Source organism: Vigna radiata, chromosome 6, assembly GCF_000741045.1.
Source record: "Vigna radiata var. radiata cultivar VC1973A chromosome 6, Vradiata_ver6, whole genome shotgun sequence".
Taxonomy (NCBI): domain Eukaryota; kingdom Viridiplantae; phylum Streptophyta; class Magnoliopsida; order Fabales; family Fabaceae; genus Vigna; species Vigna radiata.
Genome location: NC_028356.1, coordinates 30,687,747 through 30,759,835, shown reverse-complemented (window position 1 = coordinate 30,759,835; position 72,089 = coordinate 30,687,747). Strand labels below are relative to the sequence as shown.

The 72,089-nt window shown below is 31.2% G+C and overlaps 3 protein-coding genes, 1 long non-coding RNA gene and 1 pseudogene across 15 annotated transcripts; 1 reads left to right on the top strand and 4 right to left on the bottom strand.

The window, feature by feature from the left end:
- Positions 1–368: 368 nt before the first annotated feature.
- Positions 369–7,490, bottom strand: LOC106764785 (peptidyl-prolyl cis-trans isomerase CYP95). Of its 6 annotated transcripts, XM_014649180.2 has the most exons (15): positions 6,598–6,692; positions 6,468–6,522; positions 6,137–6,225; positions 5,953–6,001; positions 5,804–5,828; positions 5,636–5,684; positions 5,129–5,167; positions 4,896–5,013; positions 4,146–4,273; positions 3,569–3,923; positions 3,139–3,257; positions 2,636–2,840; positions 1,315–2,544; positions 1,152–1,223; positions 369–940 (listed from the first exon to the last, which is right to left on the bottom strand). In XM_014649180.2, exons 2-15 carry the CDS (start codon positions 6,473–6,475, stop codon positions 628–630), a joined length of 2,799 nt encoding a protein of 932 aa, XP_014504666.1. In that variant the 5' UTR covers positions 6,476–6,522; positions 6,598–6,692; the 3' UTR covers positions 369–627. The 6 variants fall into 6 exon arrangements, with proteins under 6 accessions (XP_014504666.1, XP_014504663.1, XP_014504665.1 ...); XM_014649177.2 differs by lacking the exons at positions 5,636–5,684; positions 5,953–6,001 and adding an exon at positions 7,301–7,490 and having other exon boundaries at positions 6,598–6,714; XM_014649179.2 differs by lacking the exons at positions 5,636–5,684; positions 5,953–6,001 and adding an exon at positions 7,392–7,488 and having other exon boundaries at positions 6,598–6,714.
- A 4,260-nt stretch (positions 7,491–11,750) lies between these two features.
- Positions 11,751–18,941, bottom strand: LOC106764819 (peptidyl-prolyl cis-trans isomerase CYP95-like). 6 transcript variants are annotated; one of them, XM_014649221.2, is made up of 14 exons: positions 18,831–18,941; positions 18,139–18,261; positions 17,984–18,038; positions 17,702–17,790; positions 17,363–17,387; positions 16,656–16,694; positions 16,421–16,538; positions 15,684–15,811; positions 15,118–15,469; positions 14,711–14,829; positions 13,943–14,147; positions 12,753–13,856; positions 12,590–12,661; positions 11,751–12,369 (listed from the first exon to the last, which is right to left on the bottom strand). In XM_014649221.2, exons 2-14 carry the CDS (start codon positions 18,214–18,216, stop codon positions 12,054–12,056), a joined length of 2,700 nt encoding a protein of 899 aa, XP_014504707.1. In that variant the 5' UTR covers positions 18,217–18,261; positions 18,831–18,941; the 3' UTR covers positions 11,751–12,053. The 6 variants fall into 6 exon arrangements, with proteins under 6 accessions (XP_014504707.1, XP_014504708.1, XP_014504712.1 ...); XM_014649222.2 differs by having other exon boundaries at positions 18,826–18,924; XM_014649226.2 differs by having other exon boundaries at positions 18,139–18,256; positions 18,831–18,921.
- A 14,672-nt stretch (positions 18,942–33,613) lies between these two features.
- Positions 33,614–40,880, bottom strand: LOC106765187. Its single transcript, XM_014649718.2, has 3 exons — positions 40,613–40,880; positions 38,534–39,034; positions 33,614–34,411 (listed from the first exon to the last, which is right to left on the bottom strand). The coding sequence occupies exons 1-3, from the start codon at positions 40,818–40,820 to the stop codon at positions 33,885–33,887; spliced, it is 1,236 nt and encodes a 411-aa protein (XP_014505204.2). The 5' UTR covers positions 40,821–40,880; the 3' UTR covers positions 33,614–33,884.
- LOC111241886 lies at positions 38,924–42,222 on the top strand. Of its 2 annotated transcripts, none has more exons than XR_002668272.1 (3): positions 38,924–39,058; positions 40,608–40,789; positions 41,693–42,222. It is a non-coding gene; the product is annotated as an uncharacterized LOC111241886 (long non-coding RNA). The 2 variants fall into 2 exon arrangements; XR_002668273.1 differs by having other exon boundaries at positions 41,675–42,222.
- Positions 42,223–71,293: 29,071 nt separating this feature from the next.
- Positions 71,294–72,089, bottom strand: part of LOC111241885 — a 1,458-nt pseudogene continuing 662 nt past the window's right edge.

Genomic DNA, 72,089 nt, shown 5'->3' with positions numbered 1-72,089 from the left:
ATTTTATTAACTTAATTATGAAATCAAATTAAATTTAAGCACAGGCGGAACTAAATTTAAAATCTAGCTCAATCTAGTGCCCAGGTTATTAGCACCTTTCGCGTGCCATCCAAAACCGCAACGAATAATTAATTTGGGACAATTGCTGATCATCACCATGTTTAAGTCCAAAAACATTCTAGCAATGAGCCGTTCTGAGTAAACTTTTCTTCAATGAAGAAATTCTCGGTAAAATTTTGATTATATTTTTATCAGTAGTCTAAAAAAGTAATATGCTCCATTGAACAAAGACAATAGATAACAAAATACCTCAAATGCCAAATATATAAAAGTAAATACTAACCAAGAACATATTTGGAGGACGAAAGTTAATAATCAAACTCAGATGAGTTTACTGACTGCGAAATAACTTCATAGGTAACACGTCCGAGCCAACTTTAATACACAGAAACAACACAGTATATTCTAAATACTAGTTAGCAAGGCATTCCAATTTAATAGAACAAAATATCAAAACAGCAGTTTATAAAGGAAAAAAATAAGACATGTTTGCCGATTAAAGCAAGAAAACAAAGCAAGAACAAAATTAAACCCTCGGGTCTCTAGCTTTCCCTAAAATTTTCACCTTCAGCTTGAATCTGGAGAACCGTCCCCGTAAGATACAAGGCCTTTCTTTCCATCTGAGCTTTGGGACTGGGACCTTGACCTGCTGTTCTTTCGTGGAGATTGTGACTCCACTGAAGCCCTGGATAGTGATGGACTCTTGCTCCGGGACAAAGACCTGCTACTCCGGGACAAAGACCTGCTCCTCTCAACACGACGTCGATATGTTCCCACAGGTGAACGACTGCGGACAGGGCTCCGGCTTCGACTGTATCGTCGACCCCTGTACCGTGGACTGCGAGAAACAGATGGTGTCCTGCTCCTCCTACTCCGGAACCTACATACACATTTCGACATAATCATATAAACTCCATATGTATATATGCATGGTGCAATCCTTATTAATAAATGACATAAAAACACTAGGCGTCAGAAAATAAAGATTTACAGATAAATCAAATCAGACGAGAAATAATTCATTCTGGAAATAGAAAAATTGAGAAATGTAGATGTTTTAGGAGGATGGAAAAAATAAATAAAAGAAAAACCTTGGTGGGGTTCTTCTGCGAGGTGGTGGGCTCCTGTTACGCCTAGGGGAGTACCTTCTGTAACCTGAATATCTGATAGCAGAAAGTGTAAAAAATTTAAATCTCAACATACCACCTTTTCGTACGATGACTAATTAGAGATTATAAACAACTAACAATTTACCTGTCACGTTCACTTCTTCCATTATAGCGGTATGATCTCACAGGAGATCGAGAAGGAGTCCTATACCTTCTAGCATAAGAATATCGTTCGCTAAAACCTCTTCCCCTTCTGATACGTTTTGGGGAAACATCAGGTGACAAACTTCTAGACAAACTCCTACCACGAGGACTCCTAGAATAACTGCGGCGATGGACTCTGCTTGGCCCTCTAACTGGACTCCGACTATTGCTTCTCAAAGGGACTCTGCCAGAGCTTCTGCTCAAGCTTCTGGCAGATGATCGAACTGGACTCCTGCTTAAACTCTTTCTTGACACTCTTACCGGGCTTCTACTGACCAATCTTCGTGATGGTGCTCTAGGTGAACTCCTTTGACGCTCCCATGAAGGTGATCTAACGGGGCTAGCACTCACAGTCCTGTGACCATGAGATCGCAAGGGGCTTCTACTTACACTTCTATGATTGCCAGTTTTCACAGGGCTTCTACTGATTGATCTTGGTGAAGGTGCTCTTGGTGAACTCCTACGGCCACTTCGAGAAAGGGATCTTACAGGGCTTCCACTGCTTGTTCTACGACCACGAGATCTCAAGGTGCCTTTGTTGATACTTTTATAGTTGCGAGTTCTCACAGGACTTCTGCTGATTGATCTTCTAGATTTTGTTCTGGGTGATATGCGATGACTCGGTGTGAGGGATCTTACAGGGCTTCCACTATCACTTCTATGACCTTGAGATCGTAAAGGGCTTCTACTGACACTTCTAGGTCGGTGATTTCTTACTGGGCTTCTGCTGATTGATCGACGTGATGGTGCTATGGGTGAACTCCTTTGGCTCCGAGAAGGGGATCTTGCTGGGCTTGCACTGACACTTCTTCGACCATGAGATGTCTTAGGGCTTCTGCTGATTGATCTTCGGGATGATGTTTTTGGTGAAGTCCTCTGGTAGCTCCGAGAAAGGGGTCTTAGAGGGCTTGTGCTGACACTTTGATGCCCATGATGTCTTACAGAGCTTCTACTGATACTTCTACCTTTCCTACCTCTCATTGGGCTTCTACTGACGCTTCTTCTGTTTGGACTCCTCCTTGTGCTTCTAACAGGACTCTGGCTCAAACTCCTCCGTAATGGAGAATGAGGACTTCTACTGCCACTTGGACTTCTGTCCAACCTCCTTTTTGGACTAATGCTTGGGCTTTTGCTCTTGCGCCTCCTAGGACTTACACTCGTGCTTTGACTCCTGTTCATCAATATCTAATCAAATACCATATCTTAAGGAAATGGTAAGCACAAGAAATAACTGAGGTGTGTGACAAGAATGGAAAACAGACCTAGATTTGTCTGGTTGATCATCCATCACATCAGGCTGCCTCACTTCACTTCTTTCAGATCTATAGTTGGCTCCAGTGCCATTGCTACGCCGCTCTCCATTTTCCTTTGGGAATTCTTCCTCTTTCAATATATCCAGTTTCTCCCTCTTTTTAGGGTGCATTGGAGGTAATTCTTTCTCGACAACTGAGGAAGACTGACCTTCAGCTGCAATCAAATAAAAAAAATTAAAACATGATACTACACACTAGCCAAAAAGTGAGAACTAAGATTAAAAGATTAGAATCCCTCCATGTAGGGAATGGACCCCCCAGATTGTCTTTATCTTCAGGTAATAACTATATATAATGCAACCACAAAGTAGGCCAGTAGACCCACAACAATTCACTATTATACAAAATTCTAAGGAGTTTGCATCATCAAAGACAAGGTAAAAAGTAAATAATTTAATAGATAAACAATATTTCGTGTACACAAACTAAAAAATGAATGACTAAAGAATTACCATGTCTCTGAGAATGGTCTTCATGATTCTGATCATTCACTTTGGCACCATAACTTTCAATATCAGAGCATTTGTTGCTCTTACTTTCACTATCTGAATCAGTATGACTGGGCGATTCCCTATCACCAAACACAATCTAATTAGCAGCAGAGTTTCGGAATTGTGTAGCAGTAGCACTTGTTATATTAAAAAAGCATTTATGACTCCTTCAGTGAATATATATCTTTATTTCAAGAACCACGAATGAATCTTCAGGTAGTAAGACAATGGCTATGATATTAAAAATCTAAAAAAACACACAATATGCTTGTAGAATGGTTTAAATAAACTAAACCACAAGATCTGCAGGGCTACTAGAAGTTCTTCGAAAGCAATCATCTATAACTGGAATCTATTAAATCATAATCAAATATTTAATCAGAATCAATACCTCTTTGATCTACGCTTTGATCTTTTATCTCGTTTCCTCCGTCTCTTTTCTCGGTGCTTATCTCTTTTTTTTCCACGTTTACGTTTATCTTTCCTAGACCTCTTTCTCTTTCTCCGCCTATCATCACTGGAGGAACTTGTGTAAGATGATGAAGACATATCAGAATCAGAATCACTGTCACTTTCAGAAGATGTTGTTTCTGAATCTGAGGAACTATCAGATTCTGATGAGTAGTACTTTCTCCTTTTCCTTTTGTCACCTGAAGATTTTCGGTGCTTTCCCTTATGCAGTAAATGACTATTTGTTTCAGAAGATCCATCTCTTCCCTTTTTTGATTTATTTATCTTCTTTTCATCTACAAAGGTATAGACTCAAACTAAAACATCAAACATAATTGAGAATGACTTAACCAACTGGAACATAGTATATTCACACCAAATGAAGAATACATTATACTCAACCATTTCAACAGTGGAACACAAATTTTCTACAGATGATTAAGAATTTAATTATTTATATAACGTTTCATATTAAGGGTAGAACTTAGATTTCTCCAAAACGGACAGGGAATTCTTACCCTCGTTATGTTCACCACAATTAATTATTTTAACAGTTACACTTGGAAGTCCTTCTTTATCACCCACATCTTCAATTTTCTTCAATATATCATGACCTAGTACAAGCTTGCCAAAGACTACATGTTTCCTGCAAAATTAACTCAGAAGTAAACAAAATAAGCAAGTTGGTCGTTTGGCTCCACTCTGAAGTAATGACTAAACATAAGGCAATTAACCCTCTCCTACACAATAATATGAATGAGATAGAGACCCCACTCAGAAAAACAATACTAAAAACGTGATCTTTAATTGAGAAAAACCTGCAGCAAAAGGTCAACGCTCCATTGTCTAAAGTGCATTCTAAATTAATCCAAATGACATTTCAATGTGTTTCGAGAAATAGTAAGAAAAAATAAAATCATGACAACACAACAACAAAGCCTTGTCCCACTAGTTGAATTTTGCCAATACACTATAATTTATTTAATCAAATTAATTAACTATTCAAAAATAGCTACCACTTAAACTGATTTTAACTTTCAAAAAGGCATGAGTTCATTAGGTTAATTTTTTACAAAAATAAAGCAAAAACAACTAATATGGGATTCAAGAGCTGTTTTAATAAGTTCATTTAATCCAAAGAGTACTAAAATACTTCACAATCAAGTATTGGCGTAGATAAGTTCAAATAAGTTGTAAATAAAATCATATAAATATCTAAATGGGACCTAAGTGCTAAATGCCATAAGAAAAGATCCAAATAAGCATACCTATCAAGATGGGGATCAGCTTTAAAAGTGATTATAAAATGAGAACCAAGAGTGTCACGATCAGCAACTGGCATTGAAAGAAGGCCTGGAGCATCATGCTTTAGCCTAGGCGATTCATCTGAAATAAATCACAAGTTGAATCTATAAGAACTACATAAACTCAGATATAAACATAATAGTTCCAAATCCATGTTGTAGATTATGAGCTCAAGACCACAACTTAGCATTTTCACCTGGGAACTTGGAACCATATATGCTTTCTCCACTGGTCCCTGCAAAACACAGAAAGAATGTGATTGAGTATAGCATAATGTAGCACAGTGCTGCATTTGGGATGTCATACAAAGAATAAAAGATGACTGTCAATGAGGTTTAATAGATTTAAATACAATGCTATAATACAAGAGATGGCTACATGTGATTATTCAAGCCTCATTTTGCTTTGTATTGGTTCATGACCATTTAATAAAATGGGAAAAATAACAACCACAGCACGGCAAATTGTAACAGACACAACTATTAAAGGAAGAGAACATATGAAGAAGTTAAGCAACAGACAAAAGCATGTAATAGTATGGCTATAATTTCAAAATTACCACATTCCACATCGTGGTAAAATATAAAAATTAACTGAATTAAGATAATTACATCCTTTCATACTTGCCATTGAATGACAAGCCAGTCTACATACATGCATAAGAGCTTTGTTAATTTCCTAATTGACTTAGAAAAGGAATTACCATTGTCACAGCAAACATGAAAATGGAACATGGCTTGCAACTCGGACAACTGAATGATCAAATGATAAAACATAAAGAAAAGTGACCATGTATATTATATTAAATGCAATCTTCAAGAACTAGAGAAACAATTCGTAATAGGAGGCAATATAACAACTTAATACGTACCATTTCGATTGACAAAATCACCACCCTGCAAAAAGAAAACCAGACATTAACACAGGGTCACAAGATAACAATACATACAAATTGTGTTGGTCATCACAAGGCTTATCAGAATTATGAGGGTGAATAACATATAACTTAGTAAGTACAACCTTAAAACTATATCACAAGAAAGGAAGTCGTGACCATCAGCCCTGTATCCTACAGAATAAACAACGGTAATTGGCTAAAAGATGGACCACTACTAAGCCATTTTTAACCAAAAGAAATGCGGAGACAAAGAAAACTACTAAAGCACAGTCTAAATAATGCCAGAAAAACTAAAAATAAACATACTCGGGCAATGGAGCCTTTCAAAATCCGATGGAAGAAAGAACCCTTGTAGTGCAGTGATTTTCCAGTGTGTGGACCAACTCCCATTTCTCCTGAACATATAATGCCACATTTCAGGGAAAAAAAAAATAGGTGGGTAATCAGTTAATCATTGATTAGGAATTCCAATTTTCCATGCACAATTCATGGTACAAAAATGCAATTGCATATCCAACACTTGTTTGTATGCCGGCAGATAAATGATAATGATTTTACATACAATTTCACAAAGTAAAGGTCCCATAAACAAATTGTCAACATTCAATGAAATCTTTCAGCAAGGTGAATTTAGCACCTGTACATAATGCACGGAAATTTTCAGCAGTCTTCGGAGCAACATCATAGAAAAGCTGAGATGGAAGCACAACCAAGACTTAGATCGAATACTGCATACATAATGACAAGTCATAAAGACAAAAAAGTACCTCAAAAACCATCCTTTCAACAGGATCCCCATCTATGGACACATCCATAAACACCAGAGAATTCTTTTTCTTCGCCATCACCCCACCACTTAAACTCAATCCGTCTTAACAACTGATCTGAAGTAGCAAAACACCATTACACAAACATCATTTAGCCACTGATAGCAAGCAATAATCCATAGTCCACCACCAATCAAACAAACACCAATCCTAGTAACACAACAAACTACCCTGCTGCCTTTCAAAGCTTTCACAGTATATTTTCCCAAATTCTACCTAATTCACTTTAACAGTCACCATTACAGTAGTGGGCCAAGTTTTGTCACAACATTTAAGGATTGTCGAAAATTGCTAACAAATTAAGCAGATGTGGTCGCGATTAGGGTAACCATACAGTGCAGCTGACTCCAAAGATCTTGACATAATGGCCAAAATCGCAGTCGCAACTGTATTTAAAACCTATGAGAACACTACAATAACTCAACTAAACTAAACAAAAAGGAGATAAGGTGAGCACCATAGAGATCACATAAAACTTTAGCAAAGAATTTCGAACAATAACCGTTCACGCTAGAACCAAGCAAGAAACCAAAGAGTTGAAGAAACGTAGATCGAGGAGATTGGAATAAACGGCGCAAAATCGCAGTAGTTTCGAGCAATTTGAGATGGAAACCTAAAACCCTAACTAGAGTCCCCAACATACCAAATTAATCTGACAGAGAGAGCAGTGTTTTTGGAAGTAATCTGACAGAGATGTTGAACAAATGAAAATGGTGGTACACGGTGGAACTCACCTCATCTGATACACAAATCACAAATCAAAATCTAGGTTTGCATAAAGAATGCTTAAAGGAAGGTTTTCATGGAAGAACCTATGCCCCTGCTTCCAACAACACACTTATTATTGTTGTTTATTGGTAAGTATAATTTTGATACCTGTGCAGAATTTTACTTTTTTTTTTATTTTTAACATTTTTTATTTTATTTTAGCTAAGTATATAATAAATTTGGATGTGTTCACTAATCTTTAATAAATTTTTTATATTATTATTTCAAAATTCAAAGTCTAATTCTTTTATTAACTAGTCGATATAATTATTATTTTACGGGTTACCTTTTTTATTTGTTTACATGTTATTTTATAATTTGGTAATTTTATAATTTGGTAATTTTATAATTTAATTATTATTTACATCACGATTTTCTTCACCAATCTCAATTATTACAATTTCTCTCCTTTTTTTTATTATATTCTAGCACTAATAAATCTTCAAATGCAAATTTTTACCACCTCCTTATGACAAAAAAACTAGTAAAGAAATTTCCATCAAAAAGTATAAAATTTTATAATTCTAAATAAATACACAAAAATTTATTAAAGTCACAATAAAACATATATAATTATTTAATTTTATGATTGATGGTCATTTTTAAGAATTTTTACTTTACTTGTTTATCTCATAATAACATATTTTCAAAGAGTTATTACAAAATTCAAATTGCAATCTTATAAAATAGTAGCAAGCAATAGATTTGTTACTTTTTTTATTATAAAGTAAAATTACAAATTTAAGACAAAAATATTGAGATCATATTAGATTGAGTAGTTTTGTTTGTTTGGAGAATATTTTTATTTGAAATCCTATTAAAGATGAAAATAAAATAAAGCCTTATTTGATGTGGTTGTTAGTTATGAGAGTCTTCTAGAACATATTTTAAATCTTCCTTTGAATCTAGAGAGCTTTCTTTTAATTTCAGTTTTAGTTTTTCCAATTAGAATAAACTAATTTTTTTTATTTATTTTTTCACTTATGGTGTTTTGGATATGGAGAATATATTCCCAGTGTCTAAATTTCTCTTTCAGATTTTCCATTTCGAATCTTTTTGGTAAAAGAGATTTGGGGAAAGGATGGGCCTTGTGATAGGATAATTCTTTTTTAGTACCATACCTTTTCTCCTCACACCTTTATAAATATAGAAAAAGTGTAAATTTGTTGATAGGATGCAAACATTACCGATTGCATAATTTTGGAAATCTATTTTGAATTTGAAACTTCAGAATTTAAAAATATACTTTTATTCTAAATTATAATTTGAAAATGTATAAATTACATAATCTATAACATATTATTGGTTATGACAAAAAAAATTCATTCCTATAAATATTTCGAAGATAAAATTTCTAAGAAATATTTGTAAATAATTTTTTTGAATATTTTAATTATTTATTTGTTGATAGGTGATTACAAATATTATAATACTAACTTTATAACAATCGTTCAAGATAAAAAAGAATATTTATGAAAGGGATTAAATATGTTTTTATCCCTTAACTTTTAGTAAAAATTGAAATTAGTCTTCCAATTTTAGAAATGTATGAATTTAGTCTTTTTAACCAAATTTTATTAACTTTATTTGATGTTTCAAATGTGTTTCTCAGTTAAGATTCAAGCAAAAATGTGTCAGATAGTATAAACAATCCAAATGTTATCATAAAATGTGTTTGAAACATCAAACAAACCTAACAAAATTTAGTTGAAATGACTAAATTCAAACATTAGTTGGAGAACTAAATTAGGCTGAAGTTTTGAAAATGGACTAATTCTAATTTCACTGAAAGTTAAGGGATCAAAAACATATTTAATTCTTTATAAGAGTGATAAAAATAGTTCAAGAATGATTTATAATTTGATCTTATATCTTAATGTTTTTTATTTAGACTTAAAGAAATTGAATTTTTTTTAAAAGGATGATTTTTTTTTTAGTTTATAATGCAACACAACTCATTAAGATTTGTTTATTATAAAACTAAATTCAATTGTATCAATATTTTAAAATTATTTTTTTATCTAAATTTATATTCTAAGGGCTTTCCTTAAAATAATTTAACATAAAATTTTTTTAAAAAAAAAATAGTTGCAGCTAAAAGGGAAAGTTACAGACATCATTTGTATGAATATGTGAAAAGCAAAAGATGAAAATAGTCTTACATTTGTGCCTTAACATAGGATTGATGCTTAAAGTTCTAGGCAAAGTATATAAACATTCAAAAAGGTGGTTTCCTAAACTTAAAGGATCAAATAGTCACTAGAATGACCTTTTTTACTATGATTCCACAATATTTGAGTAATTGATTCAATGGGAAAACATGAATGAAGACAACAAAATCTAGTTGGACTCACAAAAGCTAAACAAGAAGTATACTTCAAGTGGCATGCTACACAATCGCTCCAATTCTAAGTTACATTAGATTTCGATATAGGATCTCACTCATGATATGTATAATGTGTATGTAAAGGGAGAATAAAATGTATACCTAAAGTCCGTGTATGTAAAACAATTAGAAAAGTTCTAGACATATATAAACACGTGTTAAATATATAAAAACAATTATTCCAAACATAAAAAAATAAAGACATGCATACAAAAAAAGAAAGGGAAAAGATAAATATAAATAAAACCACATCAAATTTTCACATTAAATTAAATGACCTGAATCTCTAGCGTCTTCGTTGGATTCATCATCTAAAAATCGTGACAAGACAACAAACTAAAAAGATAAAAGATTTTTAAAATGAGTTTTTGGAGTTGTCACGAAAGTTTAATTTAAAAAAGAACTATGAAAAACTCTATAGATAAAACATGGTTTGCAAAACCAAATTTTGATTCCAAAAGTCAATCACACATAAACAAATTTTGGCACACTAGAACACTCATCGTAAGATGATATCTTTAATTAAATATGAAAAATGAATGTGTTTTCTAAAAATATTTAAATTTCTCTAAAAATAATGTAATAGAAACATTTTTTTTTACTTTTTTATGTCTGACAATGATTAATTTATTTCAATTCAAAATGGAAAATCGGGTTTACATAATTTTTACGAAAAACTGTATTTAAAAAATGTTGATATTTTTTATTTTGAAAATCTTGTTGCAGACGATCACACGACTATTAAGATGTTTATTATGGAAATAATACAAATAACTATACAAACATAAAAAAAAAAACATATTTTTTATTAGGAGAGACATTAAGTATCAGAACGACAGAGACAATCAGTTAAATACTTACATTTTTATTTTAGATATCAAAAGATGGTGCATATGACAATTTAAATATCCAAAAGAAAAAGCGAAAAAGATTACTTTTCTCATTTTTATTTGATTTAAATCCTTTAATCGTCTTTATTTTTGGATATTTTCTCAATTTCAAACTTTTCCAATCAAATCCTACACTAATTCTCATACAAATTTTATTTCTAAATTCATTTTCAATCATCTCCAAATCCACTTAAATAAACATAAAAAAATCACTCTCAAATCCACTCAATCACTCTCTTCCAAATCATCTTTCCCAGTCTCCCCACATAAACACACCCTTAATGACAATCACTTTCTTTTTATAAGAATCACTTTTACTATATTTAAGAGAATTTTAATGAATTAATAAATTAAACATTTTTTTCAATCACATTAATCACATCATCTACAAATTTTGAACTCATTTTCATACACTTTTCCTACATTCAAACAATCATACCTTTTCACTCTCTTTCCCCTCCTTTCCTCCCCTTTCCACCTCATCCATGGCTCTAAACTGCCAATTTTAAAGGAAAATAATTATTCAGGTTAAACATTGTAAAAATACTCAAGAACATGATCCATACAAATATATATTTTTTATTCGTGTAAAAATGTTATTTGTTGTGTATAATATAATATAATATTATATAAAAAAATTAATAATAATACTATGTTTCTATTTATAACATTAATTTTCCATACAATTATAATCACATTGAATTAATATTTATAATCAAATTAAATTTTTTAAGTTAGTGAAAAATTGAAGTGCCAAAAAACATTACAAAAGTATAAAACCTATAAAACCTCACTATTAATAAACTTACAAAAGAATATTATTAAAAACCATATACCATTATGAAAACTATTTAAACTAAAATTTGATAGGATGAGAAAGTCTAGTGAAAAGATCTTACAAAATTCTTGTATTGAAAATAGTCATGGTTTGTTTAGTGTAGATGTTTCTTTAGAGAGAAAGGCTTTAGGTAATTTTTTATTATATGCAATTTATATCACAGTAATCTAAACATAACATGCTCAATTGAAAAAGATAATAGATAACAAAGTACTTAAAATGTCCAATATATAAAAATACTAGCCAAGAGTATGTTTGGAGGCCAAAACTTCATAATTCTACTCGGATGCATTTAATAACTACGAAATAACTTCATAGGTAACACGTCCGACTCATCTCGGTCACTACAATGAAACAACACAACTGCATTCTAGTCTATAAATATTCTAACACTATTACTGTTTGCAAGCCATTTCAATTCAACAGAGGAAAAATATCCAAAAAATGGCTTATAAAGGAAAATAAGAGATGTTGGTGACGATCTCACTAGACACGCCAGACATAGTATTTCACCTTAGTTTGAATAGGGAGAACCATCTCCGTAGGATACAAGGCCTTTCTTTGCATTTGGGCTTTCAGAGGGGGACCTTGACCTACTGTTCCTGCTCGCCTTCAGTGGAGATTGTGATTCCATAGAAGCCCTGGATCGTGATGGACTTCTACTCCTGGACAAAGACCTGCTCTTCTCAACACGAGGTCGATATGTACCCACAGGTGAACGACTGCGAACAGGGCTGCGGCTTCGAACGGGGCTACGGCTTCGGCTATATCGTCGTCCTCGATAACGGGGGCTGCGTGATACAGATGGTGTCCTGCTCCTCCTCCGGAACCTATATTCAGATTTTCACAATCATGTGAACTCTACATACATGCACGGTGCTATCATATTCATAAATGATAGGGAAAAAATAAGACTTGGCCTCAGAAAACCAAATGTCTTGCCAAATAGATCGATGGGAAAGTAATCATGCCTCTACAAGATTTATTAAGAAATTCAAGTAACGTAAATGTTATAGGAAGTTGGAATAAATAAATACACAAAAGGAAAACCTTGGTGGAGTTCTTCTACGCGGAAGTGGGCTCCTATTACGCCTAGGGGAGTACCTCCTGTAACCTGAATATCTGAGAAGAAAGTATAAAGGTTATTTAACTCTCAACATGCCACCTTAGCACCATGACTAACTAGAAATTCTAAACAACTTTACCGATTTACCTGTCACGGTAACTTCTTCCATTATAGCGGTACGACCTCACAGGAGATCGAGAGGGAGTTCTATACCTTCTAGCATAAGAGTATTGTTCACTGAAACCTCTTCCCCTTCTAATACGTTTTGGGGAAACATCAGGTGACACACTTCTAGACAAGCTTCTACCACGTGGACTCCTAGAATAACTGCGGCGATTGCCTCTACTTGGCACTCTAGCTGGACTTCGGCTAATGCTTCTTACAGGGACTCTGCCAGAACTTCTGCTCAAGCTTCTGCTCATGCTTCTGGCAGGTGATCTAACTGGACTCCTGCTGATGGTCTTTCTGGACACTCTTACAGGGCTTCTGCTGATTGATCTTCGTGATTGTGCTCTGGGTGAATTCCTCCTGCGGCCCCGAGAAGGCGATCTTACAGGGCTTACGCTCACACTTCTATGACCATGAGATCTCACAGGGCTTCTACTAACCTTTCTACGAATATCAGTTTTCACTGGACTTCTACTGATTGATCTTCGAGATGGTGCTCTGGGTGAACTCCTCCTCCGGCTCCGAGAAAGGGGTCTCACAGGGCTTGCACTGACACTTCTCCGACCACTAGATCTCACAGGGCTTCTATTGACACTTCTATGATTGTGTGTTCTCACAGGGCTTCTGCTGATTGATCTTTGTGATCGTGCTCTGGGTGAACTCTTGCGGCTCCGGGAAAGGGATCTTGCAGGGCTTACACTAACACTTCTATGATCACGATATCTAACAGGACTTCTACTGACACTTCTACGATTATGATTAATCACAGGGCTTCTGCTGATTGATCTTCGTGATGGTGCTCTGGATGAAGTCCTCTGGTGGTTCTGAGAAAGGGATCTAACAGGGCTTGTACTGACACTTCTATATCCACGAGATCGCACAGGGCTTTTACTGACACTTTTCCCCTTTCTACCTCTCGCTGGGCTTTTGCTGATGCTTCTTCTGCTTGGACTCCTGCTCAAACTCCTCCGTAATGGAGCTTGAGGGCTTCTACTACCACTTGGACTTCTGCTCAACCTCCTTTTTCGACTAATGCTAGGACTTCTGCTCTCACGCTTTGGACTAATACTCATGCTTTGACTCCTGCTTATCAACTTTTAATAAAATACCACATCTTGAAGAAATGGTAAGCATAAGAAATAACTGTGCGACAAGAGTGGAAAGTAGACCTAGATTTGCCTGGTTGATCATCCATCACATCAGGCTGCCTCCCTTCACTTTTGTCAGATCTATGGTTGGCTCCATTGGCATTGCTACGCCGCTCTCCATTTTCCTTTGGGAATTTTTCTTCCTCCAGCATATTCAGTTTCTCCCCTTTTGTAAGGAGCACAGCAGGTAATTCTTTCTCCACAACCAAGGAAGCCTGACCTTCAGCTGCAACAAATTAAAAAGAATAAAGACCATGGTCTTACACTAGCCAAAACATGAAAACTAAAAATTAAAATCTACACAATAATGTTGTCCTTTTACACAAGCTACAAGTTTGTAGATGCCGCATATAAGTGACTTATGTCACCGAGAAGACAAATCAGATAAAATCGTTTTTGCTTTACATTGCCAATTCAAAGAAAACATCATATTTCTTTCCAAAAGCTTATATACGGATCAATTAAAGAAAAGTAAAATACAAAAGCATTCACGATTACAGCATCAACAAGGTAAAATAAAACAATGTCAGGCAAATCAAAGCAGTCGCCCCTCCCCTCCATGTAGGTACCTGAACTGGATTGTCTCTAGGCAACAATTCGATATACAATGCAACCAAAATCTAGGCCAGTATAGGCCCACAACAAATCACTATTTTACAAAATTCTAGCTAATATATTTCAGGGTTTTACATCTTTAGAGACAAGGTAAAGAAAAAGAAAACTGTTTTAAGAGATAAACTATATTTCTTGTACATAATAAACTAAAAAAGTGAATGACTAAAACATTACCATGCTTCTGAGAATGATCTTTATGCTTCTGATCTTTTGCTTGAGCACCATGACTTTCACCACCAGAGCTGTTGCCAGTCTTATTCTCACTATCTGAATCAGTATGACAGGTCAATTCCCTAACACCAAAGACAATCTCAGTGTCAGCCAACTTTTTGATAGTGTTGCACTAAAGATTACATCTATAGCCCCTTCAATACATATAAATGTTTATGTCAAGAAAAATAAATGCAGCATCATTCAATGAGACAGCAGCTATGATACTCCTAACAAAACAACATGCAATAAGCTAATAGAATAAATAAACCACAACACATAAAACCACAAGATATACACAGCTATTGTAAGTTCTTAACAAGCAAGCGAAATTTATAAACCATAACCAAATACAAAATCAAAATCGATACCTTCTTGATTTGCGTCTTGACCTTTTGTCTTGTTTCCTTCGTCTCTTGTCTCGGTGTTGGTCTCTTCTTTTTCCACGTCTATGTTTATCTTTCCTAGACCTCTTTCTCTTTCTCCGCCTGTCATCACTGGAGGAACTTGTGTAAGATGAAGATGTATCTGAGTCAGAATCAGTATCACTTTCTGAAGATCTCATGTCTGAATCTGAGGAACTACTGGATTCTGATGAGTAGTACTTTCTTCTTTTCCTTTTGTCACCTGAAGATTTTTTGTGCTTTCCCCTATGCAGTTCAGGACTATGGGTTTCAGTAGTTCCAAGTCTTCCCTTTTTTGACTTATTTATCCTCTTTCCATCTACAAAGGTAAAGATTCAAATCAACAGATCAAATATAAATCAGCATGTATCACATTCAAATGAATAAATAATGTTATGTTTCAGCATTTTTAACAGTTGTTTGTACTTGAAACTTTCAACGGATTATTAAGAATTTAATAGTTCAAATAATATTAGTTCACATCAAGGGTAGAACTTAGTATTATTCTGCCCAAAGGTCAAAGGAATTCTCACCCTCATTATGTTCACCACAATTAATTATTTTAACAGTTACGCTTGGAAGTCCTTCTTCATCACCCACATCTTCAATTTTCTTCAATATTTTATCTCCTTGCACAAGCTTGCCAAAGATTACATGTTTCCTGCAAAATAAACTCAGAATTGAACAAGATAAGCAAGTTGGTAATTTAGTTCCACTCGAAAAAAAAAAAAAAAAAAAGGCAATTCACCTTCTCCCACTCAATAACGAGAGAGACAAAGATCCCATTCATAAAAGCAATACAACAAATCATGTACTTCTAATTGAAAAATTCTTGCAACATAAGGTTCAATGCTCATTTCCTCAAGTAAATTTTAAATTAAGCCCGATGGCATATGAATATATGTATAGAGAATACTAAAGCATAAATAGAATTTCCACAATACAACGAAACCTGGGCCCACTAGATGACTTTAGACAATACATTACGTTTAATTTCATCAAATTAATGAATTACTTAAAAACAGCTACCACGTAAACTGATGTTAACTTTTACAAAAGCCGGTGCTGATGAGGTTTTAGCAAATAAAAATAATCCAAACACAGCTTAAATGGGGTTTTCAAGAGTTGTTTTAATAATCATTTCATCCAAACAGCACTAAAATGTTTCATAGTCACTTATTGCAGTAGATAAGCTCAAATTAGCTCTAAATAAAATTATCCAAATGGGACCAAAGTGCTAAATGCCATTAAAAGAGCCACATAAGCAAACCTATCAAGATGTGGATCAGCTTTAAAAGTGATGATAAAATGAGAACCAAGAGTGTCACGATCAGCAACTGGCATGGAAAGAAGGCCTGGAGCATCGTGCTTCAGCCTAGGTGATTCATCTGAAACATCACAAGTACAATCTGTTAAAACCACATCAACTTAGATGCATAAACATGACAGATCCAAATTCATGCTGTAGATTATGAGAGCTATAGACCACAGCTTAGCATTCTCACCTGGGAACTTGGAACCATAAATGCTTTCTCCACCAGTCCCTGCAAAACACACAGGACAATGTGATGTGGTAGTGTAGAAGGATGTAGTACACAACGTGTGCAGCATTTGGAATGCTATACAGAGAATAATAGATGACTGCCAATGAGGTTTAATAGATTTAAAGATAAGCCTGCTTTTCTGCCACATAACTATAAAGTAGAAAACAAGGCTGAATATGATTATTAAAGACCCCTTTTGCTTTACAGTGGTTCAAGATCAATTTGGTTGAAGAAAAAAGTAACAACCCCAGCATAGCTTGATTTTAACAAATACACACTAAGAGATGGAAGAGAACAACTGAAGAAGTTACACGACATATAAAAAGCATATGATGGCATGGCTATAGTTTTAAAATTACAACAAGCCACATTATGGTAAAATAAAAAAAAAACTAACCAAAAATGGAAAATAAAGTTCCTTTGATACTCCCCACCCCATTACAATCCAATATATACTTGCAAAAGAGCTGTGTTAGTTACCTAATTGACCTAGAAAAGAAAATACCATTGTCACAGGAAACATGAAAATGGAACAAGGCTTGTAACTCTGGACAACTGAGGGATCAAATGATAAAAAAGAAAGTAACTACATATACTGTATTAATAGAAATATTCAAAAACCAGTGAAATAATTCATTATAGATGGCGTGTATCAACATAATACGTACCATTTCGGTTTACAAAATCACCTCCCTGCAAAAAGTAAACCAACCATTAGCACATACAATCACTTAATAACATTTCACACACCTGTGTTTGGTCATCATGGAGCTTATTAGAGTTAGAGTGTGAATGAGATATAACTTAGTAAGTACAACCTTAAAACTATATCACAAGAAAGGTAGCTGTGACCATCAGCCCTGTATCCTACAGAATAAACAACGGCAACTGGCTAAAAGAGGGAACACTACTAAGCCAATTTTAACCACAAAAAGATGTGAGGACATAGAGAACTACTAGAGTAAGAGCTAAATGCACAAAAAGAAAAAAAAAAAAAAACAGCATACCCGGGCAATGGAGCCTTTAACGATTTGATGAAAGAAAGAACCCTTGTAGTGTAGTGACTTTCCAGTGTTTGGACCGACTCCTCTTTCTCCTGAACAGACAATGACATATTTCAGAAAAGAAATGGGGTAGGGGAATCAGTTATTCATTGATTAGACAAGGAATACTATTTATAATGTTCCAATTTTTCAAGCACAATTCAATACATGGAACTTTATATTGAAAAGGTCCAATAAACAAATATCAACATTAAATGATTTTTTCACCCAGGTCAAATTTATTACCTGTGCATAATGCACGGAAATTTTCAGCAGTCTTTGGAGCAACATCATAGAAAAGCTGACGGAAGCACAACCAGGAACTTAGATCAAATACAGCAAAATTACTGCATTGAGCATACATCATTAAAAATGACAATTCATAGAGACAAAAAATGCACCTCGAAAACCATCCTTTCAACCGGATCCCCATCTATGGACACATCCATAAATACCAGACAATTCTTTTTCTTTGTCATCCTCCTCCACTCACTTATCAAAACTTAATCTGTTTAACAACTGATCTGAAGAAACAAAACACCATTAGACAAACACCAGCTATCCACTGATATCAAACAATAATCCATCACTAAGCAAAGAAACACCAATCCTAGTAATACAACAGAACTACACGGCTGCACTTCCACGCTTTCGAAATATATTTTTCCAAAACCTTCCTATTCCACTAGCATTCTCAACTCAACCCTAAACTAATCAAAAAAGGAGAGAAAGTTAGCAACACAAAGATCACATTACCAAATAAAAAAAATTCCTAGCAAACAATTCGCACTTCGTACCACCAATCCAACCTGTTCATAAAAAAAAAAAAAAAAAAGCTAGAAACCACAACGAGTTCAAGTAACTCAGATCGAGAAGTGTGTAAGGAAAGGAAAGCATTAACAGTAAAATCAATTAGATTGGACTAAACGGCGCGAAATCTCAGTGGTTGCGTGGAATTTCAGATGCAACCCTAAAACCCTAGCTAGTCAGAGACACCAACCTAAGGAACACGCTGAACGCGATTCACATATGCATAAACAACAGATACAATAATGTTGAAACCTAATATTACAGGGATGTTAACTTACTTTACCTGAGCGATAGTAGTGATTAGTATGTTGTGAGAGAGAAGAGACACAACATAGAAAGTGAAATAAAGGAACTTCTGTGCAGGGAATTTTTTACAAATACACTGAAGTGAAATATCCTTATTTTATCAACATGCCCGGCAAGCGAAATTTCTAGCTTAAATAACTTTTACTCCAATAATTCTATAATTTTATAAATGTGCAATTTTGATCTCAATTAAAGTTTAATGGTGGTTTTATTTATTTTTTAAAATTAAGCAACTTTAGTTCATTGATGATATATCATTTAATTATTAACACTTTCTATTAGCAATTAGATGAGCAATTTTTATTTTTACTTTCACAAAGTGATATTCAATATGCCCATTGAAATAATATTTTTGGAAAAGTAAATTCAATTTTTCAAATCTCAAAGATAATTTATAAAGAAAATTAAAATTTTTAAGAATGATTTAATTATTATGAAACAAATGATTAAAATAATTTGAACAGTTCAACATTATTACCAAAATTTATATGACTTTAAAAAAATAACTTATGGGTGATTAATTATTTATAGAATTAAATTCACACCTTTAATGAATATGAAATGGAGGAGCTTTGCATTATTATTTTTTATTAATAATTAAAAAATTTATTTTCCTTTTTTCCATATATAAAAAATATATATACAATTATATATATATATATATATATATATATATATATATATATATGAGTTTGTTAATTTAGGAGTTTTTCAGTTGGTAGATTTTAGTATACCAAGTTTTAGGTTATAAAAATGTTCATATTAACAAAAACAACTTTATATCCAAGAGTATTTTAATAATTTTAAAATTTAATTTAAAATAAAAAAATTAAAAATTATGATTGGTTCGAGAGAAGTTATTAGCTTTTATTATATATTTTTTAAAAGATAGTTGTTTTCTAAAATAAAAAATAAACTACTTTTTTTAACTCAAGGTACCTTTTATTATTTTTTTTTTTAAATTAAATTTTAAAATTATTAAAATACCCTTGAATTTAAAGTTGATTTTCTTTGTTAAGAGAGACATTTTTGTAACCTAAAACTTAATACACTTTGTTAAAATGTACTAACTAAAAAAACCTCCTTACGTAAATTAACAAACACCATATATATATATATATATATATATATATATATATATATATATATATATATAATTATATATATATATATATATATATATATATATATATAATTATTTTGTCCTCCTAACATCTTCAATTTTTTTTTTGCCATTAGATACATTTGTTTTTATGACATCACGTAAATAATTAAGAAATGGGTAAGCAACATTAGTACAAAAATCATATTTTATGACGTACAAAAACTATGACGTACATAGTTTTGTACGTTACAATAGAAATAGGTTTTAAAGGTTTAAAGCACACATGTGACAGTTCGCGTAGGCCTTGTGCTAAAAACCTTTCTCTTTTTTTATATAAAAAATATCAAAAATATGATTTTTATACTAGTGGTTATCTTTGTTATAAAATAATATTTTATTAAAAAGTATTATAAAAAATCATATTTTTGATATTTTTTATATAAAAAAAGGGAAAGATTTTTAACACAAGGCCTATGCGAATGGTTGCATGTGTGCTTTAAACCTTTAAAACGTATTTTTATTGTAACGTATAAAACTATGTACGTCATAGTTTGTTTTTGTACGTCATAAAATATGATTTTTTACTAGTGGAAGTTAAGGTTATGGGCCTCCATAGTGATTTCTTCTTAATTTTATTTATAAACTATATTTGTAATTTCATTTTCAATTTTTACAATTATTTTTATTTTTTATTTTTAGTATGTTGAGTAACATAATTGAGGTAAAAATAAACAAAGAAGAAGAATTCGTTGAGATTAGTATTTAATGACCTGACTATGTTCCTTTTTTTCATTGTGTTTTACTCTACCATTGCTTGCGTTCGTGGTTGTCGTTTGTAGATTTCTTGTTCGTGGTCTAGTGGTCGCACTCTGGTGACCTGGTTTGCACTCACTGTTGTGGTCGCTATCACATTTTTTGGTTGTGCTTCGTTGGCTCGCAGTCGCGCACATCGTTAGCCTCATTCGCGGTTGTTGTTCACCTTGTTCGTGATCGCTCCTTGTTCATCATTGTGATCGTCAATGTGCTTGTTGTCGTAGCTCTTGTATGGTAACATTCGAGCATTGCGTGGTGGTGGTGAGTAAAAAAACTTTTATTTCAAAAGCCTGTGACCATTGTTTTGGAGCTATGTTTTCAGAAATCATTAAAGAGATGTGATTATGCATATCTATTTTTAATTTTTTTAGTAATCATTCAAAAGCCCGTGACCCGTGTTAAAAACTTTTTACTATACAATTATATATCTTTAATTTAATTAAAGAATGTGATGTGACTATTACTTATTAGTGACTGCTTATTATATAAATGACATCTTAATTTGATTAAAGAAAGGAGATGTGACGTGACCATTGCATGATATTGTGTGCTTTTATTATAATGTGCTTTTATTATATAAATGAAATCCTAATTTTATAATGAAAATTGTGACCATTGCATGTCATTGTGTGCTTTTATTATAATGTGTAAATGAAGTCCTAATTTTATAATGAAAATCACTGTGTATATCTATATGCAGTGTTGTTGTTTTTTTTATATTATTTTAGTATGTAAAAGAAAATATTTAATATTAAATGAGTCCTTTTGCCATTGATATTTTAGTGAAAAAGTTTAGAACATCATGTGTGGAAATGCATCAAATTCAATGGAAATTAATGCAACTATATCGTCATCCACTAAGAGTAGAAGTAAAAATGCCTTCGGGAAATCGATCGGATATTGGATGGAAACACGGGTTTGATGTTAACGGTAATGGAAGAAAAGTGAAATGTAAATATTGCTCAAAGATGGTGAGTGGAGGTATATTTAGATTTAAACACCATCTTACTGGAACAAGGGAGGATTCTGAACCTTGTGCTTTTGTTTCAGATGATATGAAAAATTTGATGATAAAAGTAGTTGCTGAAGCCAGGAATGCATCATTAAAGAAAAGAAAGATAAATATCGGTGAAGACGAGGAAGAAAGTGAGAGTCTTGAAGGAGGACACAAGGTATTCGGTTTTAAAGGAAAACAAAAAGTTGCTACTACTAGCAAGGGGGGCGTCCAAGCAACTATAAATCAAATGATGAAAAAGGGATACAAAGAAGAAGTTGGTGCTCAAGTGACTAAATTCTTTTACACTAATGTCATTCCTTTTAATGTAATTAGAAATCCAACATTTGCTAAGATGTGTGAAATGATTGGTAAGTATGGAGTTGGATACAAACCACCATCTTATCATGACATTAGAGAAAAACTCTTGAAACAAGTTATGAATAAAACAGATGAAATCCTTGAGATTATAAGGAGGAGTGAGATAGAATTGGATGTACAATTATGTATGATGGTTGGACAGATAGAAAAAAACGTTCTATTTGCAACTTCTTGGTGAATAGTCCTAAAGGAAGGATTTTTCTTTATTCACTTGACACTTCAGACATATAAAAAACAACTGATAAAGCTCTCAAAATGTTAGATGATGTTGTTGAGTTTGTTGGAGAAGAAAATGTTATTCAAGTTGTCACTGATATGCTGCAAATTTCAAGGTAGTTAGAGAGTTGTTGATGCAAAAGAGGGAAAGATTGTATTGGACTCCATGCGCAGGACATTGCATTGATTTGATATTTGAAGATTTTGAAAAAAAATTTAAAGGTCCATGAATTGAATTTTAAGAAGGGAGGAAAGATTACCACTTACATTTACGGAAGATCAACGTTGATTTCCTTGTTGAAAAAGTTCACTAAAGGTAGAGATTTGATAAGACCGGGTGTGACTAGATTTGCCACAACTTATTTAACTCTTGCTTGTCTTCATGAATTGAAAGCATCATTGTTGACCATGTTTAGCTCTGAAGAGTGAAAGACAAGCAAGTTTGGAACTTCACAAGAGGGCACAAAAGTAGAATATGTGGTATTGGATAGCCGATTTTGGAAGAATGTCTCCACATGCCTGAAAGTTGTTGCCCCTCTTATGGAGGTCTTAAGATTAATGAACTCAGATGTAAACCCCATAATGAGTTTCATTTATGAAGAGATGGATTGTGTAAAAGAGAAGATTAGGTCTAACTTTAACAATATCAAAAAGAGGTAAATTTTCAAACTTTTACTCATTCAATGTTTAATTACTAATGTGTGAAATTATTTCTGATATAGCATAATTGATGTAGTTATGAAGAGCTTTAGAGAATAATTGATGCTCGATGGGATAATCAATTTCATAGGCCTTTGCATGCAGCTGCCTATTTTCTAAACCCCTATTTTCATTATGAACCTAACTTTAGATTTGTTATTCGAATTTTAAGCTTGACTTGTAGTTCTTCTAGATGTGAGCGTAATTGGAGATCATTTGAAATGGTAATTTAAATGAATATTATATTTCATTTTAGGTTCATACAAAGAGAAAGAATCATTTGCATAAAAAAAATGAATTATTTAGTTCATGTGATAAATAACTCCAAGTTGAAAAGTAGACAAACTCAAAAAACTGTAGCTCTTCCATTTAATGACATGGAATCAGATGATGAATGGATAACTGAAGAGGTAGATGATGCTGTTGAGATTGATCAAGTTAAAGGTGAAAATGATGGGGAAAATGTTCAATTAGATGGAGCAACAACATATCCTGCTCTAGATGCTCTTGATCTTGATAACATAACATTTTGGATGCACAACATTTATCAAAGGAAGAGTGAGATGATGATGATGATGATGGGGATGATGATGCCATTATTAAAGGATTAAATGATTAGGCATAGAGACTTTGACATTTCAATTTATGTTTTACATTATATTTCTATGAACAATATTTCTATGAACTTATGTATTTGAATTTATATAATTTTGTTACCTTATATAAATTAGGATGTTATTTATAATATTTTTTCATGCAAAATAAACTCTTACGAGTTTACTGAACTCTCACGAGTTTACGTAAACTCTCAAGTTTGACAACCTTGTACAGGTAAGGACTTTTGAACCGATTATTTTGGAGATTATGCTTCAGTTATTTAACCTTAGCATGCTCAGACAAGGTAAAAATATATAACTTTAGGCTTCGGTTCATAATCAAAGCCTATTTTTTACTTTACACTGTGATTTTTTTTAACTGAAGAGTATTCCTATAGTTAAAAAAATTGTTTTAATTTCTCTCCATCCTCATGTATTTTTCATTGTAGAATCATCGTGCTCCCCATAAGAAAACAATGTCACCGCTACCTTTCCACCTTCACATTGAATAAAAGAGATTAAAAAAATATTTGCAATAGAAAAAAAGAATTATGAAAGATAAAAAAAAATGTAAAACGAAATAACAAACCTCTAATTGCTTTCAAAATTGGAAGAAAAAGGATGTTTATAGTGACAATGAGGCGACACACTTCCCGTTGGGTACAAAGAAGAAAAGGAATGAGAGTGGAGGAATGACGGGAAAAGTGGTAGCGTGGTTTGAGTTTGGCGACGAGAAAGGGAGCAAAATGGCTCTTATAGTGGAGAACTAATGTAACAGTGCAAATGGAAAAATTTTGTTGGGAATGTAATTTTAACCCTAGCAGACGAATAGGCTCAATTCTTTAAAGAACTGAGCATTTTGAAAGACTTCATTTTTATTAAAACCAAAGCATATTAAATAATTTCGAAAGCCTTTTTTGCACTAGTGTTAAAAGGTGCATCTGAAGATGAAACGAGGAAAGAATATTTAAATTGCGCTTGACCTTAACTTTTAAGCAATGTGAGACTATTAGATGTATTAGGAACAACAATTTTTCAATTTTATTTTATATATTTGGTTTATCTTTAACGTTCTAAATATGCCATTTTTTTTAGTTTGAGATGTAATTATGTACAAGGGGCCCAAGAGGGTGGCTCTACTAAAGGCCCCAGAGCGTGGCTATCCTTCTTCTTTGCGTGTGATCGTCTATTTAAAAACCCTAGGTATAGGGCTACAGGGACGACACCTTCATATTCCTCTATCCTAGTTCGCTATTGTGACCGACACAATGATTCCCCTCTAATTTCCCAAAATCGTAAAGTCCTATTTGTTTGCTTCTTCTCTTTCGTTCTTGCTCTCTCAGCCTAACATCCATATCTATGATGCCATATCTGACCGGGGAGTTCGACATCTTAAAGCTATAATCACTCTGTGGTCGTCATCGGGCAACCTCAACGACCTGAGCCAAAAGGGTTACTAGCACTGCTTACCTTGTTCATTGACCAAGTTCCACATGGACGACCTCTCCCATGGCTTTCAACTTCGAGGTCGTCTACCTAACGACCATGTTCCAAGGCCGAGCTCCATCTAGATGGTCCGCAACTCGGTTGAGCTTCCCAATAGCCCAACTGATCCTTTTAATAGTCAGGCTAGTCTCCCCAATAGCCTAATCGATCTCCTCAAAAGCTCGACCGACCTCCTTCATTACATGGCCGAGCAGTTTGTTCATGATCAGGTTACCAATGGTAATGACTATTTAACCTCTTAATGTAAATTAATGTATGATTGGGTTGTCATTAAGACAACAAAAGGTAAAAGCTCATCTAAACTATTATAAATAAAGGTCTCAGGTATGACTTTAGATACCATGCATATATTATGCATCATTGGTTGTGATAATCGATCGACTGTATTACTAACTTAAGCAAGGTGTCTTTCAACATAAGTTTATGGATCATCGTTTAAGACTTTTGGCGCACTTTCTAAAAACATCTTTTTACACTTTTATCTATCAAGAAATGTTGAAAGTTTGTTTTATCATCGCTTAGCAATGTATAATACTAGTTGAATTCAATAAAACTCTCATTGACACATTTAGTAATGAGATTGTTTAGTGGTGAGTCTGTTCGTGTATTAGTGTGTTTGTTAAAGCTTTTCTCAAGGTATTTAGATTTCACAAAACCACTTATATTTTAGCTGTATTATTTTTCTAATGATAACACTATTATATGTTTATTTCGTTTATTGTTGTTTGTTAAACTTCAAAACTTATGAGGACGTTTAGACAATTCAGTCTTATAGGCAATCTTGTCTTTACATACAATTTTAAGATTCTTTAAACAAAGATTGAAAGATGAACCAAATATGAAGAAGTCATCCATGAAGACTTAGATGCATAACAAATCCAAAAAGATAGCAAGCATACACCTCTAGAAAGTGGTTGGTGCGTTGCAAAGACCAAACGACATTCATCTATAAGAAAACATGCATAAAGAACAAGTAAATGTAGTCTTCTCTTGATCCTTGAGATTCACCACAATCTGATTATAGCCCAAGTAACCATCAAGAAAACAATAATAAGTTTACCCTGCTAACCTTTCCAACATTCAATCCATGAAAGGTAAATGAAAGTGATCCTTTCGAGTGGCTTGATTCTACTTCATATAATTAATACACATTCTCCACTCAATGATTGTCCTTGTGGAACTCCATTGATTTTTATCATCACTAATGACAATTATTCCTCCTTTCTTTGGAACTACATGCACAAGACTAACCAAAATGCTATCAAAGATAAGATAGATCATACTCGCTTCAAGCAACTTAAGTACCTCTTTTATCACCACCTTCTTCATGGTTGGATTTAGTCTTCGTTGTGGTTGTGTGATAGGTTTGTAATCTTTCTCCAGCATTATCTTATGTATGCAATATGATGGACTTATCCCTTTCAAATTATAGATGTGCCACCCAATTGCTTATTGATTTACTTTTAAAATTGCAACCAAATTTTTTTTCTTCAGTGTTTGATAAAGAATTACTGATGATCACCTACTTCTTTACTTTCCCTTCTACAAAAAACATATTTAAGATGTTTTGGCAACGTCTTCAAGTTCAATTGGTTTTTGTCTTTAACTTTTTTCTTTACCAACTTTTCTTCTTCAACAATTGTAGATTCTTCTTGAAACTTTTCTAATTGTTTTACCACATCTTTTACATTGCTTTCTTCTTCTACAGTGAGATCATCACGAGCCTCAACCAAAATTATCATCATCTCCAAGATATTGCATTACTTTAAGACATTAAAGGTGATTGTCTCATCTTGTACACACACCTTTAAGTGACAATCATCAACATCAATAATCTCTCTAGTTGTCTTCATAAACAGTCTTTTCAAAATGAGAGGAATCTAAACATCTTCCTCTACTTCAAGAATGAAAATATCAACCAGAAAAGGGAATATGTCCACCTTTACAAGTACATCTTCAATAACTCCATAAGGGCATTCAATAGACTGATAAACTAACTGTAAAGTAATTCTTGTTGGTTTCAGCTTTAAGTCTCCCATCTTCCTCATCATAGAAAGTGGCATCAAATTGATACTAGCTTCCAAATCAATCAATGCTTTCCCAATGGCCAAAATTCCAATTGTATAGGAAATAGTGAAACTACCAAGTTCTTTGAATTTTGGCGGCAACAACTTTTTATTATAGCACTGCAATTTCCTTGAACCTCAATAGTCTCCTTTTCTATATACTCCCTCTTCTTAGTAAGCAAGTCTTTCATGAATCTTGCGTAAGCAGACATTTTTTGTAGTGCTTTTGAGAAAGAAATATTGATCTTCAACTTCTTGAAAATATCCACGAAGTGAGCAAACTAATTCTCCTTGTCTTTTTGTGAAGGGAATGGTGGGTATGGAAGAAAATTTTCCATACCTTTCTCTTTTATTTTCTCCTTCTCTTTATTCTCTTAACTTCCTTCCTCAACTCTTTCCTCATTCTTCTCACTCATTTTTTCTTCATTCTCGTTTTTTTTTCATTTTTTTTAAAATTTTTTTCCTCATCACTCTCATTTTTCTCACTATTATTTTTTTAACCTTTCCTTTTTCCATTCTCTCCTTCTATACCTTTCTACTCCGAGTTGTGATAATCTTACAATTCTCCTTTGGGTTGACCTTAGTGTTGGCTGTAATTTTTTTTCAAAATTTTCCTCCACGTTTTGTGCCAATTGGCCCATTTGCATATCCAAATTGCGAATGGATGCTTATGTGCTCTTGTGATTGGAGATAGGGACTTGCATGAATTGTTGAAGTGTTTCTTCAAGCTTTAACATCCTTTCATTCCAAGAGGAATGTTGTTGTTAGTGTTGTTGAGGTGACCTATTTGAAAGTTCGACTTTTCCCATGCCTGGATGAGACTTCCATCCTTGATTATAATTTTCATAATTACCTGGATGACCTTGATTTCCCATGTAATTTTCCTCTTCTGAGGCTGGCTTTGCATAGCACAATGTCCATTAGCATGATCTCTACCACATAACACACAACTTTGAACTGATTGTTGGTGTTGGGCTTGAGACAAATTTTGGAGCTCTTATGGAAGTGTTGAGATTTTCTTCATAAGAGCTTCCAATTATTGAGTCATTAGTTTGTGTTGAGCTAACAACACAGCTTGGGTTTACAGCTCCAATATCCTCTTCTTTTTCACTCGAATTCTCTTATTCTACACTTCAAAGTCATTGGATGCCATATTCTCTATCAATGCCTTAGCCTCCTCAAGTGTCTTTGACTTGATCATGCCTTTAGCTGAGGCATCTAACATCAACTTTGTTTGTGCTCTCAGTCTTTTCAAAAAGATGTTGATCTATGTTGGCTTATCAAATTCATGAATAAGAGTCTTTTTTAGCAATCCTTTGAATCTGTACTATGCTTGACTCAATGTTTCATCATAATCTTGGTGGAACGAAAAACTTTCTTATTTCCCTTGGTTTACCTTTGACTGAGGAAAAAATTGTGAAAATGTTTTATAACAACATCATCCCAAAAAGTCAAAGCTATTCTCATACAAAACAAGAAAACACTAGATGACATAAGTTAGTAATAATTGTTTATTTATATTAAAAAATTAACTATACACAAAAAATAGAAAGAAAAGTATATAAACAAATTATAAATAATTTAAACCAAAATTGGTAAATAAAACACAATTGACTAAACAAAACTCAAATCTTCGACAACGACGCCAAAAACATGTTATGATATTAGCAAGTGTACCAAATCGTACCAGTAATAAAATGGATAAGTTCATATATTGTTTTTCCAAGAGACTCGTGTTGTTTAGAAAAACCATGTTTATTCACTTTTTAAGACGAAAAACTTTAAAGTAATGAAAAATATTGATTGTTATGATAAAATTCTAAATTCTATAAAGCAAGTAAATTTTCAAAAATAACTATATGATAGAAACTTCACCAAGATTAGATTTCATGCAGCAAATCAATATGAAAACACTAAACAATATAAATCTAATTTTTTTATCTAACCTTTACATCACAAGTGACCAAAACCTAATTCCTTAGAGGAAAGTCTAAACCTTAATAGTAAAATCCCTAATCTCTTAAATAGTTTACCAAAGTTCGCATTAAGTTTAGATATTTAGATGTTTATAATGACTAATTAATCACACTTTATATCTAGAGGCAAATTATTAGTTGTTCTATCTCAATCAATGTTTTAAATTATTTTCCAACAATTAGTTACCTAAAATTATGCAATCAATAGTCATGGAGTTAAGAACAAGAGTAGAACACAAGAGTAATGGAAAAGAAGTATATTGAATATTAGAAATCACAAAGAGTGAAGATACACACGTTTAATCCCAATGAATAAGGGAGTTTGTTACTTTTATACATTTTGAGCACTAGAAATATGAAGAATAATGATGCTAATGGATGACTACAATCTTGGAATGCCTCTCTTTCATCTTTCTCTTAGGGTTGGTTTCATATTCCCTAAAAGAATCATTTAAAATTTTGTAAAGCCTTATATTTAAATATTTTCATAACACATAGTCTGTTGGGCGAACTACACTCACTGAACGGCCAAACCTCTCTTCGTTGGACAAATGGGCCAAACTGGTATGGGTTTGAAATTTGTACTTGAATTTGTAACTAAAGTATCTAGGTCTAGATAACTGATTTTGCTGATAATTTAGTTATCTCCTTTTTAATCTTTTAATTCATTTGAGATTTCCATTTTTCTATATAAGATATTTTAGAAATAAAACCAAATGCTTATATTTCCAAAATTATTAAATAAAACTTTACAAATAAAAGATAAAAATTAAAACATGATAATGCTAAGAATTACTTGTTAGGATTTTTTCTTCCTGTGGTTTGTCATTGTTGGTCATGTTGCAAGTAGACACCGTGTGTTTGCAAAAATCCACCCTGGTCCACTAGTACAAAAACAACGTATAACGTCGAATATTTTGGGTCTTTTACGTCGAATTCGAGAACGATGTCATATCGGGAGATGTTAAATCGACTTCAAATTTAAAAAATTTGACGTTATATTTAACGTCTAATTTTATCAATAGTTATATTTAACGTCTAATTTTATCAATAGTTTTAACGTTAATCAATTTTTTATTTTTTTTTAATTAATTGTGATCCTTTTTTAGACGAGACCTGAAAAGCAGAAAAACAACCAATTTTAGTTTTTGGCATTTTATAAAGCATGAACTATGAACGTGTAGTATAGTATCAATATATAGTATCAACAAAAAACAAAAAACAACACACAAATTCAACCAAATAACAACAAACAAACAAGTTAAAAAAAAACAAATAAGTTCTTTAAAACAAAAACGAAAACTAACCTTCATTGGGTTCGTTAGAATAAAGTGTTTCCACCAGTGAGAGAGAAAACAAAATGCGCCTATGAAGGACAAGAACACGAAAATAATCGGTCAAAACAAACGAAAATCATACATAAAGTAGTTAATTTACATGCATTTGTATCAAATGAAAGAAAGATTACATGTGATGGTCGTCAAACTTCGTTCGAGAAAAGTTTGAGAAGAGAAGAAGGTCCCGCGCGCTAAGATAAATTGAATGAATTTTCAATCTCTCGCTCAAATTAAAAAGGGAAAACTTTTGGTTGACAAATAATACGTCGAAGCTCCTATAGATTCGACGTATAATTGGTGGTTTAAAAGAAAAAGAATTAAAAAGGGGTAACTCTTTGTCTTCTAGCTGAAAAATAATACGTCAAAGCCCGTACAAAATTCGACGTATTATATGTAGTTTAAAAGAAAAAAAGAAAAAAATAATTAAAAGAGGTTACTTTTTGACTTCTGGTTGACAAATAATACGTCGAAGTCCATACAGATTCGACGTATTATTGGTGGTTTTAAAAAAAGAAGAAAAAGAATGATTACCATAATATAACGTCGAATTCCATACAATTCGACGTTCTACAATTGAATTTATTTACAAAAATGTCATCTATCATTTTTAACGTGACTATTTAGTGGTTGGACGTTGAACGCGTGACATTATACGATGTTTTTGCACCAGTGGTCCCATGGTGGGTGCCAAAATGTTCTTATAAAGATCGAGATGTACTCATGTTTTCAATGTGTCTACTTGCGCTCTTTTACTTTTCAAGCTTATGTGCCTTTGAGCGCTTTCACTTGCGTGGTCTCTTCTGATTTAGCCATATAAGTCCTTAGTTGGGGAGCCCGATGCTCAAGTCAACGATACATGACAGGTGAAAAATGCTATAATAAAATGAATCTGCTGACATGACTCGTGAACAACGACTATTTATAGTACCTGTATCAATCTTGTACTTTATGGGCCTAAAATTCTTTGTCTCTCGTTTCAAGGATTACTTACTCGTGATTAATTACCTTAATCCTTTTGTAACTCATTTTTCTTAACATAATACTACCAGTTTAGATAGTTGGTGTCATATCGTCCCTGTTGATACGTTGGTCGAGGTGTTCTACTTTACGACCCCAATACACTTTAATTACTTTTTCATTAATCATTTCTAACACTTTTATTAAATTGACCTTATGTAGAAGATAATATAATTACTTTAATATTATATTTATAAACATGTCCATTTAAATACTAATGCATCAAAGTGACCTACATATAGAAAAAGAATTATACTTAATGATTATATTATATATTGATGTGTAATGGGTGCTTATTCTATTATAACTAAACATAAATTTACAAGAAATTTCAATATTAATTTTTTTATAACATATCTAATATTACAAATATATTGTATATTTAATAAATAAAGCAAAATTTTGAATGTCGTGTCTTAGACATGTTAAGTTTGGGACGACAACATTATGTTAGATGTATACAACTTCCTATTATAGTTATTTTGGTATCATAGTTGTAGGCGATATAGAAAATATATATATTTTTACGTCACCGAAAGACCTGACTTGATACATTGAACTTATTATATCAAGTGTACAAATATCTGTCATCGTACATGCATTGATAGACTTTACATTGTAACTGAACTTACTATGACAAATATTAAAATACTTGACATAATAAGCTAACTTACTATAATAAATATTAAAATATCTAACATAATAAGTTCAACTTATTATAAAAAGTATATGAACATAGTAAGTCTAACTTATTATGACAGATCTTTGAATACTTGTAATAATTAGTCCAACTTATGGTAATAAGTATTTTTAGACTTGTTATAATAGGTGAATATTTTTTTTTATTACTTTTCTTTCATGGAGGTGGATGACAATTGAGATGAAGCAATAAAAGTAGATAAAAATGATAACATAAAAAAAATAAATGAGTAATAATATAAGTATGAAAAATAAATTTTAAAAAAAATCTTTTTATGTCAATTACACCAATCACAAACATAAAACATGACTCTCGCATCAAATACAATAGTAATCAATATAAAAAAAAATAACTTCTTACATCTACTTTTATGTTGATTTCCTGACAAAAACAAATTTATCTTTATTTACTAAAATGTCAGCAAATGTTGTTAAAGTTAATGTAATATAGGTGTAGAAGGTTGTTAAAGTGGTATTATAACTACGCATTGTTATCATTCTGGTTAAAAAGATATATTAGTCTATAATTTTTAGGTTTAGTTGTGACGAAGGTTAAAGAATCTTCCACTAAATTGATTTGATTTAGTTGTTTTTTCATTTTATATTCAAGTGCTTATTTGATTTCAAATAAATTTATATTATGTACTAATATGAACTTTGACACGTGCTTATTTAATTATTTATTTATGTTAAAATTAATCAATTGCCATGTTAATGATCTTATTTTATCTAACTCCTTATCTTATTGAATTGTTAATGTTTCCCTTGATCTACCAGAAAGTAAATTATAATGCAACTTTGAACACATAAGTTATTTTGGTTTACTTATTTTTGAAAACAAGTTTTTCAAAACTTTTAATGAAATTAATATCATAAGAAAAGTTTTCGAAAACAATAATCACGGGTCTTTAAGTTCTCAACCTATTGATTTTTTCAAAGAAGAAAATATATATAGGATTTTCCCTAGGAATTTTTGAGAGAAAAAAAAAATGACTAATAAGAGGAGATTTAAAAATGTTACAATAACCTTATCCAAATCTTTAAAATTAATTGAGTGACTTCCCAACCTCTAGTTAAAAAAAGTCAAATTATGAATTATAATATCGAATAATGATAAAGATACACTTTCATTTTATATACACATGTTAATATTTATTTACTTTCTATTCCTCTCTTCTTATCACATCATATATATTACTAAAGGTATATAATATATCATGTATTGATAAATATTTTTAGTGTATATAAATATTTTTTTCTTCAAAATCAACAACAATGACATGATAGAAGATGAATTAGAGTGAAATTTTATTTTTATTTATATATGAATAATCTATATATATTTTTGAGCATAATTTATTGAAAATACATGAAAGGGGTTAGAAACCCTCCACTTGTATATAGTATAAGTCTATAGATGATATAATAATACTTGTTATACACACTTATTTCCATATATGAGAATGAAGATCATAGTCATAACTCCCAGGCCTCTCTTGGTAAAAAAGAAAAGACAGAAATTATAAGAAACACATGCTTATAAAATTATTCTCTAACTATATATATATATATATATATATATGATAATCTCAAAGGCTGAGAAACCCTTATGGATGATCGAAAGTCTTATGGTTTACGCAGGCTTATCAACTTGACATCATCAACCACAGGTCCACAGAGTGAAGAGAAATCATCACTTCTCATAGTGTAAAAGGTGCTGAGGAACATGATTCTTGTTCTTGGTCCAACAGCCACAAACTTAAGGGCTGCACGTTTGAACCCTCCTTTGCCCTTGGATTCGTAGGGCACTTTGATGGTGTCTTTGCCTGCAAATCCTTCCACAATCATGGAGCCTTCGCAGGAGTTGCTGGCATCCCCTACAGAGAATGAGAGCACGTAGGTTTTGCCAGGGATTGTTCTTGCCACTTGAGCAATGGCACTCTCTTTTCCTGCTATTAGCTCCACTGCTCTTGTGCCCTGAGGGACTGAGAAATGCTCTGAGTCTATGTACTTCACTGCCTTCAAGGACTCCACCATCCACCCTGGCAGAGGAGAATGGTCATCCTCAATGTTCGGTGGGATTATCACACCCCATGATGAGTTCGGAAACACATACGGTCCTTCTTCAAATCCACCATTCTTCAATAGGTTCTCTGTCAACGAATGTCACATAATTTCATCAAATCATAAATATTATTTCATCCACGTAAATATTTTACATTCATTTTACATTAATAAGCAGTACAATAACACGCTTATGTGTCAGTTACATTCATTTGACGTGGTAAAATATTAGTAACTTTTTAAATTGTGTAATTTGATTGGTTGAAAAAGTTGATTAGGAAATTCACTGGATGTCACTTGAATATTAAAGTAAAAAAGCGTGTTAAAATATAATTATTCTTTAAAAAAATAAAAAAAATTACATTTTTATAACCTTTTATTCTTGTAATGTATATTAAATAAATATAAAAATGTCATGATCCAACTAATTTTAATTAACACATGCATATAAGAATAACCACTCTTAAGATTTCATCAAAGGAAATATTGTAGTTAGGTTTTAAAATACTTCCAGCTAACTTATTAGATGTAAGATAATGATACTTTCACAACATTTTTTATAGTATTTTAACATTATTTACGTGTTATTATTTTATTAGTTTAAAATTACTCTATAATCAATAATAATAATTATAAATACCACCATAAACCAAACAGAAAGTGACACAAAGATGATGTTAAAATATGGTCAAAAAAATATTGTCAAAGTATTATTAATGTAAATGTATAAGTTAATTTTATAAAATTAAATTAGATATTAAATTCCCTTCTTCTTTAATGATTTCCAACAATACTTTTGAGAATATAATAATGATAGAACTGCCATTTTTGAGTATTACATTTTAAAAGAATGTTTGATCAACCACTAATTTAATTTATATGTGAAAGTGGGTGCAAAAGAAGTTAAAAGGTTAAGAAATTAAAGTTTTGTAGATCTCCATGCCTTTCATTGGGGATATTCAATGAAAATAAATCCAAATCCCTATATAAGTTTTTACAAAAAGTATATATATATATATATATATATATATATATATATATATATGTATATATCATTAATGCATATATGTATAGTTGAATTATGAGTGAGACTGATTGTGCATAACTAAAGAAATAAAGGGGATAGTTGGTTATTGATTGCATGTTGTGGTCCTGTATGTATAATTTAACACAAACACATACACACTAATACAGAAACACTCATTTAATTTTCAGTACAGTGTTTTATTTTTTCCTATTTTTAAGGGAGCAATGTTTTGTTCAATCAGAACCTTTTTATTCACCTAGGTAAGTAATGAACAGTGAACTGATTCCACATCACATGCAATTAAGACCGAGTAAGAACACAGATGTTATATTCTAGTCTCAGACACATTCTGAATTTGAATTTATGCTGCTTTTTGTACTATAAGATGCATAATTGCATTTCATAAATATGATTGGAACATCCTACCTACCTAGATAATATGATGAACTATTAGTGTAGGACCACTTCCAACCTGTTTTTACTTAATTTTCTCATATATCTATGCATAAACACCATATAATATAATATAATAATATATATATATATATATATATATATATATATATATATTTATATAACCTTTTAGAGGTTTAATCCATCTTCTTTCTCTTACTATTGATGTTTGTTTTTAGTTGTGTTCTTTCTATGATTGATAAACATTTCATCAAACAGCTAGGCAGCAATTTCACCAAACAGCTATGTAGCAATAACTACAAAGAATGTTACATCAAATCAAACACCTTGTGTGCATGTGTTTGTGATTATTTGGTATAGCTAACGAAAGAGTTAAGATTATAATTACGAAAATAATATTTTCACACACATTGATATGAAGTTGCAGAAAATGAATTTTTATATTAGTAAAATATAAAATAATATAAAAAAAGTGTTAAATAATTGTAAAAAATATTTGTGTCAAGATTTCATCATTATGTAACATAACATTTTAGTGTCTTAAATTAAATTTCTTTAATTCACTTTATTTTTTTCCTTTTATTTTTATTATTTTTTTCTAACTGGGATTTCTAGACCCATCATTTTATAAAAGGTTGTGTTGTCCAGCTTTCTCTGAATTGTCTTTTCTTCTCACAAAGAATAATTTAAACAAGATATTTTAGAAAAAAAATCTTGCAAAAACTAATAATATTACTTTATATAAAAACAAATGAAAGTTATAATTTTAAAATTAAAATAAATCCTCGCGTCAAGTTTTGAATAAATTAACTTATTAAGTCAAACGTTATAAATTATTTTAAATAAATACTTTTAGAGTTTCAGTTTTATTTTCAAAGTTTAATCGAGTTACACTTCAAGGTTAACCAAAGTCATATATTGTTTTAAAATATTCACTTTTAAAAGAAAAAATTAGGCCATTTGAACTGAAAAAAAAACGTAACCTAAGAGACAAAAGCAATTTTTTAGAATTAAAGGTTTATTCATTCTGCTACCATGCTTTCATTCAATGTAAGTATTTATTACGTGGAATTAATAAGAAAAGTTATAATTTAATGCGATTATAATTTTAAAAGAACCGTGTTAAAAACAGTCTTTTTTTTTATTAGTTAAATGTCTTAAAAAATTATAACTTTTAAAATTTCATTTTTTTTAAATCGGGAGAGAGTTAATAAATGAGAAACAATACTTATTAAAATAAATTACTTTTTAACATATTTGAATCTATATTAAAAATGATTAAAAGTATATGAAAGGGAATGTTATTTAAAACAAACTTATATTATATATATATATATATAATTGATGGAGAACAAAATCTCTCCCTGAATTTTTGTTTCCTTCAACATTACAAAGTTTTAAAAGAAAGATTTAAAACATTTCGTGTGTATTAAAAAAAGAATCTTATATGTATTTTGAAATTTCAAGTTGATATAAAATAATTTAATTTTAAACATCTCTTTTCTTTTCTTCTTTTAAATCAAACAAGAAAATAACTGTCACTTTCTTTTCCATTAAAATCGCTTTTTCTCTTCAAACCAAGTATGATATGTAATCAACTTTTTATTCGAGTGTAACCAAACAGTCCCTTAGGAAATTGAATTTTTTTTTAAGTTTTGTCTAATTCAAGTTCCAATGCATATACACTATCAACGTCCTAAAACAATAATATCTATTAGAGGAAGTAATATTAATTAATTAACTCCAATGCCTTAATCATCACAACTAAACAAAGGTGAATTTTGATTGAGTTTACTTGGGTGAACAGAATTCGATTCTTGAACGCGTTTTCAACATTATGATTTGATTGTTTAATTAAAATATTTCTTTTGAATAAATAATTTAAAAAAATATTTATTTCAGTTGATTAAGATTGTTTATTAAAAAAGTATAAACATATCTATTTTGAAATAAGTTAATTAGATAAATACATCAAACAAACCGGAATTAGTTTGAAAAGCTTACCGATTTATTTTCATGTAAAAGATATTAATTATAGTTTAACGATAAAATAATCTCGAATTTAATATTAAGTTGATTAAAAAACGTTTTAACGACAAGTAATTTTGAGAAATTTAATTACATTACGTAATTGAACTTGTTGTATGTTTAGGAATTAAACCATATTTATATGTTTATCATTTATATCATTATGTTCAAAACTAAAAATTAGAAAAAACGATAAAAAGTAAAAAAAAACATTATTAAAATGAATTTCTTTTTTTCCTTTTTAAATTTTAATTTAATTTTCCGTATTCGGATGAAAATTATTTCTTTTTAAAAATACTTTTTTTTAATATTTAAATACAATATCATATATCAAAGTTAATTAAAAAATAATATGTTAAAATTTAATATATATAACTTAATATTATTGGTTGATAACTTTTTAATAAGACGTATGGGTAACTTGTGATTAGTTTTTTTAAATATTTTTTAAATATAAATTCAAACATATGAATAAAATATTGTTAAAAGAAATTATTAAAATATCATGATTTTTAAAACATACACATTGTAATTATGAAATTTATTTATAAATATAAAAAATGGAGAAATTGTAATCATATGCAAAAAATTCTCTTATTTAACATGCATATTTTTTTTACACTTTTATTTAATTTTTTTAATTAAAAAAGTATTTAAATACAGAAACATTAAAAAGTGTTTTTTTTTTTGAGTAGTAATAATAATAATTATAATAAGAAAGGAGGAAAAAAGTGTAACTTACGGTTTGTAGGTCTGGGAGGATAGAGAGTCCTGAGAGCAACCGAATCAATGAGGGGCCCACAGGCGGGGTCCTCCTCCTTGCCAGGGTTGTGAATCAGCATCTCCACCGTCTCGCTCTCCGCTTTGAACCCGAACGCAATCGGGTCCCACCCGCTGCTCGTGTACAACGTCTGGATCGGTATCACTCCCCAGTCCGGCGTCACCGAGATGTTAATCCTCTCCTCCTGCGCGCACGTCCGAGCCACCATGAACGTGATTGAATAGTACATCCCCTTCAGCACCTTTATGTTCTGCTTTATCGACGCCTCGTTCCCCAGCCGCACCGCATACGCCCCCTCCGGCACCACCAGCAGCATGTCCCCCTGCTTCTGCCCCGACTTTATGTACTCCACGAACCCCGATATCTCCCATTCTGGAATCGACTTGCTGCCTCCCACCACCACCGTTCCTTTCAGATCCGACGCCTTCGGACCCAACTCGAAGTTCCCGTTCGCCACCAGTCCTGTGCTCACCGTTCACCGGAGAGGTTAGTTCACACGTTTTATTCAATTAAATTTTATTTCTGTTAGATAAAAATAAAATGGATTTATTTCTATAAATGATGCATTTATTTAGTAGAAGAAAATATTAAAGAGGAATGCCATAGAATTTCAAATTTTGATCAAATTACTTCTAAACTAAAATGTAGATGCCATGGAAACTAAAAAGATTTTAGTGTTTTTTTTTTTCTACTTTAACTGTATTTGTAAAAAAGTTGCTACAGACAATTAGGGTCCAACCTAATCCAAATCCTAAAATCTCTGCTGCAAAAACGGGCATAGGGTAGTTTTTACCATACGGAACAGTGTCCCGAGAAAGTGCATCTCTGAAGGCATGTGTGTGCTACATGTCCCTAGCAACACACAGGGCCATGTGAAATTCCAGAGCAACATGCATGCATTCTGCTTACCCTAAACTGTGGGTCCCATCACGAATTTAAAATATGGAATTTATGACAGCCGTGCAACACTACGGTCACCGTCGTATAGCTAGGGCAGTGACCCCAACAGTGAAAGGAAAAAAAAAATAATATTATTATGAAGGGTACATGCATAAATTATGTCCACATCAAGGAACATTACTACAATAAATTCATCCCTCTGTGGATATTGTAATACCTACACTTTGATTTCTACCTTTTTCATTCACTACCAACATGCATGAGTGAGGCACATGTCACATTAAATAGTCTTCAAATTTTAGTACCTATGAATTATCTTATCTCCTTTACACAAATGTTGTATAATCCACTCTAATTAATAATTCATCATGAAGTTAATTTACTTTTTCTTAATAAAAAAAACTTTTTATTCATAGATAACATAGGAATATGACTCAATAGTGGTTTGCCTAGGTGACTTTAAACACACATGAAGAACTTAACATAATTTATTTTTATAAATGACTTGTAAAATAGAATTGTGTTATATATATATATATATATATATATATATATATATATATATATATATATATATATATATATATATATATATAGATTTTTCTCTCTAATAATAGGGGACTTGGATTTTCTAGTGCCCAATTTCTAATTGAGGACTTGATTTAGACCTCGTTTAACAATTTATACTTTTTTAATGAACAGTCTTATACATGAGAAATAAAAATATATATAGATTTAGACTTGACTTATTTGAACTTACTTTTAGAATGAGGCTTGTCTTTTTGTATTTTAATAATCTTTTGCATTTATATATAACTTCTGTGTTTTTTTTTCCTGTATATCTAACTCGAAATAGATATAAATGCACTTAAATGAATTGCAACCAAATACACTCAAATTTAACTATACAAAGGGAGTATTGGGTTTGCTAATGAAGATGAGAGGTATTTTTGTATAACAAGGATACCCTTATAAGTAAGCAGTGTATAATGGCAGTAATGAAGTCTAAAGATTAAAATTTTGTACAAAGTTTCATTACAAAATCTACTTTAATTAGTAAAGCATTAAGTGCTTAAATATACATATAATAGATGTATGAGTATAAATGCATTATAAATGAATGATTAATTTGTAGCTTACCATCGATAATGGAGAAGGAGACATGAAAGGTGGAATACAAGAGCACCGACAGAAATAGGAACCTTCCCTTCATGTTTTCTGGGATGAGAAACTCTGCAATTTTGGGATAATAATGAGGTGAAAAGGGAGGAAGATGAAAGAAGGGAGAAAAAGCATTGTGGATCAGTGGAGGGAGAGGTTTGGCCTTATATGCATGCTTTGTTACCATATCAGACTTAAATTTGACGTAAAATATCAAATGTGCCACTGAATGCTTATCTTCAAGATCATTTAGGTTTTGTTTTGACGGATTTGACCCTGCTTTTTTGGGGTTTTAGAATATCAACTGAATCTCACTTTTTTCGGAGCTAATAAAAAACCAAGTACATTTCAGAATAAAATTCCATTAGGTGACTTTTTTATTTATTAGAAATCATACAAAAATAGATTAAAAACACTTTTCTTTGTATTTTCATAATATTAGGTTCCCACTATAATTTTTTTTTTCAAAAAACTTTATCTTGATTATTTCTTTTCAAATTCATATAAATGTTGATTTTTTTTACAGATTCCTAACAAATATTTCAGTTGAAAATTAGTGATTCTAATTTTGTATATAGCTAAGCTTATTCAAAATAGGTTTTCTTTTAAAATTATATCATACATACATGGAATCTTTACAGAATTTAGTATTTTTTAAAATTGTCAATTAATTAAAGACCACTAAGAATATAAATTTTTAAAGTAATTATTACAAAACTCAATAAACTTATTAACAATCATTTATGACCCGATGACAATGAAAAATGAAAAATAGTATATGATTTAGATAGATCTCCTTTTTCATCTCAAAATAGTTTCTTAGGTTAACTAGTAATCTCTTTTTGAAAAAAATGAGCATTGATCAAGATGTGTTTTTTTAGTGATCATGTCATAAATGTAAAAAATATTTACTGATTTTGTTGACAATCGAATGAATCCATATAAAAAAATACAGTTCTATAGTTAACTGATTTTGTTTTTGTTTTTGTTTTTTTATTTATAAAAGTTGAATCTGAAACCTTACTTTACCAAGATCAACAGTGTCTTATGTTATGATAGACTAAAGGGAAGAAGAACAAAGATACTACTTGGAGCTGAAATCATTAATGGTGCATTGAAAGATGAAACATTTGCATGTTATTAGAGTCCATGGAGAAAACACATCACGAGGAAGGTGGGGAAGAGGAAGAAAGTGAGGACAAGAAGAGAGAGAGTAAGAGAAAGTGACCCACAAAAAGGATCTAGGTGGACTGTATTGGGCATTGTTTCATGATGATGGGATTGCTGCAAAATAGTCACCCACCTATAATTGGGAAAGATCACACACACATACACACATTGGTTTTGTTCATGGGCCTTCATTCATGCTTTCAAGTTATGTGGGCCTTTTCATATGGAAAGTGGTTATGCTTTCACTCTCACTCTCATGCATGGATGATGAGGTCCATTTCAATCTCCCATCTTCATCATTCAATTCTATATTATTCATTTATTTTCATCTTAGAGTGACTTCCACATGCAAATCAATGTCTAATTATAATCTACCGACATGCATTTCATATTAAGAATTGATTTATATTGTTTTCATTTGAGGTTGGAAAAATCTTATAGAATGAAAATTGTGATTTTATTTTTTCTTATATTTTTTCTTTTGTTTCGATTGCAAATTAATTGAGATAACCTCATTATGATCAATTAATTACTGCATTCAAAGTATTATTGTTTTAGAGTATGAAATTATGGTATTTCAATATGTTGGAGAAAGTAGACATATTTAAAATGTTATTGGCCTTAACTTCTAATTAATATGAATACAAGACTATTAAATATACCGAAATAATATTTATATTATTATAAGATGTAATGAATGATAAATTCTAGAGAAATAGACATGGTATGAATGTTACGTACATAATCCTTCTTTTATTTTTTTCATTTAAGGAAAAAATTATAAATACACGATAGATCTTATAAGAAAAAGAGGAAAATGATTGATACACATTAAATAAGCAAAATTATATACCTTAACAAGTGTACTTTTTTACGTGTTTGGTTTGGTCTTTGGAGTTTCGTATCTAGGTTTCCCATATGAAAAATAGTAGTCACTCAAAGTAGTTTTTAGCTTAAGGGGAACTCAAACTTTCATAAGAAATCTTGGAAAAGCAAGAAAAGAATGGGAGAAAAAGATAAAGCAACAAATGATATATTAGGAAAAATAAAACTTATACATAAATTGTATATGTTTCGCATGGTTTTTGAAGCTTCATATTCAAAATTTTCTTATATATATATATATATATATATATATATATATATATTAAAAAAAACTATTCGAAATAGTTTCATTTGAATACGAATAATGAATATATGCTTCACTTGAAATCAAGGAAACATTTTATATCTTGCATCATAGGCTATTTCAGTTATTCCCTTTAACAGATTTTAATGTGCATTTATATTGATCTATAAGATACTTGCATATCCATATTTAAATTTGAGATCAGTGATTAAATTAAAATAATTTTGTATCATTTGATTCACATATTTTAGGAAATCTCTGGTGATTTGTTGTTCTAGTGAGTCAAATTCACATTCTTAAAGGGTAATTAATGAAGCCTGTAAAACAGAAAAGATAATAATAAGCAATTATTAGTTCAAATATTTTGGGATGAATATTAAAAGAAAACATTTTAAAACAACATAGCAGTAGTGAACATTAAAATATATATCTCTAGAAACATAGTAGATTACTTTAATGAATTTTTGTAGGATAATGATACTTACACCACATTTTTTTATAATATTTAAACATCATCTACGTGTCATTCTGTGATTAGTTCAAAATTATTTCACAATCAATAATAATAATTATAAATATCACCATGGACCAATCACAAAATGACACGTAAATAATGTTCAAATGTTGTCTAAGTATCATTATCCATTTTTGTATGCCCGACAAACACTTTCCTTTGAGTCCAAGTATTTTTTTTTCTCTCCACTTTATTTTAATTTTTCGTTATTTTACTGTACTAAGAAATTTAGTTTATTTTTGTGACACGAAAAGAGGGTTTCACCAACTTCCTTTGCTGAAATAGAAATTGAGATTAATGAGGAAAGTAAAAAAGGACATGCTGTTTGTTTAGGGCATATTTAAGATTCGAGAAGAAAGAGTGTTAAGAAAAGACCACGTATATGATAATTTGGAATTATAATAATTGATAATACATGCAATGAGTGTCATTAGCATGATAATGACAAAGTTAAGCTTTCTAAAATAATAATGAGAGTGGTCATTCACATAACATATGATATAAAATTATAATTTAGGTTGACCGTCTAGTTTTAGGTTCGGGCAAATTATACTGTTTGAACCTATCATTTAAATGGTACTTAAACATATTTTTAGTAGACTAATAAATTATAAAGATATATAATATTTATTTGGTTTAAACCTCTTTTTGGTCCCTAAGTTATGAGCTGATGTTCAGTTTAGTCCCCGTTTTTAAAAATGTAAATCTTTGGTCCCTAAGTTATAAAAAATGTATCAAATGAGTCCTTTTTTGATGTTCATGGTCAAAGTACAAAGAGCAATCTAAAGTGCTGTTATTATTAAGAAACAAATTAGAGCAATATAAAGATGTAGCAGTTGTTAATAAACAACCAAAAACAGTGCAGTTGTTAAGAAACAACCAAAAACAGTATTTCAAGTCAGAAAAGGATTCATTTGATACATTTTTTATAACTTAGGGACCAAAGATTTACATTTTTAAAAACGGGGACTAAACTGAACATCCACTTATAACTTAGGGACCAAAAAGAGGTTTAAACCTATTTATTTTATATATTAATACCATGTCAATAATTTGTTATCTTTTAATTGTTAAATGACATATAATTTTTTTTATTGTTTCATTTTACTTATTTATTTTTATTTTGTGTTGATTTTCTTTGATGTAACTTTGTGCTTAAAAGTAAACATATTAGTTACATTATAATGTAAAACTTTTCTATCAAATTGTCAAGCAACCAACTAAATCCAAGTTGATTTTATGAACATATCATCATGCAAATTCTCATTACTGCATGACTCATTCAGTGAACTCAAGTTTTATTATTCTTGCATTAGTAATAATGAGCAAACATAATTTGTCATTAATTAATTATTTTCAAACTTATTAATATTAAAAGAGAGGGAGTTGGAAGGGAAAATGGAGGAATGTTTCTTCTTCCATCAAAGTCATTGTTCTTTTAGTTGGTCAGCAAACATTTTATGAAAAATGGTTTTTGGTGTGGAAGGTTTTGATCACTTGATTTACTATTACTATTGGTCTTATTAAAGAACTTAGACGAGGGAGGAGAGTGAGCTACCTTCTTTGGATTTTTTATTTTTTTTAACAAGTAACACTTTTGTGGAGACTTTTTTTTTTCTTTTTCATTTTATGTTGGTCGAGGTGTTAATTGAACATTTTTATTGTGAGAATGAATAATATATTTGTTGGTATGTGATGAAAAAACTTTGAATGAAATTTTTATGTTTAGGATTAAGTTTTAAAAGTCTTTATGTCTAAATTTTTATGTTTATTGGAGCTTAAATCTTAAAAATCATAATATCACAAAATATCAAGTTTTGAAAGAATTATTTAGTTTTACAACTTATTGACCAATGCATTAAGTTAGTTGTAGTACAATTGACTCAGAGTTATTATATCTACATGGATTTGTTAAGATTCTCCAATATTTAGAGATGGATTAGATTCATTAAAACAATGTTTGAGTTGATTGTGAAAATTATAAAAACAAAAATAATAATGTTAAGGAATATAATGATAAATATGTGTTAAGGTTGGATTTAATCTCTTATTTTTCTATTGTATTACCATTTATCTTTTATACTTAGTGTGTCGTTCATTCAATGTCTTGGAAGTACTCTAAAGTAAATCTAGACTCATTCTTGCAACCTAGAACCTAAGAACTTTAAGTGTGATTCTTTCACTCTTGGTTGAATGAATTATTGCCTTAAGTGCAAGACTTTATATCTAGCCCATCCTTTAGATCATGTACAAGCCTCTAACAAGAATGAGATTATTTGATTGGATCACAATTTAGGAATAGCTTTCCAACTTAATCCAAACCAGTAAAATAAGATGAGTTATCAATTCATCCAAGCAATAAATATAAATCAAACCACAAACAATTTAATAATGTCATACATAAATATTAAATAGTACAAAGAATTAGAATCAATTACATCTAGCCTCTACACTAGAGATTTTAGCTACACATAATGATGAGAAATGATAAGCTCTTGGAGTTTTTTTCCCTCCCTTATGCCTCTACCTAATATATTCTAATTTAGTACAAAGATAATGCTCAAAGAAGCCAATAATAAGATGAAAAAAACCAAAGGCAAGACCATGTATTATAGATAATTTTGGGCGATGCTTAGCATCATTTTGTGGTGCTCAACAGTAGAGGTTTCCGCTTGTGATGGGTTTTTTTTAAGCTCAACCCTCTATTATGGTGATCAATACTTGAGTTTTCCTATTTTAGATGTTTTCCTTGTTAGCTTAGCCCATTTGTTTGGTGCTTCAAGTTTCCTTATTCAAGGGACTTTCTTGTGTGGCTCATCATAATTCTATGTCGCTCAGTTATAAGGCCAAATTTCATATTCTTTCTACTATGGAATACTCATACAATAATACTAAGTATTAAATGTCTCTCCTTAAGCCACTCATAAACCTTGCTACCTTTTCTTCATTAGGTTCATCTATTCCATCCCTAAGCATTAAGGATTCTAGCTCTTTGAAATAGTCTTTCACACATATTTGACCTTGTTGAAGCCTTGGGAGCTTCAAAAGAAGTCCCCTCCTATAATTGGAAGGAGTAAATGTAGCACACATAAGAAATTTAATGTCCCTCCAAGAATTCGAAGGTGGCCTTTGGTAATTGTCCAAATATCCCTCAAACTCCACTACCATTAAGTCTACTTGTTCTTAATCTCTTAGTGGGTTTACATTAAATAATTGTTAAACTTTTGAACATCCAAATCATTATCCCCATGAAAATTAGGGATTTGTTTACGGGTTGTTTTCTTGGAGGTGTGTTACGCCTAATTTCTCTCCTTCCATAGTATCTACAATCTCCTTGAGAGTTATTAGATGAATGTTGGGTCTTCTTCTTCTTATTTCTCTTGCTAATTATCACTTGGCTTCCTCCATTTCTAATCTTTAAATTGTCTCCCTCAAGTGTCTTTCACTTTCCTTTCTTGACAATTTCATCTCTTTGAGAAGCTTAACTGGGGATGACTCTTGGTTGAGTTGAGTCATCAAGGGCTCTACAACCTTGGGTATGGAGGTTTTGGATGAAGTGTTTGACATTTTTAGCACCTACATACACAAAAACTAAGACCAACAAGAAGCTAGAAACAAGGTTAAGGTTAGAAAAAAAAACTCTTAAACTGTTTGGTTAGCTTACCAAGTTTCATGGATAACATATATTTAACTCTCAAACCACAATTCAAGAGTGTTCAAATCCATTGAGGTCCAAATTCTTGAATGATGGAAATCAAATGGAAATATCCTCACCAACCATACACTCAAAGAAGTTCAAGGAAAGAAAACCACAAAGACACAACTTAAGAATTTCCTAGGGTAAACATGAAAAGCATAAAACAAGAAATGACATGTGAGATGTTGTAGAAAAAACTTTAACAAGACTAAAAGATGAAATAAGACTCAACGGAAACACTCAAACATGCAATAAAATCTAACCAACTACACATACCAAGAAGACTAGTAAATTGACAAGAATGGAACTAATTTTCCAAGGTCACCATGCAACCTAAAATGTTTAATTCTAGAACCAATTTTCATGCAACTTTTAGGCTATTTTTCTTTGCAAAACAAGATAAAATAAAATCTCATCCAGACCATATTATAGCAACAATACAAATTTCATTTTTTTATATTCTAGAATGGCTTAAATATATGAAATGGTTGCTAAATGAAAGTGAACACTTAGCTCCTATGTTCAAGCTCATCCAATCAAGTCAAGATACATGCATAATAGGCTAAGTGTTTTATCAAACACATTCAAGCATTGGAAACAAGATAAAGAAAACTTTAAAAGGAAACATATGACATATGACTAAGTAAAGGTAGACATATTTAAATACTAAAAACAACATAGACAGTGACACAAATATGTAGTTGTCATGCAATTTATCTTGAGAAAAGACCACTCCTTGACTAAACATACCCAAGCATATTATCCAACAACATTTAGGAACATTAAAAAGCACAACACAACAACTCAAAACTGCCAAAAAAAACCTGAAAAATGTTGTAGGGAATTGACACCCAACGAGGTGATAATAACACCCAACGTCGACCGAGTCAATGACAATCAAAGGCATTAGGGAGTAAAGGAAGGGCACTTGAAAATGGTGGAGGGGTTCTCAACGACACTGAGTCAAGGTCTAAAACTACAATATTAAGGACACCCAACACAACACGAGGTTAACGACTCACTTTTTCTTGTAAATTCACCAACTTAGCAAAGGGTAGGATGATTTGGACCATTTTCATATAGCTACACAAGACAATATTAAGCAGAAATAAAGGAAAACAACTTAAACCAAAGCTATATTACAAAATGATAAAATTACTCTTGTTGTTTTTAAAAGGACAAGATGTTTGTGTTTAAGTTGGTTAAGAAAGTCTTGAGAAGATCCCCACTAGACATTAAGATAACAAGGTTATCCAAATGTGAAGGTTCAATTCAAGAGACTTAAGGAGAAAGAAAAGAGGACGAATTCAAATTAACAAAAGAAAGAACCTAAGATAATAGAGACAACATAAAATGTAGGAAGGCTAGATGAACATAAAAACATAAGAACTTGAATTAAAAGAACAAAGATGGAAAGTAAAGGAAATGGAAGAGGAAGGGGAAGGAGGAACGCCACTTGAGAGATGGACCAAAGTTGAAGATAAGACCAAGGGATAACTCACTCTTAAAGAGAGGCAATAAACCAAAATTGGATATAAGAACTCTACTTTTTCATTTAATAACCCTTTACTAGTAGGAAGAAGGTCTTCTTAAGTAGGCTAAGTGATGGCAACCTCCTCAAGGTAGGTTGGGCCAAAACATAAAGATATTGTTATGGTGAGGATGAAGGTGCAAAATCTATGGAGGATAAGGGGTAAGGCTCACGACCTTTAGTGTTTTAATGGTGATAGAGTGGTGTTTTGACGGTGCTCTTAGAAATTAGACCAATTCTAGAGGAAGGTAGTTAGAGAAGACCATGTGAGATGCTCTAACCTTGACTTTAGAGACTAATATACTGGCTCAATATTTTGGCAACATTTTATTACTAATCTCAAAGTGAGAATACAAGGATGGAGACACCTGTATTTATAGGTTTAGGATGTCTCCAAATTGTAGAAGTAAAACCCTAAAAACACAAATTTGACCTAACTTGAAGACCAAGGTAAAAATCCTTTCCAATAGGAGGAGGATATATGGCCACTACCTATGGAAAATCATCTATAATGAGAACATGACACGTGACCACACTCACATGGGTGGGACGTCCCACACAGTTTTTCACCAAGCTAGGTTAAAAATTTGACCACATGGTCAACACTAGCTAATAGACGTCCACTTGGGTCTACATGGGATGTTGACCTTTGTCGACCCAAAACCCTACTCTACTTGGCCTAAAGTACAAGGTCCAAAAAAAATCCTAGACTACTTTGCCCATAATACAAGGTCCAAATTATTCCTACTCTACTAAAAGATCCACGATGGCCCAAGAGAGAGAGTTTAGGCCCATCTTCCACAAATAACTTCAATTCTTCTTGAAAGTGTTTGGTCATGGCTAAGGGGTATGTCATTATCTCCTTCTTCTTCAAAAGGATTTGCCTTCAAATCTTCAAGTTGTCTTATGGAAGCATCCTCGTCTTCTTGAAGATGTTTGTATTTTCTTTCCCTGGGGTCAAATACCATTCTACATAAAACACAAGATAATACAAGTGTTAGTAGAATAATTATATAAAATATGTAGCTGACAAGGATTATACACCTTTGATCAAATGAATGATCAAGGTCCTAGATTTTAGGAGCATTTTCTTTGAAGCTCTTGTTTTCCTTTGGTTGAATGTATGTGCTTTTTGAATGACTTCTCTTTTCAAGACAAGATTTTATTTGGTATTGTCTTTCCATTCTTCTTGAGGAAGATGGTAGGAAGACCTCTTTTGTTTCTTAACACAAGCCTTTGGTCCTTAACATAATGACTCTTTTGTTGGGACACTCCTTGGACTTGTGTTCTTTTCTTTGGCAATTATAACATTGATTGTTAGAAATTTATTTATTTTTCTTTTTCTATTTTATTTCTCATTTCCACTTAATCCTCTTCTACTTGAGGAGGTGTGAAAGGATGAAGTACAAACTTCCTTTTATTGTGAGTGATGGTTATTTCATTGGTATAACCATTATGTATGGATTCTTTGTCAAATAACCAAGGCCTTCCCAACAAAATATGACAAGCATCCATAGGTACATGTCACATAACACACTATCCTCATAGCTTAACCATCACCTATGGATAGCTTAACCATTACCTATGTGGCCTCTACCAAGGCACTTGAAACACTTAATGTCACGAGTACGAGTGTGATGATGTTCCCACCCTTGGTTTCTCTTTTTCCCTCTCTTCTCTTTCCTCTTTCCCTAGGCTCCTAGAGGGTTCCTCTTCTACCATTTGTTTTTCGTCCCTCCTGTAGTCTTTCTTAACACTAGAGTTAGAGTGAAGAGTTTTCAAACTTTTTCTCAAAAGTTGTTGCTCTACCTTTATGCAAATTTGCACTAAGTCATTCAAATATTGGTAGGCAACAATTTCACTCTCTAATCTCAAGATTGAGACCACTAAGAACCTAGAGATTGTAGTCTCTTCCTCCTCTCTAATTCTCATTGTTATCATATAGAGCTTCATTTTTTGTCTATATTCTTCTACGTTCTTGTCTTTTTGTTGGAGCCATTGGAGTTTGTCCATTTTCTCCGTATGATAGTATGAGGTAATGTGTCTTCTTCTCATAACACTTTCAATGTTGATCCAATAATTGACTTCAGGAAAATTAAAGAGTTTTCTCTCTCTCACTAGGAAAGTCCACCAATACATGACATTCTCTAGGAAGCTTAAGGTTGTTAGGGAGACCTTTCTCTCTTCACTCACTTGATGGGATTCAAAGAGTTGTTCTACATTCATTTCTCAATTTAAGTAAGCTTTAAAATCTTCTTTACAATGGAAATAGGGGAGGTCTACCCTAACTTCTTTTGGTTGGCTCTCTCTTTCACGCTCCCTATTAGCACTCTATTTGGAGGAGGTTTATAGTATTGATTAGCAAACCTATTATCCTCCTCATAGTGTGTGATTTGTGTTGGAGTTTTGGAGATTCTCTTTAATTGGCTCCTACTCCTCAATTTTTCTTTGATTTTCTCTTCTTTTTGTCTAAGACTTCTTAGCTCTTCCTATATGGTAGCAAGTTGGGCTCCTCTTTCAATTTTATCTTTTTGTTTTAAAATTTCCTTTTTCTTTCTCCAACTATTAAGTGATTTTAGTTCTTGGGACAAATTGTTTAAACTTGGTGGGGTCTCTTCACTAGAATCACTTCTAATTTAGTAGGATGAAGTCTTAAACATGTTTATATTTTTGTTCCCTTTTCAAAAGATGCTATACACAAATAATACTTATATTTCAAAAGAAATTCTTTAAGAGACTTAAGGAGACAAAAGAAACTTAAGTTAACTTTCAGGAAAGGGAGGTGAATCACAAAAAATTACTTAACAACCAAGCTTTTCTTAGCCAAAGTTTACCTCAAGTTCTCTTGTATCAAAATTCTCAAATGAAATCAAATTTGATATATAAGTAGACACACACTAAACTATAAGCAATTAAAGAAAATAATTAAACTAAATTATATGGCCTAATGATAAAGTCAGAAGGAACTTTGGATCATCCAAACTTTAGTTTTTGTTAGGAGATGAGATTGAGCACCAAAGATTCCCCCAAGACACCTAACAAGGTCGTGACTCACAAAGGAAGAAAAAGCAATTTACAACTCAAAGAAAATACATACAAATTTAGCTCTTCCTCCCAAGTGTTTTCTCTCTTTTCTTTTATCTTTTTGCAAGACTTTCAAGCTCCAACCAAGTCTCCACCACCTATGATACTACCTCAACATTTTGGTTCACCTTAAAAGCGAACCTACACCACGAAGAATGCCAAAAACCAAGAAGGAGATTCCAAAAAAAAGTAAGAAAAGGTTATGAAACAAACAAGACTTTTCAAAAGGATTTATGTTTGAAAAAACCAAGAAAATCAAAGAAGAGAAGCAAAAAATTAAATGGTAAGAAAAGAAGGTTAAGCAAACAAAGAAATGACCTAAAGAAAGATATTAGAATACATGCACAAAACTAAAAATAACTAGAGTAGAAAGTGATGCTTCTTGTCTTTAGCAAGTTGTGAGCAAATTTGGCACTAAGGCCATTCTTTTAACATCATTGACCAATATGTAAACTATTGGAAAATGCAGCAAAATGAATAAAAACAAAGAGCAAAAAGTAGCTACACAAATTTCCCAAACAAACTAGTGGTATTGGTCAAATGCACATAATTTTTAACACTTTTTCTAGGATGTTTTGTTACTTCTTTAGTAGCCTTTGCTTATAATCTTTTAGAACTTCTTTTCCAATCTTTTCAAGGGCAAAACAAGAACCACCACACACCAAAACAAAATTTATATATTGATATGAAAGCTCAAGATATTAAGAAACACAAAATAGAAAGAAACCTACTAGAATAAAAAATAGAGCATGAAACTCAACAAGACATAAAAGAAACTTAACTTTGAGAATTTGTCAATGGTCTAATGACAAGCATGAAATAAAAATGTGAATTAAAAATACTCAAATATATGTATATGGTGTAGTTTTGAAATCCAAGTTGAAGATTTTTTTTATTTTTTTTTGTGATTTTTGCAAAGCTCAAACTAGGAGAAAATGATATAAAAAGACTATACATGACTCTAGACAAAATGAATGAATTTGAAAAGTAAAATGACTCAAAATAACTAATATGACCAAAACAAAATGATGAATAAAGACTCAACAAAGTTAAAAGCACATAAACATACAAGAAACCTAAGCCAAAAAGTCGAATGGTTCCAAGAAAAGCAAGGCTAGAACCATGGAAACATCATAGTTTGAACTTGAAAATAAGACAATAAAGAACAACACATAAATGAAAGCATAAAAGTAATAAGATAGGTAGGACAAAAAGACTTAGCTCTTGTAGAACCAAATCTCTAGATGCCAAATGATACCAACCTCCTCATACAAGGTTGGGCCAAAGTATGAAGAGATGCTATGGTGAGGATGAAGGTACAAAAGCTATGAAGGATAAGGGATAAAGCTCATGATCTTTGGTGTCTTAATGGTGATGAGATGGTGTTTTGATGGTACTCTTAGAGAGGTTAGGTCAATTCTAGAGGAAGATGGCTAGAGAAGACGACATGGGATGCTCTAGCCTTGACTTTAAAGACTAATAGAATGACTTAATATTTTGACAAAATTTCTCTACTAAAAGCTCCATGATGGCCTAAGATGGACCAAGAGAGAGATAGAGTCTAGGCCCATTTTTCATAGATGACTTCAACTCTTCTTGAAAGTACTTGGTCATGGCTAAGGGGTATGTCATCACTAAAAGAGGGACCTCCTAGCAAAAATACAAAGACGAGGGATACACTAGCAAAATCAAGGAGTATCCTTTTAGAAACCTAATGATGAGGAAGAGGGAGAATATTCTCCACTCATTACAAAATCATCGAAAAGGTGCATTCTTTCTCCTCTAAGTATGCATGAAGGCCCCATTCCAAGATGTTTTCTTATCGTCTTCTAAGATACTTTCCTTTTCCACTTTCGAGGGGTCTTCTTAGCAAAATTAGGAATGTGGTAAGAATAGTCCCTTAGGCTAGGCTCTTCTTATGTCTTTCATTATTTCAGAAAACCTTAAAAGGGGAGGTACCTCTAGCAACCGTACAAAACACAAGAAATAACATGAGTTTATAATTTATTTAAGACAAACTTAAATGAAGTAAAGGAAAGAAGGTGAAGAAACTTCTCTCCTAAACAAGTTTATTTTCCCTAAGCATTTTCTTTCATCTTTGGTAGGAGTTAAGGGCTCATCATTTACCTGAACACTTATCTTTCTAGATAGGGTTAAAATAACTATTACTATGAGTACTTTTCTGTTGTGAATAAAAAGTTGGTTCATTTTCCCTCCCATTCAAGTTACTTGTTCGAATAATTGGTGTCAAAGAATTTTAAAAGACTAATGTGATGAATCATGTCTCCTTTATTCATAACAGTGTTTGTTGCAATGTTCATTTCACTAGTGCAGAATTGGCTTTTAACGTCACCCCTTAAACGTCAGTTAAGCGGGAACCCGACGTAAATTATTGACCGGTGGTACTTTCGTAAATAAGTTGTCAATATAGACGTCAGTTAAGAGGGGCTCCGACGTCTATATAACAGATGTCTATAAGCCCTCATATACGTCGGCTCCTCTGAAAAGACATCAAAACTAAACGAAAAATTTAATAAAAAATAATTTTTTATTCTATTTAGATTTCTGTTATGGGGGGAGCCGACTTCTAAAGCACTTTAGACATCAGTTATTGGGGGAACCGACTTCTAAACCCTAAACTCAAAAATTTAAAAAGTCACTTTTTGGCTCCATATAGACGTCTGATCCCGCCAATCCGACATCTAAAGCACTTTAGACGTCTGTTATTGTGGGAACCGACGTCTAAACCCTAAACCCAAAAATTTAAAAAGTCACTTTTTGGATCCATATAGACGTTTGATCCTGCCAATCCAACTTCTAAAGCACTTTAGACGTCTGTTATTGTGGGAACTGACGTCTAAACCCTAAATCCAAAAATTTAAAAAGTCACTTTTTGGCACCATATAGACGTCTGATCCCGCCAATCCAACTTCTAAAGCACTTTAGACGTCTATTATTGTGGGAACCGACGTCTAAACCCTAAACCTAGAAATTTAAAAAGTTACTTTTTGACTTCATTTAAACGTCTGTTATGGGGGAAACCGACTTCTAAAGCCCTTTAGACGTCTGTTATAGGGAAACCGACTTCTAAATGTCGGCATTAAAACACCGTGATCGCGAGGCAGTCGTTACGCGCACTCATTGTTCATCATCTTCGTCGCGTTTTCTCTCTACGGGTTACGCTTTTCAGGTTCGTTTTCTCACTTTTGGACCGTTTTAAATTAGTTTTACTCCAATTACATCACTCTTTTATGCATTATCTTTATTTGAACCGATTAAAATGCGTTTTCGTTGGGTTTTGGTGTAGTTATTCGTCGCGTTTTCTCTCTATGGGTTATGCTTTTTAGGTTCGTTTTCTCACGTTTGCACCGTTTTAAATTAGTTTTACTCCTATTACATCACTCTTTTATGCATTATCTTTCATTTGAACCAATTAAAATGCGTTTTCGTTGGGTTTTGGTGCAGTTATTCTCGTGTGCTTGGGCGACGTTCTTTGGCGGCAATTTCTTGCATTTTGCACTCTCCAATTCCCTCTACTACGTTTTTAAAACCATCCAATAAAAAAAATATACAATACATTCTCTTCAACTAAAATATAAAATTGTAAACTCGAATTACTATTAGTCAGGAGCAACCTCAAAGACGTCTGACTTGTATGGATCGGACGTCTATATAGACGTCTGACCTATATAGGGCCGACGTCTATATAGACGTCTGACATATATAGGTCCGACGTCTATAAAGACGTCTGGCCTAAAGGGTTCGACGTTTCATTAACGTCATCCGTATAGACGTCGGACAAAGAACAAATGTTAAAAGTCCAAAATAACAGACGTCTAAAGTCCTTTCTGCACTAGTGTTTGCTCTTAGCTCCCATGGTTTGAAGGATTTATGGAAACTCATTCTCTTCTTGTTATACTTAGTTTTCTCAAATTTTCAATTCTCTTACTTAAAGTGTCTCGTTGCTTCAACAAAATATATCTTCTTTCTCTTTCAAATTTTTCATTTGTCATATGAATCATTCTGACTTATTTTTCTAAATTGAACTTGAGAACATGAGAAAGAGAAAAACAAAGATTTTTTCATTTTTTTTTCTACAAAATAAATGTACATAAATTACAAAATAAACTAAAGAGAGTTAAACATTAACATGAAAAAAAAATCATCCTATTCCTCACAATTGTATTCTTGGCTTTTATAAATAAAACAAATTATGATTACTCGAATTTTATTTTAAGCACTTGCTACGTGTGAAAACAATTCTTAAGAAAATTAATTCACAATTAGTATATGTAGTGAAATAAAAATTATTTAAATGAAAAACTCCAAAAAAGTCAAAGAAACAAAATCAAATCAATACTTTATAAAGACTGAAAAAAATAATATGTAATAGAATTCTCCTAGAAGTTTCATAAAGAAGACAATTTAACCTCTAAATTCAACAATACTTATTTCATTTGTAATCCAAAAACCTATGGCAATAGAAACTGTAATTATGTTTATGGAATCTAAATGATTGGGATGTTTGATGGATAGTGATAAAAAAAATTAAAATGTACAGTGGTGGATGTGGTAAAGTGGAGGCATATTGATGAGCTTTATATTTGATGGAGACGTTGCATCAGACAGTTTTTTGCTGCATATAATCGAAAGCCATTCACATGCCCACGTACCATGCATTTAAGGAACTTGTCTCCTGCTTCTTCTAACATAACATGCATCAAAATATATCTAATCAAAATTTTAGTCAACTCTTCTTCATAACATTAAGGACACAAAAAAATTTGGCTTAAAAGAAAGAAATCTATGTTAGAATACTTTAAATGAATGTGTAATGTATCAAATAGAATACACATGAATTTGAATTTTGTTCAGCCTAATTATTTTGTTTTTACAAGTATGCAATCTTAATAAATTCATGGTGATTCAAAACTAGGCTCATGTCATTTTATAATGTGACATACATTTGTAAGTTTTTTGGAGAAAGAATTATGAATCGATCATTTAACCTTCAACCACAACAAAGACAATTGAAAGTATTTTATTTATCTCATCTTGAACCAATGTTGTGTAGCAATGGAAAAGAAAAATTAATGTATGGTTTAAAAGTTCAAAATAACCTATTGAAAAGGACTTTGTTTAGAGACTTTTGTCATGGCAACATATTCATCTTCCATATGAAATCTAAAGCATACATTGTCATGACATTAAATAAAGTTCACAATTTGTGAAACAAATTTTCTTAATTTTCATACATATTTTTATGTCTCATTGTTTTTCTTACCATATCTTTTTTAGATTGTGGTGTATTTCACAATTGTCTTTATATAGAAAATTATTGTTGCAACTCGTGTTGATGTATCAACTTTCATAAATTCACATCAAGTGTGTGAATTTATTTATGATCCTAACTTGTTATGATCATGTGATATTAATTTTATGATCCTATGTGATATTAATGTAATAAAATTCACTCTGAACACAAACAAGATTAGAAACTTCTAGGATGACATCAAAGAACTCAAAACTAGTAAGCAATCTTGTAAGAACAAAGAACTCATGATTACAAATGAATACAACAATAAATTCTTATTATAATAAGTACACAAATCACTTTTGCTTTACTTAGCTAATTGTAAGATCGAGAATCCAAAAATTCTTAACTACTACTTTCGTTATGAAATAAATTATTTTTAAAGGAGATTACTTTAAAAGAGAGGATAAGCAATTGACTTCTTTACAAGGTGGGTGTCTTTGCAAAAATGATGAGTAGACATGTTTATCACATTCTCATTATGTAAGACATGCTAAGCTTGATTATGATTCTTTTAATGAGAGTGTCTTTGCTTTTAGAGATCTTCATAGATTCACCATTACTTTGTGAAATCTTCGTGATAAGAAATCTTCGTATGCTTGATAACAAAATCCATGCAATCTTCATAAGTATAATTTGTATGGTTTTGTATTTTAAGATAAGAGTCTTTGTATGGAAGATTGAAATTTCCTTCTTTAAGACAAAGTCGTATAAAAAATAGAAACTATGTGACATATATAACTATAATGTATATCATCATGCACTTGATAAGTTATGGCAATGTCATTAATTGATTTAGAATAAATTACTCTTAATATAAGTGCATTTGAATATTGTTTTAGACTAGAGATATAAAAAAGATCTTTGAAGCTACACAATGTCGTGAAGAGAAGAAGTTACATTGTTATTAGGAAGTTGAATTCTAATAGTTGGGTATAAAGTAGGTGATGAAAGTCATAACTTGAGAGTTTTAAAGTGAATTTTTTTAAAGAATATCATGATCCCTTAAACCCTATCTAAGATGGAGGAAAATGCTTAGGAAAAATAAACATATTTCAATAAAGTTTCTTCACTTTCCTTCTTTTACCTAGTTTACTACTTTTAAATAAAATCTAGGACTCATGTTTGTGTTTTGTATACCTTCTAGTGGCACCTTCCCTATCGAGGTTGTTACCTTTCTCAATGGATTGTTCTTACCACATCCCAAGTTTTGCTAAGAAGATCGCTTGAAAGTGGAAAAGAATAACATATTGAACGGTCTTGGCATAGGGACCACTTTGCACACATGGAAAAGATAGAGGGAGAGAGAAAGAACGCATTTCTAGACGATTTTGTAGTGAGTGAGTAATATTCTCCCTCTATCTCGTCATTAGGATTTTATAGAAGATACTTTTTGTTTTGACTAGATTTTCCTTGTGCTTTGTATTATTTATAGGACATCCCTCTCTTAGCCTTCTTAAGAGGACCTCCTCACCACTTGTAAAGGGTTGATCATTTAATGAAATAAAGTTATTAACACCACCACTTATATTGGGTGACTTTGCTCTCCAAGTGTCGTGATCACCTTTCTTTCCCTTCTCTCTTGACTTTCCATCTTTTATTCCACTTTATTTTCATGTTTTTGTTTGTTTATATTGTTTTTCCATTTCATATACTTGAATCCATTTCTTCTTCTTCCTTTGAGAGTCTTTTGAAATGAATCTTCACATATAGATAACTTAGTTCTTGATGTTCGGTAAGAATCTTCATTAAACTTTCTTAATCAAACATTAACACACACCCTATCCACTAAAAATCAACAAGATGAACTCTTATAAGAATGTTTCCCAATAATGTCATATATGCCAAAAGAGATTAAATTGAAACAATTGTAGAAATGAAACTTCTCATTGATTGAGTATAATTAAAGATTTAAAGACTTAGATAGATTCTACAATCAAACTATGTATAAGACTCAGATGTAAGAAATTTGAGAATGACTTGTAATAGAAGATCAAGGAGGTGAGATATTAGTTGTATCATTTTAAACTTATTTAATTATAGAGAATTAAAATTAAAATTTACGAACATACAAAACAAAATGGTTTAATAGGTTCAGTGGTCCCTATTTTTGCTGATTTGCGTCAATTAGATCCCTGTATTTTCAAATGATTCAATTGAGTCCCTATTCATGAAAAATTGAATTAATCAAGTCTTTACCGTTAACTCCAACAGACGAAGTTAAATCCCTTGCCTGGTGGCTAACTGATGTGTCATTTTTCAGAGACGTGGCACATAGGTAAAAACTTAATTTCCACTGCTCCCCCTCACCAGTATTTTCTCTGGCACTGGCAATAACATTTTCCAACAAAAAAATACAATCTGGGAAAAAGGAAAGAAAGGGTAAACAGGGGAAAGAGGAGACTACAACCATAGAATAGGGACTCATCACCATCACCTACCTAAGCACGAATCTTCCCTCAACCCCAATATCTCATCTTCATCTCCTAAAAAACCAAAAGGATCCATCAGACACATCACCACCAGAAAATTCATTTTTCTCCCACCCAACTTCAACTGGATCTTCTTGCCTCCACCATCGATTCAGCCCCACCATCTCAGAAGCGATAATCACTATCACTGCCACATCTTCATACACCACCAAATCAATAACCCAATCCCTCGTCGGTGCCATCATCCTCAGCCTCACCGTGCTACCCCTTTTCATCTAACCCATCTCCTCTCTCACCACCATATCCAACCCTTTCCATCGCATCATCAACACACACAATACCAAACACACACGCACAATACTCACTCGTTTTCCAAAAGCCCAACCATCATAACAAAAACCCAAGCATTCAAAGAATACAATCGTGCCCTTACGTAGCAGCATCGTCTTCTCCTTCATCACACCATTGTTGCTTTTCACTCAAACCTGCAAAGGGAAACAACAGAAAACAAGGAACCTATCACATAGAATCCCAAACATGGTCTTGGCAAGCCTCTCTGTGGTTGTGTTATATGATAATTAAACAATGAAAGCAGCGTTTTCAGGGGTGGCTGTGATGATGGGGTTTTAGGGGTAGAGTTGGATTTGGTCGGGGCGGTGAAGGAGGTTGACGCGATGACCAGCAATGACAATGGCCGTGGCTCATGGCGTCGGTGATTCCCTTGTTGAAACGGCGAAGGCGGGACGTGAAGGAAAGAAGGGCCTGGAGCTATGGTCGGTGATAATCCCGGTGGAGAGCGGCGGTGCTCGCGACGCCTTGGGACTGTGACTCGGCAGCTGGCTAAGACCACAGTGGCGACCTGTGTCGCCTGCAACGCCTCAGGTCGAGGACGAAGGCCATCACAGCAACGGGGATGCGTGGTGTCACGTCTCTGAAAAATGATTTAAATTAAAAAATCATTTTAATTAAGTTTTTACCTATGTGCCACGTCTCTGAAAAATGACACGTCACCTAGCTACCAGGCAAGGGATTTAACATCGTCTGTTGGAGTTAACGGTAAGGACTTGATTAAATCAATTTTATATGAATAGGGACTCAATTGAATCATTTAAAAATACAGGGACCTAATTGACACAAATCAGCAAAAATAGGGACCATTAAACCTATTAAACCAAACAAAATTATTTTTAATCTTAAATGCATGTCATTAAAATATGGTTTAAACCCTTTTTTGGTCCCTAAGTTAAGTTTCGATGTTCAGTTTAGTCTCCGCTTTTAAAAATGTCAACCTTTAGTTCCTATGATATGAAAAATTATCAAATCAGTCCTCATGACAGCACTTAATGAACAATAAATCACAAGTTTTCATACCTAGGTATCCAATATTTTGTGATTTGTTAACAGAAGGTGTTATGAACAACAAATCACTTAATGAAAAACTTGTGATTTGTTAACAAATAGGACTAATTTGATACATTTTTCATATCATAGGAATTAAAAGTTGACATTTTTAAAAACGGGGACTAAGCTGAACATCAGAACTTAACTTAGGGATAAAAAAAGGGTTTAAACCTTAAAATATTTTAATAATAATAAATACACTTATAATATACAATTTAAAGTTTAAAATATTTTAATAAAGTAAATCTGTTCTATATTAATGTAAGATAGTAATATAATTATATGATTATTTTTTATAACTAATTATATGACTATATTTAACTAATATATGCTTAGTTTGTTTTTTAACCTAGTCTCTACTAGCTAGCTCTATACATGTTGATCTTCCTTACTATAGCTTCATGTGAAGTTGCTCATAAAGACAAAAACGAATATGAATGATTAGACAATCATTTAATGGAAGCACTTTTTAATATTACAAATAAATTTCAAGAAATATCTTTTTATGTATTTTACTTTGAAAATACTTTTAGAAGAGAATTAACGGCAATCCATGCATGATATAAAACAAAAGTGTTGATCATCCCGTAAAAAAGAAAAAAAAAAACTTTTTAACTAGTAGATTATTTTAATATATTAAGTAATATTTATAAAACGACTTAAATGTTTAATAATGACCGTTAAACTTAAAATTATATAAAAATAATTATAAATTATTTAATTTATCAAAAAAGGTTTTTTCTTCTCACTTTATTGAGAATAAGTAATTTTGAAATCAAAGAAAAGGAGACTAAAGAATAAGTTTAACAAAATAGTTTACTTTTCCCACATCTTGTTATTTATAACTTTAAGAAAGAGATCACGATAGGAAGAAAAGGGTTATAATTGATAATAGAGATCAAGAACTTTTAAAAAAATTAGAAATTTCAATAGTAAGTAGTAAAAGAATAGTCTTTTAACACATTTAATATTTTTTAATTTTCGAAAAATCAAAACATATTAAAACACAGTAGCATTTTTATAATTAAAACGAATTCTGGTGCTTCGATTATTTACTATGTTATGCAACATTGTATAGTATAATTAATAATAATTTGAATCCTAAGACGATAGACATTTACAACATTGTAAAGTGACATCTCCATCTGAAGGTAGATTTTGAAATATTAATTGTATGTACGTTACTTGCATGGTACGTACTTGCCCTAAGATTTAACGTTTGTGATCATGTGTATAGGAACTAATTTATGGGGTACCCCTTCCCTGTCCGTCATCTATAGGTATGTGCCTATATAACTACCACAAATTCTTAAAAGGAAATAATAGAATATGTATCTATTAATTGCTTAAGGTTTATATATATATTTCCGATTGAATAAAGATGGTGATATTTTGACAACACTTTTTGATAATTTTTTTATAACGGGGTATATGTCATCATTTTATTAGTCTATTTGAATTTAAATTTAAAAAAATATTTAAAACAGACTAATCACAAATTATCATGTATACATTGTCAAAAAAGATTGTTAAAAAGTGTTGTTAAAAGGATTTTTTCCTTAAATAAATGTATTAATTGGTTAATTATTGACATGTGTGGGTTTGAGTAGGAACAACCTTTTCATGTACCCACATGGAAATGTCTAGTACAAGTGTACACGTATCAAGATAGAGTTTCACATGTTTTCTTCTAAATACAGGTACACCAACAAGCTTCAATTTATTAGACTATAGTTATTTAATCAATTATATAACTTTTTTTTTCTAATTAATTTTATCTTTGCTTTTTTCTTAAAAGTTCTTTTATTTCTATTTTGAGTCCTATTATTTATTGATATTGATTAAATACTGAATTCATGATAAAAGTTTTTTGTTTCTTTTGTTTAAATAAAAATTATTTTGTCTTTAAATAAGTTATGAATTTTTCTTTTTATTAAGTCGTCAATAATTTTCTTAGATATTTTATTTTACTTATAATCTCTACTGTTTATTAATATCCTTTAAATAATGAGTGATCATCTTAACAACAGAGTATTATTGATATGAGTACATTTTTTTTTCTAAGTTCTTTTATTGCAGAAAAAAATTAAGTGTAATGCAAATGTGTTATTTATCTGTAATTAGGGTTTACTTTCCTTATTTCTTTTACCTTCTTATTCCATAGTAAATATTCAAAACAGATGAAGATAGATTATTGAGTTTTTTTTTTTTTCTCAAGATTCTTTGATTATTTTTCTTTTCCAAAAAAGAAATTTAAAAACTAAATAAATGTGTCAATCCTCTTTAATAGCTTATCGGATGACTTAAAAAGTCAATAAATAATAGTAATAATAAAAAAAAAAAACTTAGAGAAAACCAAATGCAAACAATTATATGAAAGACTATGAAAAAAATTCACAAAACTTATTGCACATCAAAAGTTTATTTAATTAAAAAGAAAATACATGCAACTTGATGAGATTCATTAATCAAAACAAATAAATATGAAATACTAAAAAGTTAACTGAGTATATATATATATATATATATATATATATATATATNTATATATATATATATATATATATATATATATATATATATATATATATATATATAATTTGTGCGAAGAGATATTTATATTAAGATATATCTGTATCAATTGCATGGAGTAAAGTTGTGTATTCTATAAGTGCTATGTTGTTTAAGACTTAATCTAAAGAATTCATTGAGATAATATTAGGTTTTTAATAACGAATCTCACGTATTGTTTGTTTTTGAATTTGAAATTTTGTCATAGTTTGTCTTTAAATTGTCCCCATTAAGAGAGTGAGATGCATTTTAGTTGTTTTTAATCTCTTAAGTGATATAAGATTATTTGACCTAATAAAAAAATACCAAAAAAGATATATTTGGTAATGATTCTAAAATAAAGCTTGTGACTTAATACATAAGGCTGAAGTTTTGGATATTATTGTGAGAAATGGCATAATTTGTGGATGAGATATTTTGTAATGAGGAAGAAATGAAAATTTCTATTTATTTTAGACTAGTTGTTGGAGGAATTAGAGGAGAACATTTTTGGATGAATATTATTGTCCTTTTCTATGGCAAATTTTTTTCTTCCTTTTACTTCATTTTCTTGTTTTTTGTGTTTCTCATCTCACATATAGTCTATCCATTACAATTACACTCAAAACTTACAAAGTTAAAAACTCTTTCACAAAAGATTCAATTAAGTAATTCTCAAATTAACTCAATTAATAATTTATAATTATGAACTAATGAGATCAACTTTTAATTAATTTAATAATTCATTCAACGTCTAGTTACTAAGTCAAACCTTAAAATCTAGTATCAATATGTTTTATTGATAACAAGAAAATATATTTGGTGGATTTCTTTTGAGAAATATTATAGAAAGTTAATACTTTCACAATTTTCTTCAAAGAAATCATTTTTTAAACAACAATAAAACAAAAATTAAAAAAACTAGAAAACAAAAAGAGAAAACAAAAATCTTGATTATAATCCGTCTCCCGCACACTTATTTTAAAAATAGTCTGAGGAGAGATAAAATTTTATAACTTTTGGCTTAATTTTACTATATGTCAAAATTTATTTTCATTAATTTTATATAGTACAAGTCAATCTGTATAAATTTATTAATTTATAATTTTTTTATCACCAAAAATAAAAACAAATATTTGTATATCTTTTGTAATTTTTTTTATTAAAATTAGAATAAGATAATAAATATGCATGCAATTTAAATTTTTTTTCAACAAAGATATCAAATGAATTTAAATCTAACATGTTTTCCTATTGCAACAATCTCTCTTTTTATTCCACAACCAAAGTCAACGAAGATCACCTCTGAAAATTTATTTTCATTATTCAAATCAACAAATTTGATGTGTGAAGTGTGTGACTTCAACTCAACTTTAGCATCACTAGGGGAATTAGGATGATTAACAAGATCATCAGTAATCCTCATAATCTCATCTTGTGAGTAAACATCTATATCTGAAGTAGTTGACTCTATTGCTTCATCATTAACAGGTTCAATAACACCTTTAGTAAGATTTATATGTCTATTAGTAGACATCAGTATGATGTGATTTTATAGTTGGTTGTTGATTTGATCTTTGAATCTTGATGTTGTTCACATCAACTATCAGATTCTGCAACCTCTTACTAATATCCTCCATCATTTTCTTCATTTCAATATTATGCTTAACGATCATCTTCAAAAAATTTCTAAAATTGAATCATTAGATATAACTTCTGGTTGAGGTCTTAGTTGAGGTTGAATATAAGATTGTTAGTGTTGTTGTAATCATAAGGATCATATGGTTGTTGTTCATATTCCAGAAAAGATGATTTAAGATATAGATCATTTAGTTGGTGTACAATTAACCTACTTATATCAAGTACAGTAGTAGCTGTGACAATTTGTTGCTAATAACCATATGAATCATGTGGTTGTTTATGGATGGTAATCATAGTTCATTTGAAAATCACATTATTAATTATTTTCATATGAAAAATTATTTTTCATTTATTAAAGAGTACCTTTAAAATAAAATAAGTTGAAATCTTGTTAAGTAGACTTTCAGGAAAGAAAATTCTAAATTAAAATAACTAAAGAAAATAAAATAAAATAAATGATAGAAAAATATAGAGAAAAATAAAATGTTAGTGATAAACAAAAATTAAATAAGAATCAAAATGATAAAAATTTTAACCAACGACACCAAATTTGATAACGTTGTCATTGATGCAATCAAATTAATATTAATAAAATATAGCAACTTTAGTATTGTTAAGATAGTAGGTCAACAAAATAGAAATGTTAAATTTAACTGTAAGTCGTCTCCGAACGAAATTTATTCTTAACAAATTAATTCTTCATCAAACTATACCAAAGGTTAATAAAATAAAAATAGTAAAGAAGATAAACATAAATAGAATAAATAAAAATTAAATAAAAAAATAAGAAAAGATAGAAAGAAATTAAATTATAAAAAGATTTAAAAAGATAAAAACAATGATAATGAAAATATGTTGATTTCATTGTTTTTTTCAAAACAGGATTCATTATTGGTTATCTAAAAATTATTGTTCAATTAATTATTGTCTTAGAATTTCAAATTAATCGTAAATTCTCAATTAATTTGTTGGCGTTCTCATTATCAACCAAAATACATTCTCAATTAAAAGCAAGAACTTTATAGATTAATCATAGTAAATTTCAGCAAAGTACATTCTAAATTAAATATTAATATTGCCTAATCATGTTTATTATCTTGAAATTATAGGAAAAACACTGGAGGGGTGAATAGTATTTTAAAATCTTTTTGCAATATAGCTTCTAATAACTTGTAAAGAGGATGTGTAAGGATTTTGAAATTTTAAGAGGCTAGTTTTTATAATGTGAGTAAATGAAAAAAAAGTTTGACTAGAAAAGTAGTAAAACATTTTACAAAGATTTTTTCCTCAAAAGATGTTGAGCGCAGACGATATAAGAACACTTTAAGTTTTTCTCTCTTTTAAGGTTGTTATTCTTCTTGTGTTATCTTTCTTGTGCTTTTGATCAACAACATCTTCTCTTCGGACTTTCTTCTATATATAACTTCTATTGAAAGATAATCGTTGGACCAAGAAGTTGACTTTTGAAGAGTTGGTGGCCTTTGGATGTGAATTCTAACTTTAGTCTACTTTGTAGGGTTCAGAGCTTTTTCTCACAGCTTTAAGCAAAACTTGAACTTGTACGATATGACAGAGCATTCACAAAATGTTCTTCTTCTCTCACAACCTCTTTTTCTTGAGTGTTGTTATTTTGATCTTATCTTTCTGCTTTATTGAACTGCACGGATATCAAGAAGCAAAGTTTACAGGCATCAAAATACATTTTCATACATGCATTAATTATTTTGAATGTTGATAAATGCATGTTCAAGACATTTTATTGCTTGTCATTTCATTAATAGATACATCATTTGGTAAGACAAATCACATGTATATTCATAAGATGATATTATCACGAAAGGCTTTCAAAGGCTAAAGTATTTTAATGGTCATTCTTGAGATGATGTTTTCTATAGAAAGCTTTGCTTGATATAACACTATTTTGAATAAAAATTTCTTTTAACCTTAGTGTTATATAAGAGATAAACTTTTATTTTCTTAAGAAGTTAACTTATTTTGGTCATATAGTCTATTGAGAGATTTCTATGAGAAATACTTTCTTCTAGACGTTGTTTATGATTTTCTAATTCATTTAAACAGTTTGGTTTAGAAAGCCTTACTTCTTGGCTTCAGACGTTATAAAATACTTAATCAAGATAGATTTGATTGTTGTGGAGATTTAAAAATATTTAAAAAGATCTTTGCTAGATTCAAAAAGATTTTGCAAATATTATATTTTAATATTTACTAAATAGCTAAATAAGATAATTATTTAAAAATATCAAATAAAATATCTAAAGATATATTTTTAAATTATCTTTTATCATAAACATTTACCAATTATCAAAACCCTATTCACTTTTTCATGCTTTTCTTGTTTTCTTCAAGCAATGTTTGGCTTGACTTCTTGTGGTTTTGATTATTTACTACTCTTGGATTTACCTTTAAGGTGTCATGAAACTTTAACCAATTAACTTTCACACTTCCATAAGCTTAACTTAATTGTAGTTCCACTAACACACTTCAAAATATCCAAAAAAATCATTTATACAACTAAAAAGTTATTTTTAGGCTTAATTGCTTCCTTTGTCCCTAGTTTGGCTGTAGTGGGTCAAGTTGGTCCCTTCTTATAAAAAAGTATCAATTTCGTCCAAATTTAGTTTAAAAGTGTCGATTTCGTCCAAATTTAATAAAATTTGGCTCAATCAAATACATTCCGTTAAATACCCAAAAACGGACGTTAGCTTTGTACTCACTTAACAAAAAAGTCTGCAATTTATTTTCTCTCTCTTATGCTCCTCTACCCATCTTTCTCTCTCTCTTTTTGGTGTCTATAATTTTTTTTATGAAATATGTGATTAAAGCTTTTAATGAAAGACTAATTTGTTCATCAACACTGTCTTTTATATTTTTTTTTAAATAACTTTTTAGTGAATAGAAAAATACCAGTTCTTCTTAAATTTATGACCTAAGACAAGTTCAATGTACTCCCACTGAAAATTTATTCAAATTTAAGCTATAAAATTATTTTAAAAGTGAAAGAAAAAAAAATCAAAATTTTCGTTCCTAATGATCTAGTTTTCCTCATTTAGCTCGTTCGATGGGATAATTAAAAATTAAAAAATAAAAATCATAATTATTTTAATATTATTATCTAAATAAATATTGCAATTTATTTTGTTCTTGCAAAATTTTGTATTTTTCTTCTTCCGTATCTCCTTTATTATTATTATTAATATATTATTATTATTATTATTACTATTATTATTATTATTATATATTAAAAAAATATATATATAGAAGACAGTGTTTATTCTACTATTGACATTGAATGGCTTAAATTCAGTATTATATTTTGTTTATATATTTACATATTTGTTTAATCATTCACCAAGTCCCTATTTTTGTGTGGAATCTCAATTTAGTCCTTTTTTTTTCGTTTTCTCAATTAGGTCTTAATATTCAAAAAATTGCATCAATTAAATCCTTTCTGTTAAATTGGGGTTAACGGTGTTAAATGTGTGTGTGACGTGGAGGCAAAAGTCAGTTTTTTATATCCATATGGATAATTGAATTTTTTAAAATTGGATAACTGAATTTTTTAAATTGAAACAAAAGCAAAGTTTATTACAGAAACTGGGATTAGGTTTTCACTTAATGAATTAGGATTTTTACTTAATCGAATTAGGATTTATTACAGAAATTGGAAGAAACCATAGGCTCCTTCAATCTGGGCAACAACATACGCTGCATTTACTCTCAATCTCGAGACCGCCTTCCACCTGAAACAAATAAACTGAATCTCAGATCCTATGCCAATATGCTCAGATCTTGTTCTTTAGAACAAGCCATGCTATCCTCTGTTGTATCCAGTACATTAGAACCTGGATGACGGATCAACACTATGGACTTCATCATTAGTTCAACATCATCACAGTGACTTTAATACTAAGAGCTAGAATTTGTCTCCTTCGACCTATGACACCAGACACAACGCCAATCAGTGGTGGAATCCTTCAACAGGCGGCATTCAAAAAAAGAGAAGAAAAGAGGAAAAACGTTTTTGTTCCCGTCGTCAGCGGTGGAGCTATTGGAGGTAGGCGGTGGCACTGCTGGAGGCGCCTGGAGTGTGGGGGAAAAGAAAGAGAACCCTCAAACATAGAGGGAAGGGGAGTGGCGTTGACGGCGCCGGCGAGCAAGCGTCTCCGACGAGGATAGCAGCGACATTGAACGGTGGAGGCTAAGTCATGGTCGACAACGGTGGCGGAAACACAAGGGGGAAGGTTTGTGTTCACCTCTCGCACGCGAAGAGGGAAGAGGAAGAAGAAGATCTGACGCTACGGCCAGCGACGGCTCCGACAGTGTTTGGGGTCTCTGACGACACTTTAGGTTAGGCGGTGGTCCGGCGTGGCAGTCACTTTTGGTGGAGGTGGTGATATGCACCGTGAGAAAGATGAAACCCTTTAGGTTTTCCTTTTTCTGTTCAGAGAAAGAGACTTGGTCTCTTGCAGGTGAAGTGGAAGAATGAGAGGGAGTTAGCCTCAACCCCTAATTCGATTAAGTGAAAACCTAATCCCAATTTCTGTAATAAACTTTGCTTTTGTTCCAATTTAAAAAATTCAGTTATCCAATTTTAAAAAATTCAATTATCCACATGATATAACAAACTGACATTTGCCTCCACGTCACACACACATTTAACACCGTCAACCCCAATTTAACAGAAAGGATTTAATTGATGCAATTTTTTGAATATTAGGAACCGATTGAGAAAACGAAAAAAAAGGAACTAAATTGAGATTCCACGCGAAAATAGGGACTTGGTGAATGATTAAACCTTACATATTTATATAACTTTATTTAGAATTAAAATTCTTTTTTAAGAAAAATATATTTTGTTATATTTTGTGATAAAAAAAATTTAAACTGTTTTTAAAAGAAAATTCATTTCAACTGATGTTTTATCATACATTTTTTTAATTATATGTGAAAAATAATTTATAAATAAACACTTATATATTGTTATCTTTTGTTTTATATGATTTCATTTGTTATGTAAAATAGTATCCATTCTAAAGTTAAATTAGAAAAAAAAAACGTTTGATTATATAAAATTAATAATTTTAAATTGAAGTTTAATTATAATAGAATGTCCATGGTTACTTTTAATTTTAATTTAATATATTTTATTTGAACTAGATAATAATGAGAAAATCAAGAGTTAGTTGGTTTAACTGGTGCTTTGAACTTGAAACTGATGAATGAGGATTGAATTTGAAATCAAATAAAAAAATAATACAAAGTATCACTTTATTCAAAGGTACAGAGGAAAAAACACTGACAAAAACTGCTTGTACAGATAAACATAGGAGAGAGAAAAAGAAAATTAACATCCGTTTGTGGGAACTTAACGGAAGGAACTTGATTGAGGCACATTTTATCAAGTTTGGACGAAATTGACATTTTTAAACCATGTTTTGACGAAATTGATATTTTTTTTATAACGATGGACCAACTTGACCCACTACTGTCAAATCAGAGACAAAGGAAGCAATTAAACCTTATTTTTAACATGATTTTGTATCTCATACTCAATAAACTTAATTATAAAAAAATCCTACTTATTCTTTTAAAATATAAAACTAATTAAGAACCCAATATTAAAGGTTAAATGCGGACATAAATATACACTCATCACTTTGTAATAATCGTTTATCATTTATAATAATTGATTATCACAATATAATTTGAAAAAATTGTTTTCACGTCTTAATGTCGTTGTTTTATTACTCTTTAGACTCATCCTAATACAATTTCAGGTTTTACAAATATATTACAAAAGCGTAACATTATAATCAAAATTACAAGTCTTCCAAACAATTTTTGACTTCTCTTTATACTTTGGGCTTGGTATCATCATAAAAAATAATATCAACTTCTTTTGTTCTCAACATATATATCACTAGTAAATTAACCAATATATAAATTTAAATTGAATAAATAAAGTGATAAATCTTTCATTTTCACTTTTAACATATTGAAAGACTTGATATAAACTCAACATATTCTAATTAAGATTTGGACCTATCGCAAAATAGGTTAAACTTAAATTTCATTATTACAATATGATATTAAAATCATTAGGAGTTTATCTTAATTGAAATTTGGATCTATCATTTCATACTATTGGGTTGCCTCTGTGATTCTGACATTTGATATCTTTAGCATGCGGATACATTCAATAGAGAAAAATTAATTAAGAAAAACAAATCTCATCTTACTAAAGTGTTTTTTTATAGAATCTAATTATGATGGTTAAATTTGTTTAGTTTCATAAGAGACAAAATATTTTAATTAAAAAAAGAATAATGTAATTACCTGAAATAAATAACACTTGAATTTCAGAATGTCATTAATGATATTTTTAGTTTAATTTAATTTGAATAAAAAATAGGTTAAATAAATTTAGTGGTCCTTATTTTTGTTGTTTTTCTTCAAATAAGTCTCTATATTCAGGTTGATCAATATGGTTCCTGTTTTTGCAAAATTAGAGCAATTAAGTCCATTCCGTTAACTTATCTTGACGGCGTTAAAAATCTTGTTAGCAGACAAGATGAGGTGTCATTTTTGAAAGACGTGACACATACATGGACTTAAATTATTTGTTTAGGTTTTAAAATAAAAACGCATGTGCATTAAGTTTGTAATTGTAAAGTTTAAAGAATTGGAAAAATTGGGGAACAGACACCCTCCCAACAGAGCCACCTCCATATCGAAATTTCCTTTCACGGTTGTAGGGAGTTCAACTTCATGAAGGCTCTCGCACGTGAGGTCAAAGACGACTATGAGATCGGGTTGGTCAGGTTCGAGTTTGCAAGTGACGACCCAGTGAAGGGCACTGCCGACCAAAACGCCCATGGTCCACGCGCAGCACAGGGCGTAGGGCATGCTAGGGAGGTTTTTCTAGGCGTCAAATTTGAGTGTGTAGAGTTGGACCTAAGAATCGAAGGTGCG

Excerpts from the sequence above, each read along its gene's own strand:
- LOC106764819 (XM_014649221.2), bottom strand. The coding sequence starts at position 18,216 with ATGACAAAGAAAAAGAATTGTCTGGTATTTATGGATGTGTCCATAGAT. Across the intron at positions 17,791-17,983 it reads TTTCCGTGCATTATGCACAG|GAGAAAGAGGAGTCGGTCCA; the intron begins GTAATAAATTTG and ends TTGTCTGTTCAG. Across the intron at positions 17,388-17,701 it reads TTAAAGGCTCCATTGCCCGG|GGAGGTGATTTTGTAAACCG; the intron begins GTATGCTGTTTT and ends TACTTTTTGCAG.
- LOC106765187 (XM_014649718.2), bottom strand. The coding sequence starts at position 40,820 with ATGGTAACAAAGCATGCATATAAGGCCAAACCTCTCCCTCCACTGATC. Across the intron at positions 39,035-40,612 it reads CTCCTTCTCCATTATCGATG|GACTGGTGGCGAACGGGAAC; the intron begins GTAAGCTACAAA and ends CGGTGAGCACAG. Across the intron at positions 34,412-38,533 it reads TCCTCCCAGACCTACAAACC|AGAACCTATTGAAGAATGGT; the intron begins GTAAGTTACACT and ends ATTCGTTGACAG.
- LOC106764785 (XM_014649177.2), bottom strand. The coding sequence starts at position 6,675 with ATGGCGAAGAAAAAGAATTCTCTGGTGTTTATGGATGTGTCCATAGAT. Across the intron at positions 2,841-3,138 it reads AGACCATTCTCAGAGACATG|CTGAAGGTCAGTCTTCCTCA; the intron begins GTAATTCTTTAG and ends ATTTGATTGCAG. Across the intron at positions 941-1,151 it reads CGCAGAAGAACCCCACCAAG|GTTCCGGAGTAGGAGGAGCA; the intron begins GTTTTTCTTTTA and ends ATGTGTATGTAG.